The 72,089-nt window shown below is 35.7% G+C and overlaps 1 protein-coding gene, 1 non-coding gene and 1 pseudogene across 2 annotated transcripts; all 3 read left to right on the top strand.

The window, feature by feature from the left end:
• The first annotated feature begins 18,755 nt into the window (after positions 1 to 18,755).
• Positions 18,756 to 20,335, top strand: LOC149138403 (cationic peroxidase 1-like). Its single transcript, XM_089452035.1, has 4 exons — positions 18,756 to 18,994; positions 19,133 to 19,324; positions 19,447 to 19,612; positions 19,732 to 20,335. The coding sequence occupies exons 1-4, from the start codon at positions 18,785 to 18,787 to the stop codon at positions 20,115 to 20,117; spliced, it is 954 nt and encodes a 317-aa protein (XP_089308161.1). The 5' UTR covers positions 18,756 to 18,784; the 3' UTR covers positions 20,118 to 20,335.
• An 18,553-nt stretch (positions 20,336 to 38,888) lies between these two features.
• Positions 38,889 to 68,299, top strand: LOC149138401 (cationic peroxidase 1-like; annotated as a pseudogene).
• Positions 66,317 to 66,419, top strand: LOC149138402 (U6 spliceosomal RNA). The gene has a single exon (XR_016265330.1). It is a non-coding gene; the product is annotated as a U6 spliceosomal RNA (small nuclear RNA).
• Positions 68,300 to 72,089: the final 3,790 nt, after the last annotated feature.

Below are 72,089 nucleotides of genomic sequence, written 5' to 3'. Positions count from 1 at the left end.
GAGATCTCACGCATTACTTGGGGCGGAATGGGAGAGGCCGGGTACTGGGGATGGGTAGATTACAACCTGATAATAGAGGCTCAGGATAAACAATTAAATGTATGGGATGTTGGGAGGAGTAGTGAAGGCAACCCTTGCAAGACATGGGGAATGGGGAGTAGGAAATATGCAGAGAAACATATTAGGATCCTGGGGGGAAAGAATGGGTATAATAAGAGCAGAGGAGTAGCGCAGGTTAACACGGGAGAGGGGAATGGGAAGGCTTAAGAGATCACAGGGATACTTGCATGGCTAAGAGAGGGGACTACCAACCATACAATGTATGAGTGGCACCCGAAAGGGAGAAGAGAGAATCCCGACAGGATAAGGAGACTAGCCTCATCTTACAACTAGGCTGTCACCCAACCTGTGCCCTGTTCCGAGAATAATTGGGTCAGGATAAGGAGTAGGGAGAATTTCGGCAATAAGAACCAAAGACAGAGGTTAACACCTCTTTTATGTGAATAGGTTCCAAAGAGAGTGGATATGGCTCGTCTAGAGAGAAGAAGGGGTTGCGGTAGACAAGGAAGGAAGCCTGCAAAGGCAAAATATCTGAGCACATCAGAACTGCGAAGAGGAAGGAACTATGTCGAACATCTCATTAGTGAAGTCATTGTGGCATACCTGGAGGGAAAGGATGTAGGAATCGTAATCTGTTGGAAGAATGGGAGGAAGAAATTAAGCAAAATAGTGAGACAGAGGAGGAGATAGAGAACTGGAGGACATTAGTTCTGAAACCTTGGAATACCAGAGGAAGGATAACCCAATTCAAACAGACCTTATATCTCTACTAGCTTATGAAAATCCTATTTGGGAAGGACATGGAACAAATATTAGTGAGGATGGCTTTGTCCCTCCAAGACATGCCCAACTACAAACAAGATTTGCAGTGAATTCAATTCTAGCTCCACAAGCAGGACATCCACCTGGATAGAATTCAAAGGCACATCCCATGAATCATTGAATTGACTGAGATGCCTAGGGAAATTATCAAGGATCCGACAATGGTGGAATCGGCATCGAAAGAGCAGCAGGAATAGTTAGTTAATCTGATTTCTTTTTGTCTTTATGCGGGTAGAATTTACTTTACATTATGCATGCTTATGATAAATAGACATATAGTGTCTTGTCATGAAACTGAGACATACTTAGCTTGGTTAGAAAGACTGAAACTTTACTGTTTTTGGATGTCTTATAACGAGGATAGGTGACCAACGGACTTGGTTTCCCAATGGGAAAATTGAGGCCACCTAGCAAATATATGTGGTGTAAATTTACCGTTTATAAATAGAAAATGAAGGGTCCTGCCAAGCTTAACAAAAAAAATATTATATATCAATTTCATGTTTAATATAAAATTTATTTTATATTTATTTTACAATAAAATATAAACCAAACATTTAGTAAAATTAAAATTGTAATTATTTTTAAATATATTATATTATGAATAGAAATTAGATATATATATATATATATATATATATATATATATATATATATATATATATATATATATATATATATATATATAATTTCAGGTTTTAAATATTCTATTGTAAGCTTTTCATGAAATTTCAAATCAAAAATTGAGATTTAATACGTTATTTGTGTGTTATGGTTAGTTTGTTTTTTTCCTTGTGATAAATATGTGAAATTTTTTAACATGCTAATGTTATTGAAGTGTAAATTTTTAAACGAGCCTCTATTGGTGAATTGTTAATTTATTATGAGAACATCACTCTTGAAAGTAAAAATTTTGAACATGACATTTCTTGACTAGAAACTTAAGAAACCAAAACTTAAAAAAAATTGTATAACCAGTAAATAGAAATCCAAATTCCAAACTTGGTGGTGACACTGAGACAATGACTACATGGTAGTGTAACATAAGGAATTTTTCGTTATTTTTTCTTTTCATTTTTTAGCTAAATTTTGTTCAAAATTCGATTGGATTTAATGGAATCAAAATTTCAATAGCATAATTTGTAAAAATTATATATTTTTAAAATTAAAAATAATTTTAATTATGTAATTTATAAAATTCATATATTTTAAAAAGCGAAAAAAAATGTATGTAAATAGATTTTAAATATTAAAATTTATTATCTCACTTACATTTATCACCAAATCTAATTTATCATCTACTTTAATTAAAAAATAGTTTATATCATTAATGTACACCCTCCTACTCACCATGCTCATAATGATTATTTATTTTTCTCTAATGGACCAGTAGGATTGGAATTTCAAAATAGAATCACTCATCAAATTTGAAGTTTTCACACCTTCCCAACTCATTTTCATAGTTTCAAAGGATACTATTGATGGTTTAATAATTTTTTAAATTGTATTTAATGGGAAAATCACCCAGTGACATGTAATTTTCCCGTCAAATTCCATCCGTAGTGCACATTATGGTTGCAATCCAACAATCGTCAATGGGTTTACAATGTGATCACAGAATCCTCGCTGCCACCACCAAATCATATTTGAATAACATTTGTTTGGAAATATATTTATAAAGAGTCAGACAATGACATAATTAAAAATGGGTGACATAATTATGTCGATCGATGTCCTTTATTGGATGTGAGCCATTAAGTTTTTTGTTAATTACAAATTCAAATAATATGATTTACAATGAAATATTTTGTTATATTCTAATCATTTCCTATAAATAAATAAATGGATTTTTAAATAATAAATTCCTTACATGTTTAAATTATATGTTTAAACAATGTTCAAATTAAAAAAATTACAAAACATGGTTCTAAATCATATGTCTAAACGATGTTCAAATTAAAAACTTTACAAACATGATTAAAAATTTACTGTGGCACTTGTAATTTGTAGGAATTTATGGGGTAAGTTCCTCATGCTCTTTAAATAGAGATCATGGACCAATCGAGTGTTAAGCCACATATCAAGTGTGGGTAATACTGAGGAGAGAATGAACCATTGGATCAATTCATGTCTAGAACATATCATGACTGTCGGATTGTAAGTTACAAAAGTACATATTAAAGAAACACACTTTACCTAACTCTACACTAGACCAAGTTATAATTAACTATTTGCTATGTGTTAGAACATCCTAACATCCCCCCTTAAGAACAACTTGAGATAGGATTGAAGGATGTACAAATATGACACAATAGGAGAAGGAAGGAGTCATTAGAGCCTATCCCCCCTTAGTGACAACTTCCTGAATTCCAACCATAAATTGAATTTTAGTAAACTTCGCCTCTGTGAGAGCCTTTGTAAAGATGTCTACAATTTGATCATTTGTTGAATAATATTACACTTCAAGAAAATGGTCATGAATGATCTTTCTGATGAAGTGCATGTGAAGATCAATGTGATTGTTGCGCTGATGTTGGACTGGATCTTTGCACAGTTGAATGGCACTTTGATTATCACACTAAAGTGCAGCCAGATGATGCTACTGAAAGCCAAACTTTGACAGGATCTGACGAAGCCACAAGGCTTCCTTACTAGCTTCTACGGCACCACAATACTCTGCTTCTGCTGAAGAAAGAGAAATGGCACTTTGTTTCTTCCAAGCCCATGTAATAGGTATTGAACCAAGAGTGAACACATAACCTGCAGTAGACTTCCAATCGTCAGGGTCACCAACCCAATGAGAATCAGTGAAACCAACAAATAGAGGAGATGCTTCTGCACTGTAATGAATCTCAAACTGAATTGTTCCTCGAACATAACGAAGTATTCTTTTAGCTTCTTTCCAATGAATTTCATGTGGGTTTTGCATAAATCAAGCAATAAGGCCAACAACAAAGGAAAGGTCAGGACAAGTATGGGTCTGATACAAAAGTTTTCCTACAAGTTGATGGTATAAGGTAGCATCAACTTCAGGGGAAGTGCAAGTGACTGAAAGTTTGGCTCCATATTGAAAGGGATAAGGGGCTAGCTTACAATCTTCCATGTGAAAATGGCGTAGAAGATCACAAGCATACTTTGACTGGGAAAGGGAAATACCTTCCTTGGATTGTAAGACTTGAAGACCAAGAAAATAATACAAGTGTCCTAAGTCTGTCATTTCAAACTTCTTTTTAAGGCTGGACTTCACATGGTTTATAAGGTTGGGATCACTACCAGTAAGGATAAGATTGTCAACATAAAGAACAAGAATGATAAGAGACTTTCCCACTTTCTTGGTGTAGACAGTATGTCAAAATAACACCTAGAAAATCCAGTTTCTAAAAGAAAGCTATCCATTTTGGCATACGAAGCCCGAGGGGCTTGCTTGAGACCATAAAGAGATTTCTTAAGTTGACATACAAGGCTGGATTTTGTTTGTATATATCCAGTAGGTTGTTCCATATAGATATCTTCATGCAAGTCCCCATGCTCAGATTTAACATCCATCTGATGGACTTCCCATATGAAAGAGGCAACAAGGGAAAGAACAAGGTGGATAGATTTTATTTTGGCAACAAGAGAGAAGGTTTCATTATAGTCAATGCCTTCAACCTGTGAAAAACCCTTAGCAACAAGACAGGCTTTATGTTTATCAACTTTTCCATCTGGTCCATACTTGGTTTTGTAAACCCATTTGCATCTAACAAGTTTTCGTCCATTTGGAAGAGGAACAAGATCCCATGTATCATTTGCCAATAATGAACGATATTCTTCATTCATAGTTGTGTCCCAATCTAGATGGCCCGAAAATTATGCAAAGGTGTTAGGAACATAATTCGTTGAAGCTTGAGCTAGTAAAGAAGAGGCTCTATCGAATTGAGAACATCTACGTCGTTGATTTGTAAGATCACCGACAAGATCATGTACTGCATCCTGAGTAGCACGGACCCATTTTGGAAGCTGAGGAGCTGAAGGAGGATCTTGAGAAGTTGGGGGAGGAGTGTCATCTTCACTGTCATCATCTGAAGAAGAAATATTTTCAGAAGTAGAAGGGATAGAGAGAGGTGGAACGTTCATCGAACTAGGCTCGTAGGCCGATATATTTTAAGAAAACTTTACATCTCTTCTAATGATAACATTTTTGGACTTAAGTGGAATAAGTCTATATCCTTTGACATCTTCAGAATATCCAACAAAAATACATTTTTCACTCTTAGGTTCTAAAGCTTTATGTTTCTCATCCGGAATATGGGCCCATGCTTCACTTCCAAAAACACGAAAGTGACTTAGATCTGGTTTAATTGAGCTCCATGTTTCTTCTGGAATGATATTCTTTAAAACTTTAGTAGGAGTGCAATTTACCATGTAATTTGCATAGTTAATTGCTTCTGCCCAAAAATTAAGACTAAGTCCTTTAGATTGAAGCATACAATTAGCCATTTCCTTTAAGGTGTGATTCTTCCTTTCAGCTACACCATTTTGTTGTGGAGTATATGGAACATTATGTTGCATTTGAAATCCATTCTCAGTGCAAAAGTTGATGAATTTTTTGTTAACATATTCTTCGCCATTACCAGATATTAGCTTAAGAATTTGATGTTCAGATTGTTTTTCAACAAAGGCCTTAAAGGCCAAGAGCATGTTAAATACTTCACTCTTGAGTTTTAAGAAGTATACCCAAGTGCGTCTGGAGAAATCATAAATGAAAGTTAAGAAATACGTGTAGCCAGAGAATGAAACAACTGGAAGTGGACCACATAAATCACTATGCACAAGCTGTAAAGGGGCCGAGGTGTGCCAAGAGACACATTTTTCAAAACTATCACGATGATGTTTTCTGAGTACACATTCGGAACAAACACCATCTATGCAAGATACCATTGGAAGACCTGTCACCATATTTTCTTTACATAGATTTTGAAAGGAGCAAGAGTTTAAGTGACCCAATCGCTCATGCAAAAGTGTGCTCACTTCATCATTATGAGCAACAAATACTAAGAGAAGATTTGATGACCCAAATTTGTTAAACTTATACAACCTTGTAGAATCATCATCAATGCCAGTAGCTAAAATCTGTTTAGGATCTCTTAGGTCCTTAATTACAAGATCGTGAGGTGAAAATTCAATCATTTTACCTTCACCTGAATGAGTTATCTAATATACAGATAGAAGGTTGCAGGATAAGCTTGGAACACATAATACATCATCAAATTGACCATTGTCTAGATGAACAGTTCCAGTCCCTACAACACTAAGAGATCTATCATCACCAACATATATATTTTTGGTGTTACAATCATTTAAAGAAGAAAACATGGCTTTGTTTTTGGCCATGTGATAAGAAGCTCCATAATCAATGAGCCACTCATGAGAATGAGAAGAAGAAGATACATTTAGTGCATAACCAGACAAAGATGCTTGACAACCACATGCAAAAAGTGTTATTCCTAAAGATGAAGTTGAAATAGAAGACTGCTCCAAATGGATGTTATGATTCTTCAATGCTGCTTCCAAGGCTTCCATCTTCTTAAAGCATTTGGATTTTAACTGGCCATCTCGATTACAAAAGTGGCAATGTCTATCAGTCTTATTCCCTTTGTTTTTGTTTGCCTTATCATTTTGTTGAAATGATTTTTCATTTTGAGATTGAAATTGCTTAGGACCCTTGTTTGGTTTAGGACCATTCTTTTGAGGATACTTCTTCTTGGGATTCTTTGAATTAGGTTTCCATTGGGCAGTTAAGGCTTTCTTATAAGAGTTTCCAAGATTAAAAAGACCAAGATATAAGAGCTTTTCTTGTTCTCTTATTAAAGAATCAAAAAAGACATCAAAAAAGGGAGACTTGTAGTCTTGTCCTTGAGAAATAAAGGCTTCTCTAGTAGAATGGAAGGTGGAAACAAACACAAAGTAGGTTGGTCCCAACTTAGTAAGAATGGAATAGATAAGGCTACCATCTTCTTTCTTAACCTGAGCGCCTTCCAAGAGAAGTCTAGGGGTCTTGAACTTGGACAAAAAATCTTCAACGGAAGAAAAATTATTGGGGTCCAATGTAAGCAACTCATTTTTGAGTTGATGGGCTCTAATTTCATTTTTAATTCCAAAAACTTTAGTGAATTGTTTCATTGCTTCATTAGGAGTATCAAGTTCTGCGATATGGAATTGAAGGCCTTGAGAAATAGACATCCCTATCAACCCACATGCTTGATCTTGCCTATTTTTCCTTTTGGCTACCTTATCTTCATCTTGAGGTTTGGTTTCTTGGCCTGAGGCTATTCTGTAAAAACCTTTACTTCTAAATAAATCCACAATGTAGGACCACCATTAGAAGTAGTTGGTGTTGTCAAGAATAACTTGCCATGGACTTTCCATTTTAATAGAAACTCAAGCTGTAGATGCTAAAACTAAGTGTTCCAATGGAAAGATCTCGAAAAATTAGGCTTATTAGAAAAAAGAAGGCTCTAAAAACGGCTTACGGATGAAGAAGTTATGGCTTTTTGAAGAAAAGTTGTTGAAGATGCTGACGAAGTGTGTGAATGTGTGGAAATGAATGATTATGTTATATTTAAAAAAAATTTGCCCCCTTTCCAAACTTAATCTAATTAGCTCACTTAAAAAAAAAAATTATGTGACTCACTTTTATAAATAAGTGAAAGTCACTTTTACAATGGTACTTTATGAGCTACCCACTAAATTGTAACTTAAATAAAAGATAAAGAGACTTTAGAATTATAAGTGGCTCACTTTTTATAATGGGTGAGAAAACTTTTACATAAAGTAACTTTAAAACATAAGTTACATGTGCTTTTTGGAAAAGTAACTCAACAAAAAGAAAGACTTGAACTCAAGACCTCTATTCTCATAAAGTAACTTTGGACTAAGTGAGCTAGTTTAAAAGGTTAATAATTTTTGGAAAAGATGAAGGATTTTTTTCTTTTAGTCACTGAAGCTTTGGGATGCGCGCTTACTCGGAAAAGTTTCTTTTGCCTATAAAACAAAAACCACAAAATCCAACACAGACATACAAAAAACAGACCTTACGGCTTGAAGTTAGCTTTAGCCGGAAACTAGATATTTTCCTCAATGTTTCTGATTTTCCGAGATCACACAAAGGCGTGGTGGAAAAGAGCATATGCATGAGAAAAATCCTTCCTTTCTGTTTTTGATTTGCGTAGATTGCACAGAGTCTTATGGGGGGTTCTTATGGCACTTCTAAATGAAATAATTGAAAATTTTCTTATGAGAAACCTACTTTTATTTTCTAATTAATCTAACTAGTAAAAACATGAAAAAATATCATGAAGACTAACTAAAGTGAGTTAATAGGTTCTTACTTCTTATCTTACCTCCATCACTCCTCCTTGTATTAATTTTTTTTATTAATTTCAATCACCTAAAACCTAATGAAAGAAGCACTATTGTTTCCTTGGCATCTCCCTACAATAGAACCAAAATTGTTGGGTCTTATTTACTTGCATAAATGAGAAAATTAAATTATCAATATAGGAATTTGTAAACTTGTGAGATGACATGCATTATAGGTTTACAACTTACTTCTTAAATATGATTCTTTCTCTACTCAACTATGGTAATGTACTTTGAAAAACTCTAAATACTCAATCTAGCAAAAAAAGTAACTAAGCTTTTCAACCTAGACTACAAAATATTACACAAGAAGCATATCAAGTTGTGAGGAGAAATATGCCCTAAGAAAGACCCACACAACAATTATCTTTTCACTGGTGCAGGTTATTGGTTAAGAAATAAATTCTAAGCACACAACTCAATCATAACTGCATGGTTGATAAAATATCCGTTAATGTCCCACAATACCCTATTAATTCCTCAATCCTTACACTCATAAAGCAAGATCAATTCCAAGTGGAAAAAAAATAAAACTTTCATCAAATGAAACTAATGCTACAATAAATCAACTATAATAAAGGTAAATTAAAACTAAAGCCATGACTAATGCATAATTAAAAGTTTATAACATAAAAAATGTACAACACGTATATAGCACAAGAAAGACACAATGATCAATATATCAATAAAATAAAATAGTATTGAACATCTGTTATAAAATATGAATGAAGAGTATATAAGAGAAAGTAAGAGAGTATATCTCCACAACAAAGGTACAATAATTATGTACATAGAAAACAATGATGCATAGGATGAAGAATGGGGGCCCTCCAAGCCTCAAACTATACATACAAGTAGTATTGACTAAAGAAAGGTATGGATTCATACATTAATGAGATAAACTACTACAAATATTAAGCAAGTCTCTTGGAAGGCAAGAGCTTCAACAAAATTTGAAAAATTTAGAAATTTGGCTCTTATTGTTAAAATTATTCATATTTTGTTTCTGTATATACATAACATGAAATGAAATTAAATCACTACCAATCCTCTATATAGTTGTTAGCTATCTATTCAACTCAAATTCATCGTTTAGAATGCCCCAAAACATGAAAATTCATGCGTGATTGAGATTTGACTAATTTTTCTAACAAATTAGGCATGTTGACCTTGCATTTACGTGCCACATGCAAGGCATTTTTAGCAAAATAATTGGAAACGATCCATATGTCGATATTAGGGAACAAAACCCACGTTTCTAATTTTTCCTCGATTTCCTGCGTAGATCTCAACAAAAGAGTAATTAGCATAATGAGTATTTCCTTGCAAAACCCACTTTTCAATACACATAAATTGTTAAAATTCATTAATTACAAGAAAATGATAGAAATACCTTTTTTATGACTCTTGGGTCAAAAAAAGATAAAATGTGTAAAATAGATGGATAGATGGTTTCTTAAGGCCAAATTGTAGTTTAATCTAAAGGGTAACTAGTACCAAAAGAAAGGCTCAATATCAAGCATCGAGATTACTTCCATGATTAAAATTATATGAGATATTGATAGAGAGGAATAATAAAATTTTCAAAAACAACAAGACCTTTGTTGATCAGGTATAGAATAAAACCCTTCAAAACATCAAGGAAACTATTTTATCAACTGATCCCCCAAAATATTTTTCTTGTAATTCATAGGAAACTAAAATACTGAAATCTCTTGGTATTTCTCCCACAACAGAATTCTCTTCACTTGAAATTCCTCAAACCAAACACAAAGATCCTACCTTATGAAGATCCTCACCTCAAGGGACCCTAAAATTAAATTTTGATGGCGCCTCAAAAGGAAATCGAGGTTTGGTTAGCTATGGAGGGGTTTTTAAAGATACTATAGGCACGATTATTCATATTTATGCAGGTTCAGTGGGTATTGACTCCAACAATTCAGCTGAACTATACACATTGGAGTAGGGAATAAATGTTTCTAATTGAAATAGACACAATAATATAATCATAGAAGGATATTCATTTCTTATTATTAGCATGGTTAAAAAAATTATGATTGGATTTCCTCACTACAAGTTTCTAATTATTGGAGACTTGAGGGAAGAATAGAGATAATTCAACAGACTGAATTCAACCCATTAGAAATTCAATGGACTGAATTCAATTAAGAAATACTCAACTTATGCTATTTGGAAATGGCTTCATATCATCTTCTATCCCCTACTACAGTTGACCATCCACTCAGACTTCAAAATTGGAATCCATCAATCTCAAATTAAATAGAGGGTAATGGTTACCTAGTAACACCTCACATAGGCATGTAATACATATACATACACCATCCACAGTAGGTGAAATGGCGATGAAGAAGGATTATGTGTGTGTCACTCTATATTTTGCTAACGCTCCACAAAAGAGAGAATCATTGTGCTTAAGGGAGATTTGATAGTAGAGCACTCTTGGAAGTAATCGGGAGCATCATATGGGAATTTGGTTCACACGGAAGTAGGAAAATATTAATAATTTCCTTTTCTCTAAATCATAACATTCAACATCTTCGCATCCCTTTTCTTTTGTGGACATGCTAGCACTTATATTGTAAGCCGATTGGTAGCTTTTAGTTGCTTATTAAATTTAATTATAAATTCAATGTCTCAATTGTTAATTGGAATAGGGACTTGCAAGTTTGAGCTCAAGGAAATGTTTCCTCTTGGTTTCCTGCTTTACTGCTTTTACCTATATTTATCATAATCTACTTTGCTAGAGACCCTCATTTTGCAATTGGCTTCAAAAATGCCCTCTTTGAGTGGTCCAATGGTTGTCTTCAATCTCTCTAGTTTTTGGATATTATTAACTTGGGATTTTTAGATTATAAGCTCTCACATGATTGGGACAAACATTATTTGGGTTTTGTTTTAGGTGATAAGATGTAAATACAATTCCAACTCTAACATGGTGATAAGCTACTAGACGTGGTTGAGCATTCATGGGAAGGTAATTTTTTCTCGCATATTCATTCTTTATTAATTCATAACTAAGTTCTCATCTAGGGTGGTTGGTCCTGCATTTGGTGCTTTTCTTGGGTGAAGTTAGAAGGGTTCAGCTCACATCTATATTTTCTAGAATTGTCCATTGTTTTCTTCTAAAAAAATTCAGTCTTCTTGTCCTATCTTTGGAGCTGGTGTTGGTCAGGGCCCTATTCTGGACATGTTGTGAGCCTAATGTTATTCCCTCTCTTTGTGTATATGTCTAGTCAATTTAATGTCTTAAATTGCTCTACATAAATTATCAACCCGGGTATCGTAAACTGATGAAGTGTGGTGCACCATATGTGCTTAGTTAACCTTTCTCTTACTTCGTTGTTTTATAGTTTATGTTGTTTTTTTGGGGTTTTGTTCTTGTTGGTTTTCTAAAGTGTTTAATGCAAATGGAAATCCTATTCTAAGGTCTTAAGAATACTTTTAAAGGACAAGTATGGATAAAGATTTCAAGACAAGGCCTATGTCCATAATGGTAACTTCCAAAACTTAGCACTTCAAAAGAACTTAAAACATGTTATTGATGGAATTAGTATTTAAACAAAAGTGTAAATATACAGCCAGTTCAATCAAAATAAAATGCAATAACCAAATAATGAGCTAGTGACTATGAGACCCAGTATCCTTGCTGCTTCAGCAGAAGGACAAGATGATTCTATCATGTCATTAGTCATTAAAAGGCTATGTACATCACTAATATACAATCAAAATAGAATGCAACAACCAAACAATGAGCTAGTGACTATGAGACCCAGTATCCTTGCTGCTTCAGCAGAAGGACAAGATGATTCTATCATGTCATTAGTCATTAAAAGGCTATGTGCATCACTAATCTACAATCAACCGGTTGAACACACTTGCATGAATTAAAATTGCATGAATGAAAAATCTAATCTATCAAACTTGAAAGCAATCAAATAACATAATGAAATCAAAGCAAAATTGAACACATTTGCATGAATTAAAATTGCATGAATGAAAAATCTAATCTATCAAACTTGAAAGCAATCAAATAACATAATGAAATCAAAGCAATATTTACAAAATGAAATCTACTCTACCTTACATTCTACAAAGCAATGTTTACAAAATGAAATCTACTCTACCTTACATTCTAATATGCTCCATGACATCTACTTCACATCTCCTTCCATGTTGAGAACATTAAAGCTTTATTCAAATTCTTCAAAAGTACAAAGTACAACAAAGTTCTCCAAAGCTTTCAAAAGCCATCAAGGAAGAACTACAAACTTAAGAACTAGGGACTAAAGACTAACAAATGAAGGAGAGAGATCTCCTATTTATACAAAAAGATGAGAGCCATCTCATTAATGATAGTCCATGAATCTCTCCCTCTACCTCTAGAGTCCTAATCAAAATAGGAACTGATAAGACACATGTCTTCTTAGAGTTACAATACAATTAGGAGATGTGACACATATCCTCATGATCCCATGATTCTTTCCAACCAAATTCGAATTTGGCCTTGGGGTGCCACATAAGGGTCTTCTAGAAGCCTCCTTTCAACCTACACATGTCAACAATCTCAACCCATTTGTTAGGTATAAGCATATGCACATTATTTTCTAATGTTTAACCACAAATTCACTTAAAAGGCTTAGAAATAATAAAGATTGGAAAAACATAAAGGTGGCCCAATGATAATGAAAGTGGGATGAATGTGGTGACATAGTAGTGAAATGGAGGTGAAATGGAGGTGATATAATGGACATAATAGTGAAAGTGTAATGGAAATGAATGACATTTTCAAGACTCAACAGTATATAATCTTAGTCATATCTTATAAAGGTCTATATCAATTCTTATCCTTCATTAAGAAATCTACACTCTTCCTTTAGTTGTCATTTGGTACAATTTTGTCTACTTATGGAAAAACATGCCTTGAGCTAAAAGGAGCCGCTAAAATAACAATGTGCCATCCACCTCTCAATCTTAGAGGAAAATGGAACAATGCATAAATTTTTATTACAATAATACCCCTCCAGTGATTGAAAGGGAAATTTTGAAGATAAGAGGAAAGCAAAAATTGAGCATAGGTTTATACAAAATGATAGGTATTGGAGTATACTAGAAATTGGGTTTCAAACATAAGCAGTTCGAGAAAGAGGAATACCAAATACATGAAAATAATTGATATGTATTGGCAACTCAAAACAATAATGGGAAAGTCTTGGTGGAATGACTAAAAGAACAACAAGAAATATTATTGTGCCTAGATGACGTAAAGAAGAAAATCACAAAGTTAGATAACAAAATGATAAAAATGGAAAATAAGCTTGTTGATTAGTAATTGATAGACTCGATGAGGAGATAGGTACACTAAGTACAATCTAGTTGGATTTCCCTAGTGAATAGAGGTTTTTCATGAAAATTTCTATTATGTTTAATAGTAATAATTTTGTGATAAATGATGATCAAGAAGGCTCTCAAGCCTAGCAAATAGTATTTAATAAGTTTTTTTTATCAATTTCAATTTTTTTACTCAGACAAAATGAATACACATATCAAAACAATTTTATATTGTATTTTTTGATATAATACAAATCATCTTAATCTTAGTCTTACCAATACTCATTCACACTCTTAATCATGACCCCTTATCTTTAAATCATAACTTAATTTTAACTCATGACCTTTTAATACTAATCTTAAGTGGTGTTTCTTAATGGTAAACTTGTGATATGCCATGCATTGTAGGTTGACAAATTACTTTTTAAATATGATTCTTTCTTTACTAAACTATGGTAATGTACTTTGAAAAACTCTAAATACTCAATCTAGTAAAAAAAGTAGCTAATCTTTTCAACCTAGACTACAAAATACTACATAAGAAGAATATCAGGTTGTGAGGAGAAGTATGCCCTAGGAAATACCCACACAAAAATGTTGTTTTCACTAATGTAGGTTATTGGTTGAGAAAAACGTTCTAAGCACACAACTCAATCAAAACTGCATGGTTGATCAAGTATCTATTAATGTCCCACAATACCCTATTGATTCCTCTGTCCTTACTCTCATCAAGCAAGATCAATTCCAAGTGTAAACAAAAAAAATAAAACTTTCATAAAATGAAACTAACACTACAATAAATAAACTATAGTAAAGATAAATTAAAACTAAAACCATGACTAATGCATAGTTAAAAGTATATAACATAAAAAATATACAACAAATATATAACACAAGAAAGACACAATGATCAGTATATAAAGAAAATAAAATAGTATTGAAAATCTATTATAAAATATGAATGGAGAGTATATAAGTGAAATTAAGAGAGTATATCTCAACAACAAAAGTACAACAATTATGTACATAAAAAACAATGATGCATAGGATTAAGAATGGGGGCTCTCCGAGCCTCAAACTATACATACAAGTAGTATCGACTAAAAAAAGGTATGGATTCATACATTAATGAGATAAAATAGTACAAAGCTTAAGCAAGCCCCTTGGGAGGCAAGAGCTTCAACAAAATTTCAAAAATCTAGAAATTGGGCTCTTATTGTTAAAATTCTTCATATTTTTTGGTATATACATAACATGAAATGAAAGTAAAACACTATCAATCCTCTATATCATTGTCTAAATCTGATGTTAGCTATTTATTCAACTCGAATTCATCCTTTAGAATGCCCCAAAACATGAAAATTCATGTGTGATTGAGATTTGGCTATCTTTTCTAACAAAGTAGGCACGTTGACCATGCATTTACCTAGCACATGCAAGGCACTTTTTAGCAAAATAATAGGAAAAAATCCATATGTTGATATGAGGGAACAAAACCAACATTTCCATTTTTCCCTATGTTATGTGCGTAGATCTCAACAAAAGAGTAATTAGCATAAAAAATATTTCCTTGCCAAACTCACTTTTCAATACACAAAAATTGTTAAAATTCATGAATTAAAAGAAAACGATAGAAATACATTTTTATGACTCTTGGGTCAAAATAAGGATAGAAATTTGAAAATAGATGCATAGAGGGTTTCTAAAGGCCAAATTCTAGTTTAATCTAAAGGCTAACTAGTACCAAAAGCAAGGCTCAATATCAAGCATGGAAATTACTTCCATGATTAAAATTATATGAGATATTGATAGAGAGAAACAAGAAAATTTTCAAAGACAACGAGACATTTGTAGATTAGGTATGGAATAAAACCCTTCAAAACATCAAGGAAACCATTTTATCAACTGATCCCCGAAAGATTTGTCTTGTAATTCATAGGAAACTAAAATACTCAAATCTCTTGGTATTTCTCCCACAACACAATTCTCTTCACTTCAAATTTGTCAAACGAAACGCAAAGATCCTCCCTTATGGAGATCCTCAACTCAAGTGACCCTAAAATTAAATTTCAATGGGGCCTCCAGAGGAAATCGAGGCTTGGTTAGCTATGGAGGGGTTTTTAAAGATACTATAGGCATGATTATTCATATTTGTGCAGGTTCATTGGGTATTGACTCCAAGAATTCAGCTGAACTATATGCACTGGAGTAGGGAATAAATGTTTCTAATTGAAATGGAAACAATAATATAATCATAGAAGGATATTCATTTCTTATTATTAGCATGGTTAAAAGAATTATGATTGGATTTCCTCACTACAAGTTTCTAATTATTGGAGACTTGAGGGAAGAATAGAGAGAATTCATTCTTTCCTCATGCAATTGTTGGTATCCACTCCATCCCATGTGAGAACAACAAGGAACAAACTAGTGAAAATTTTAGCTAATACATGAGGTCCTATGAAGAACAACCCATTTGAAATTCAATGGATTGAATTCAATTAAGAAATACTCAACTTATGCTATTTGGAAATGGCTTCATAACATCTTCTATCCCCCACTACAGTTGACCATCCACTGAGGCTTCAAAATTGCAATGATCCACCAATCTCAAATTAAATAGAGGGTGATGGTTACCTAGTAACAGCTCACATAGGCATATAATACTATACATACACCATCCACAGTAGGTGAAATGGTGATCAAGAAGGATTATGTGTTTGTGTGGCTCTATATTTTGGTAATGCTCCACTAAAGGGAGAATCATTGTGCTTAAGGGATATCTGATAGTAGAGAACTCTTGGGAGTAATAGGGAGCATTATATGGGAATTTGGTTCACAGAGAAGTAGGAAAATATGAATACTTTCCTTTTCTCTAAATCATAACATTCAACAGATTCGCATCCCTTTTATTTTGTGGACATGATAGCACTTATATTGTAAGTCGATTGGTAGTTTTCAGTTGTTTATTAAATTTAGTTATAAATTCAATGACCCAACTCTTAATTGGAATAGGGACTTGTGAGCCTTACTTCAAGGAAAGGTTTCCTCTTGGTTTCTTGTTTTTCTACTTTTACCTATATTTAGCATAATCTACTTTGGTGGAGACCCTCATTTTGCAATTGGCTTCAAAAATTCCCTCTTTGAGTGGTCCAATCGTTTTCTTCAATCTCTCTAGTTTTTGGATTTTATTAACTTGGGATTTTTTGACTATAAGCTCTCACTTGACTAGGGAAAATATTATTTGGGTTTTGTCGTAGGTGATAAGCTGTAAATACAATCCCAACTCTAACATGGTGATAAGCTACTAGACTCGGTTGAGCATTCATGTGAAGGTATTTTTTGCTCGCATATTCATTCTTTCTTAATTCATAACTAATTTATCATCTACGGTGGTTGGTCTTGCATGTGGTGCTTCTCTTGGGTGAAGTTGGAAGGGTTCAGCTCGCGTATATATTTTCTAGAATTATCCATGGCTTTCTTCTCAAAAAATTGCAGTCTTCTTGTCTTATCTTTGAAACTAGTGTTGGTCTGGGCCCTATTTTGGACATGTTGTCAGCACGAGGTTATTCCCTCTCTTTGGGTATATAAGCTTATCCATATCTTATAAATGTCTATATCAAGTCTTATCCTTCATTAAGAAATCTACACTCTTCCTTTAGTTGTCATATGGTACAATTCTGTCTACTTATGGAAAAACATGACTCGAGCTAAAAGGAGTTGTTGCAATAACAATGTGCCATCCACCTCTCAATCTTAAAGGAAAATAGAACAGTCCACAAATGTTTATTACAAAAATACACCTCTAGTGATTGAAAGGGAAATTGTGGAAAATAAGAGGAAAGCCAAAATTGAGCATATGTTTCAAATATTATTGTGCCTAAATGATATAAAGAAGCAAATCACAAAGTTAGATAACAAAATGACAAAAATGGAAAATAAGCTTGTTGATTAGTAATTCATAGAGTTGGTGAGAAGACAGGTCCACTAATTACAAATCAGTTGAATTTCCCTAGTGAATAGAAGTTATTCATAACAATTGCTATTATGATTAATACTAATAATTTTGTAATAAATGATGATCCGAAGGTGTTTAATACTAATAATTTTGTGATAAATGATGATCCGAAGGCTCTCAAGTCTAGCAAATAGTATTTAATAAGTTTTTTTATCAATTTCATTTTTTTTACTCGGACAAAACGAATAAGCATATCCAAACAATTTTATATTATATTTTTTGATATAATACAAATCAGCTTAATCTTACTCTTACCAATACTTCATTCACACTCTTAATCATGACCCCTTATCTTTAAATCATAACTTATTTTAACTCGGGACTTTTTAACACTATAATCTTAAGCCGGTGTTTCTTAATGGTAATTTTGCCCGTAGCTTTTAGCCCTCCTTCACTAACACAACGTTAAAAAGTGACATGTTGACAGCTATGCAATTATGAGCCGATGGTCCTAAATGGCTTACGAGAACACGAGCACGCAACTTGTACTGATCATGAGCTTAGCAAACACACCTTCCCACCTGACCAAAATATGTTATAATTTAAAATAAATAAGCCAACCTTCCCACCTAACGAAAAGACGTTATAATTTAAAATAAACAAGCCAAACGCTTATACGGACTGAAACACTTAAATCACATTCGTGCTTGGCACCCAAAGTAAACAACGAGAGAGAGGAGTCGGACCTTCGATGGTTACTGCGGCAGGATACCGGAAGGTTCCGATACCGAGTGGTTAATGCAAACTTTCCTTCGACCATTAATTCTTAATTAGGTCACGCACCTTCTGACGCGTACTAAAAGTCACGGATTCGGTTAGGTAATTGCGCGTGGGTCACACACATGACATCGAAAACTTCGGTACATTTTAACGCGTTGCACACCCGTCCTTCGAATCTTTTCAGCCCCACGCAACCATCTTCATCTTCACCGCCATTCCGATATTATTTTGTCCATTTTGATAGCTGTCATTCACGTTGACAATGAGCCTCCTCATATAAACCTGCCACTATATAAACCTGCAGTCACTCCAACACTCCACACACTGTCTTCCCACATTCAATTCAATTCAATTCAATTCCATTCCCTTATCATTCATCTTTCCTTTCCTGCTTAGCAGCTAATTTTTCTAGTCATGAAGGCTCTCGTATGCATTGTTGTGTGTGTGCTGTGTATAAGCTCTATTAATTACGCTGCGCATGGGCAGCTGACCTCAACATTTTACAGCAAAGCGTGTCCGACGGCGCTTTCGATAGTGAAAGCCGCAGTGACCAAAGCCGTCAACAATGAGAAACGGATGGGGGCGTCCTTGCTCCGCCTTCACTTCCACGATTGCTTCGTTAATGTAAGAAATCAAACCCAGAATTTCATTTAACTGATCATAAACTGGCTCGAATATATCCACATTTGGCGCTTAAATCAACTCATCTCCGTCGTTTTTGTTTAATCCGTGATGTTTAATTTTGGTTTCTGTTTATTGCAGGGCTGCGATGGCTCGATATTGTTGGACGATAACTCAACGTTCACCGGAGAAAAGACTGCAGGCCCAAACGCTAATTCTGTGAGAGGATTCGACGTAATAGACACCATCAAGACTCAAGTTGAGGCAGCCTGCAGTGGTGTCGTGTCATGTGCCGACATTCTCGCCATTGCTGCTCGCGATTCAGTCGTCCAAGTATTAATTTCTCCCTTCTCTTCACCATTTATTTAATTATTCGTAAATACAATATCTTATCTTTTGTTGGAGGAATCGGGAAGAAACAACATTGTTCACTATTTGTGGTTACAATTTGGCAGCTGGGAGGCCCAACATGGACAGTACTTCTGGGAAGGCGAGACTCGACGACTGCGAGTTTAAGCGCCGCAAACAACAACATTCCGTCTCCAGCTTCCAATCTCAGCACCCTCATCTCATCGTTTACAGCCCACGGTCTTTCTACCAAGGACCTCGTTGCACTCTCGGGTACTCCATTACTCACGCAAGAAATTCCGTGCCATCAAATGATTGATTCTAAGGTGTCATATTGCACCATTTTCAAATTTAATAATAATTATCTTCTGGTAATCTTATTTATGTTACAGGCGCTCATACAATTGGCCAAGCGCGGTGCACCACATTCAGAGCTCGAGTCTACAACGAATCCAACATTGACACTTCCTTCGCCACGTCGGTGAAGGCAAACTGCCCAAGCGCTGGTGGCGACAACACCCTCTCGCCCTTAGATCTGGCCACGCCTACCACATTTGACAACAAGTATTACACTGATTTGAGAAGCCAAAAGGGACTTCTGCACTCCGATCAGCAACTGTTTAGCGGAGGCTCTACAAATTCTCAGGTCACCACCTACAGCTCTAATCAAAACACCTTCTTTACGGACTTTGCAGCCGCCATGGTGAAAATGGGGAATATTTCTCCTCTGACTGGTACCAGCGGACAAATCCGCAAGAACTGCAGGAAGGCCAATTAAGTTTACCAACATTTTTTTTATTTTCGCTGTAACAAATTTATTGGCAATTGGCTACCGAAAAAACCAATAAACTAAATTGCGATGCGATTGTGCTTAAACAAAACGTATTCTGCGATGTTGAAGTGAGATGTGTAAATTCAGATTAGGTTTCGAAATTGTTGGAAAAATCGTATAAAATATGTAGCATCCTGAAGTCGAAAAGGCTTGTTTTATTTGTATAGGAGATGTACTCTTTCGATTCCAAATGGTTTGATTGGCCATATAGTAGCTAACTCTACTGACTACACATGAAATTATTTTGGTTTGGTTAATTACTCTACTGACTACACATGAAATTATTTTGGTTTGGTTAATTACTCTACTGACTACACATGTAATTATTTTGGTTTGGTTAATTACATTGGTGGATTATTGTAGATTTAAAAAATATTTTGACGGCTTAGATGTTCAAATAAAAATACCAAACAGTACATGTTTAGGCACCTAAAGATTTGATTTTATCATCCCATACATTTTATTTCATTTTTTTCGTTAATCTCGATGTCTGTAATCGATGCCAAAACAACGTTACGCTTCGGGGTAATAAACAATTTTCAAATTCAGCAAAAACTTTGCACTGCGCCGATGGTAATTATGTCTGTAACACAATAAGTGAACTCTTTCTACATCTACTTTGCACATGGCAGATGATAGTTCTGTCGGCAACACAATAATTAACCACTAAACCGGAGTTGAGTGGTTCCACAGGTGCACCGATTTGCCCTTTTGATGCACGTCAATTTATCGAAACCGCATTCATTAATTTGGAAGCCCTTTCAAAAGGGATTACATGGAGTCATGTCAGCAATCAAATCAGTTGCGTAAGGGATATAAAATTGGATAAAAAGGCAACGAAATTTGTGCCTCGCTAAAACGCGTTTTAGGCGCTTCCATTTTTAGAATTTGGTGATGGATTGCTCCGTTATGAACCGGGGACCATGTTGATATCAAGTGGCCACAGCCACTATATGGTAGTGTAACTTAAGGACTTTTTATTTTAGTTTTTCAGTTAAATTTTATTCAAAATTCCGTTGGATGTAGTGGAATCACAATTTCAATCTATAATTTGTAAAATTAGCATTTTGCACTGAGAAGTGCAAAGGAATGCGATGGGAGAACCGTGCAGAGCAAGAGCTGTTTGATTGGCTCCGAACTATATTGGTGTTCAGGAAAAACAGTATGCTCAATCAAAGGGAACACTTATTCTGTTATTTGCAAATGTGCACATGTGGCAAATTTCCAAGCTGAGCCAATACCAAAAGTGGATGACAAAAACCATAAACTTCATACCCAAAGTCTCCATGGGACCAACTGGTGAGTTGTTCACTATAGTTGTGCCAAATTCCACAAAACAAAGTATTGAAACCCTAACACAAATGAAATCCATTTTTCCATTCATTAATTTTCAATTGTGAATTTTTATTATTTAAAATATAGTACATTAAATTTTTTATATAAAACTCATATTTCTTATTTTAAAAAATAATATTGAGTAAAATTTAATAAAAACATATTAAAAAGGTTAAAAAACATCAAATAATTAATACACTTATTAGAAATACTATTCCTCATTTTAATTGAAAAAAACAATAATGATCACATTTAACATTAAATAAAAATAAATGCATTTTTAAACATGATAAAAACAATATACTAGATAGACTAAACACATTACACTCCTTGAAAACGACCAACCAATTATTGACTTTGAAAACATTATTGTCCACATGTAATCACATAGTATACCAATTACATATCCATATATTGGATGCACCAACTATTCCTTCGACTATTCCATTTGCATTAAGGAAATCATTGACTTGGTATTGCTTTCGATAAATCTTCTTTAATAGGAACTGAGGTTGTTGGTCCAACAACTAACTAAGAGAGCTTTCTGATGTGCAACACTTGCATATGTTAATTAATTTTATAACAAGTCATGTTTGAATTTGCAAACATCTATCAACCATGAAATTATTATAGATATATAGAGTTTTAACAATAAAACATCAAAACCTACGATTATAAGCATATCTACATAGATGAATTGTTACCATCACAATGTTTGGGGAAAGAAAAACAGTAAATTACAAGTTCTAACCATGTGCAAGAATTCCAAAGTCCAGTAAAAATTCCATTATTTATCATGCTCATTGATCCATAAACAGTGGGCCTATGGCCTATTCGTTTCATCAACAAAGATACTCCGCGGAATTAAATTTTGTTCTTGGCTTTTGAAAAGGTACCTTTGTTCAAATTTGGGATCAAGGCCTCCTTTCAAGATCTACCCAAATTTACGATGCACTTATGCTTCATTTGAATTTGTTAAACCATGCATCCATTTTCTTTTCTTTTTTTAACCTTGCACACACAATGCTTTAAACAAAAATACCTCTACTGTATAATGAACTTTCAAAAGTTGATATCCATAAGTCTTTGTCAATGTATTCAAGCTCTGTTATTACAATGCCAATTATTTTCCTGTTCACACACCTAAGGACAAATCTTGATGAACGGACTTTGGAGACACTAGCTTGGCTGCGTTTGGAAGTGAATCACTTTGCACTGTATTTATTTAATTTTCCACAATCCAACCTAGATATCACTAGTAACAGTGACAATAAAGGAAAAACATGTGTCTCTGGGTTTCCACAATAGTCAATGGTTTGACCATAGGAGAGTCGATCGCCTGAATGCTCTGGTTTCAAGGCTTCTGGGAAAATAAAATCATTTACTAATCTAGCATTGTAGTAAATCACCTCTTGGGTTGTAGATTGCTATGGCACTATATCAGCCAAATCGTGGTGCAGTTGTGGGGGTCAATTTTTCGAATATGTGTTTTTCGTGGTGGTAAAAAATGATGTACATAAAATAAAATGCCGAGTTGAATGAAATATTATTAGAACTAGACTGGTCATGAAACCAGTGGCCTACAAACATCTGACCAAGAAGAAAGGAAAAAAATGACCAAAAAAATAGTTAACTAAGAAACACATAAAATATCCAAATTTTATATATCTAGTCATGTGTTTGTTGAAGAAATGCAGTCACACATTCCCTGAACATCATTCAATAGACCATGAGAGAATTCTCCTCCAACCACTACTCTAAAGAGATGCATGTGTTTACTGAAAGTGTTGGTTGTCTTTTAACCATAGAAATGGATGGATGATTAGAAAAATGAGTGGAGATTTATGAAATAATAATTAAAGAGTCAAAATCTTGAATCAACATGAGAGAGAGTGAACATATAATGTAATTTTATTTAATTTGTAGAATTTTGGTGAAATACAAGTTAAAATTTCGTTCACAAAACTTTATAAGTGTCACATGTTTCTTTATAAGTGTCACAAGTTTTGTTATCATATCGAGGTCATTTCAATTATAAATCATGAGAGAGAATGAACGTATAATGTATTTTTTTTTAATTTGTAGAATTTTGGTGAAATACAAGTTAAAATTTTGCTCATAAAACTTTATAAATGTGAGAAGTTTTGTTATCATATCAAGATAATTCCAATCAGAAATTAACTAAGGACACTAAAGTATGACTATCTTGTAGCACTGTGAACATCATTCCTCATGTATTTTATTGATTTTGTTTACCGGATAAAAGCGAAGTATTGGAGTAAGTTACCCGATCTCTTTGATATGGGCAGCATTGGGTTTGACCGACAGATCTCTTTGATTGAGAAAACCTAGAAAAGTTCAAGAATATAATATGACATATAAACTTAATGCTTCTTGTTTTTTGTGTTTCCCTTTTGATCCAAAAACACCCAAATTCTTATGCAAATTCAAACGCGTCACGCCTCTGACAACCTAGGTGTAACAAAGAATGTGTCAGACTAGGAGGTAACTCCTCAGATCAGAACTTTATATTATTCATTTAGGTTGTTCATTATTATATACAAGAGGGAGTGATTGTTCGGTTCATCTCCTGATGACTCTCTATCTTCTCTATTATTTATTTACATTAATTACATTTTTTCACCCAATCCCTATGTTTAGTTGTCAACATTCCCTCGCCTTAATCTAAAGGGATGTTGGTGAGTCCAAGCATCATTATGAATCTTTCAAGCTTTTCTCTTCCAAGTGCTTTGGTGAAGATATCTGGAATTTTCTCATTAGTGGAACAATGGTGGAGATGGATTGTTTTGGCCTCAACACGATGTCAAATCAGATGATGTTTAGTATTGATGTGCTTTGTTCAATCATGGAACTTTGGGTTCTTGGCCAAGTTTATTGCAGAAGTATTATCAATCCTGAGTGGAGTCGATTGGATTTGTTTTACTTGCAAATCTTCAAGAATTTTCCTGAGCCACACAATTTCTTTTGTTGCCTGAGCTGTTGCCGAATATTCTACCTCAGTTGTGGAATCTGCTGGAATTGATTATTTGCGTGATCTCTAGGAGACAGCTCTTGATCCAAGACTTAGAGTGTAACCTGAAGTAGATACCCCAATTTCTTTGTCTCCATCGAAGATTGAATCAGAGTATCCAATCAAGCTGAAGTCGCCCACTTGTGTATACTTGATTCCAAAGTCTTAAGTTCCTTTCAAGTACTTTAGAACTCTTTTTGTAGCAGACCAATGTCCCTCACAAGGCTTTTGCATAAATCTGGAGAGGATTCCAACAATAAACGAAATGTCTGGTCTAGTAGTAGTTAGGTAGTTGAGACTTCTTACAAGTTGTCTATACTTTGTTGCATCCTCAAATTCTTGTCCTTCAATGGACGTGAGCTTTAAGTTTTGTTCCATTGGAGTAGTCATAGGATTGCATTCGGTCATGCCAAACCTATTCAACAAATCTCCAATGTACTTCTTTTGAGAAAGGAATATGGACTTGGATGTTGAGTTACTTCAATACCAAGATAGTAATGAACATAGCCCAAATCAGTCTTTTCAAAACCTTTCTCCAATTCCTTCTTTATGGATGCAATGTAGTTTTCACTGTTCCCTGTTATCAAAATATCATATACGTATACAACAAGATATACAACTGTTTTTCCAACCTTCTTGACAAACAAAGTTGCATCATCAAGATCATAATGTTTGAAATTGAGTTCCAGAAGATGCTCAGTTAGTTTTTCATATTAGGCTCGCAGTGCTTGTTTGAGGCCATACAAGGATTTCACGAGTTTGCGTACTTTATGTTCATGTCCTTTCACAACAAATCCTTCAGGCTGGGACATAAAAATAGTTTCTTTTAGATATCCATTCAAGAAATAAGTTTTTACATCCATTTGATGGACTTTCCAACTGTTCTGAGCTACTAGGGAAAAGAGTGTCTGGATGGTAGCCCATTTTGCTGTGGGGGAAAAATTATCCTCATAATCAACCCCTTCCTTCTGTGCAAAACCTCTTCCCACAAGCCTACCTTTGTGCTTGTCAAGTGAGACATCAGCTTTATACTTGTTCTTGTAGACCCACTTGTAGCCAATTGGTTTGGTTCCCAATGGAGGATCAACCAGCTTCCAAGTGCCATTCTTTATCAGGGCATCATACTCCTTTTGCATCGCTTCTTTCCATTCATCATGAGAAGCAGCTTCTTTGAAGGAAGTTGGTTAAAAATCTGTAGACAAATTCAATTCACAATCATAAGAAACATCCATATCAACAGGTGAATCAGAGTCATCTACATCACCTCCATTCTTTTGGTTCGAATTTATAGTTCCTGTTTTTCCAACCTCATAAGGATGAACACTTTCAAGTGTCTTTGTCAACCACTTTGGGGGACCTTTCTCAGATGGTCTAGGCTACTCTTTTGACTGAGTTGAGACTGAATCAAGATTGAGTCTCCCAATTCTATTAATCACATCACTCAAAGTATCACCCGTTGTTGGTGTTTCATGCAGGGGAGAGAGTGCTTCAGAAGAAGATTCCACAGGTTGATCTAGTATAGGAATCCCCCCTTCAAGATGTGAAATCTGATTTGTTGACACCTAATCTTCATGATTGGGGGAATTTTGTGTAAATAAATAAATTAGGAATGTGAACAGTCATCGGGAGATGAACTGAACAATCACTCCTATTGTATATAACAATGACCTACCTATGGAATAATAGACGAATCAATTTTTGTTTTGTGGAGTTACTGCCTGGCCTGACATGGTATCAGAGCCAACTCTTTGTTTTAGCTATTATGCTCCTGTAACTCCTGTCCTGACCTCTGCCTCTGCCTTATTCCCTTATGTCCTGAAATAACCTGCCTCTGCCAGCACTGCACATCTGTCCATACTGTCAATTTTTTATAGCACTGTCTTTTCCTGTTTTAGCACTGAGGCTGACACGCCACCATTGATGAAGGTCCAGCTCCTGTTGAATGCATTATGGTTCGACATTGAATGGTATGTGTAACTCTGTCCAGTGAGATACCTGTATTGCTTTATCGTTGAATGGTATATGCCCATGCGTTTGAGTTTGAACTGAATTTGTATCTGCGTTAAAACGACTTTGGTATATGCCTATGCGTTTGAGTTTTAATGCTATCCAGTGGTATCAATCATTTGGTTTATTGAATAGTATCATCGTTTGTAGTGGTATTTCACACAGCGTTTGACACAGCGTTTGAGTGGGAAGTTTGAATGTGTTTGGTAACGTTGTCTAATGGTATACGCCCATCCAAGTTCTGGTATGCGCCCGTCCAAGTTTTGGTATATGTGTTGAAGAGGTCTTCTGCAAGAACGGCGGCGAAGCCGGCAGCTCCCAAGGCTATGAAGAAGCCCACGCTCAAGAAAGCAGGCGGTGCTGCAAAGAAAGCTAAGAAATGAGAACTTGTTTAGGGCCTTTTCTACCAAAATCAGATGTACAATATTATTATTACTGCCACTATCATCTTTAATGTCTGTTTTTGGTCAAGGGTTTTATATTTTAACCTCTCTCCCAAATTCTGGTTGTGCTCCGTCACTCTTCTACGAAGTTGAAATCTTGGAAAGAAAACAACAAATAATCCATGAGTGGACATGTTTGCTTGCTCTGGACTGTAAAAATATTCTCTTTGCTTTGAATGCATGCGGAAGGTTTGAGATTTGTACGTTTTGATGATATCCCTGTTAAATCTGGTTTCATTATATGGTCCGTTTGAGGTTTTCATTTCATTAAACAAAATATTTACGTGAAGCCGAGAGATTGATTCTGGAAATGGAAGAGCTTCATTTTGTGAAAGAAAATATTTAAAGGAAGCCGAGAAATTGATTCTGGAAATGGTAGCAGATGCGTAAAATGGTTTCCATTTGAATGCGTATAAACGTTGTTTTAACGTTGTCCCATTGAACTGCGTTGAATAATGGTATTAACGCTGTCCCATAACGTTTTATTGATTGGTATATATGGTATATGAACGTGAAATGTTGTGCGCTGTGGAATTGAATACGCTGCTCTTATTGAGTTAATGGTCCAGTTATATGTTGGATATATTATATGAGGATGTTTTTATAAACATTGGAGGGATTTGAAGAAAACATAGTGCATAAAGTATTTGAAATCTTTTTGCCCTTTTGAGTACAATTTCACTGTATATCAGTAGAAGTATTTTTTCTATCAGCATAATTCTTTTTTTTTACAAAATGCATTCAATCATCTCCATGGTAGGAATAGTTCTCACTGGCAAGGAGAACTATCCTGAATGGTCCCGAATGATAAAACACACCCTCATCTTCAATGAGTTGTGGAATGGAGTGTGTGTCGAAGAAGGAGACAAAGACCCAGTACAGCCTACCTCAGACAAAGATCTCGTCATTTGGGAAAACAAGAACAGCAAAGCCTATGCATTAATCACATCATCTGTAAATGAAGAGGTGAGTTGCCATATTTCGTCATATTCAACTGCCTTTGAAGCCTTACAAAAGCTGAAAGAACTCTATGACTCACATTATGCACTTGAAGTTGTTCAGCTCATGATTAAACTCTTCACTCTTGAACTAAAAAATAATGATCCTATTGCTCTTGCATCTGAAGTAAAGTCTATAATGCATGATATCAATTCCACGAAGGTTGAGCTGGATATCCCTCTTATTGCTTTTCTCAAGGCACTCTATCATACTTACTCTAATTATCTTGAGTCTTTGCAAGCAAATGGAAATCCCAAAGATATAACCTTTGACTCTCTTGTGAAAAAGTTTGTTGAAAGAGAGAAAGCTTTTGGAAAGAAGACAGCCCCTGAATCTTCTGAAGAAACTGTGTGCCTTGCAAATAAGGAAAAGCATCCTGCTCAAGATTCTACAAGAGGAAGAGGTGGACGAAGAGGAAGAGGAAGATATTTCAGAGGCAAGGGGGGTAAACATTCTCAAGGAGAAAAGGCAGATCTGCACTACATTCGCTGCAAAAGAGATGGATCACATGATGCCTCTACATGCAAGATTCCATGGGACAAAATTGAGCAGAAAAGAAACCAACAGAACGGTAAAACTGATGATACAGACAAAGGTAAAGCACCTGAATCTACTCACTATATTGAGGCACAATGTAACATTGGAGTAAATGAAGATTTGTTTAATGCTTCACTTGCTTCTTCGAAAAATAATTGGTTGCTTGATTCAGGAGCAACCTGTCACATGACTCATAGAAAAGATTTTTTTGAAAATTTCACTAACAATGTTGATGGAGCAGTATACTTTGCAGATCAGTCAAAAATCAAGCCATCAGGGCTTGGCACAATCAGGCTTAAACTGCCTGGTCTTCCAGACTTTCTTCTGGATCATGTTCTATATCTCCCACAGCTCAAGAGAAACTTGTTGTCCTTGGTCCACATCCGCCAGCAAGGTCACTCCATTCATATGTTTGATGGAAAACTTGAGGTAAGAAAAGCATCTGACCACTCACTTGTCATGAGGGGAATAGAAGAAGAAAGGCTTCTCAAACTGCAAGGAACCTCTGCTCATGCACAACATTCCTCATATATTACTCATCATGAAGAAGGTACACTTCCATCAAGTTTATTATGGCATGCTAGATTTGGACATTTAAACTATGATAGTCTCCGCTTATTGAAGAAAAATGGTGTTGCTGGTTTGCCTACAATTCCTAAGAAACATAAGCAATGTGATGCTTGCATTCTAGGAAAGCATAGCAAACAGTCTTTTCATGATTCACATTCAAGAGCACATAGGAAGCTTGAACTCATTCATTCAGATTTATGTGGTCCAATGCTTGTTCCTTCTGCAAATGGAAATAAATATATCATGACATTTATTGATGATTACACCAGAATGTGTTGGTTTATTTATTGAAGAATACATATGATGCTTTTCAAACATTCAAGAATTTTCATAAATGGATTGAAAATGATGCACAATCTCATATTGGGTCTATTCGCACTGATAATGGAAAAGAATATACATCAAATGAATTTGAAAACTATCTTCACCAACATGGGATCAAACATCAAACAACTGTGCCTTATAATCCCCAACAGAATGGTGTAGCTGAAAGAATGAATAGAACAATCTTAAATATGGTACGATCCATGATTTTCTTTGAAATGTAAAGATAATGTTTTGGGTTGATGTTGTTCTATGTGCTGCAAATATAAAGAATAGATGTCCATCTAATGCTATAAGAAACAAGACTCCTTATGAATTGTGGTATGGACATGTTCTTTCGGTAAAACATCTCAGGGTCTTTGGCTCCACCTGTTATGCTTTGATACCAAAGGTACATAGAAACAAACTTGGTGCTAGAAGTTGTAAGTGTATCTTCCTGGGGTATTCAAACACCTCCAAAGCATACCGCCTCTATGATGAAGTAAATAAAAAGTTTGTTGTATCTAGAGATGTAATTTTTCTTGAATCGTCCAAATCTGACAATGTTGTTGAGCGGCAACTTGATCGCTTGGATAGATTTGGAAAAACCAAATCATTTCAAGAATTTGATAATCAGATTCCACATCTTGAAGGGGGGGATTCCTATACTAGATCAACATGTGGAATCTTCTTCTGAAGAACAATATCCCCTGCATGAAACTCCAACAACGGATGATGCTTTAAGTGATGTAATTGATAGAATTGGGAGACTCAATCTTGATTCATTCCCAACTCAATCAACAGAGCAGCCTGGACCATCTCAGAAAGGTCCCCCAAAGTTGCTGATAAAGACACTTGAAAGTGTTCATCTTGATGAAATTGGAAAAACAGGAACCAGAAATTCAAACTGACAAAATGGAGGTGATGTAGATGACTCTAATTCACTTGTTGATATGGATGTTACTTATGATTGTGAATTGAGCTTGTCTACAGATTTTGAACCAACTTCCTTTAAAGAAGCTGCTTCTCATGATGAATGGAAAGAAGCGATGCAAAAGGAGTATGATGACCTCATACAAAATGGCACTTGGAAGCTGGTTGATCCTCCATTTGGAACCAAACCAATTGGCTGCAAGTGGGTCTACAAGAACAAGTACGAAGCTGATGGCTCACTTGACAAGCATAAAGCTAGGCTTGTGGCAAAAGGTTTTGCACAGAAGGAAGGGGTCGATTATGAGGAAACTTTTGCCCCCACAGCAAAATGGGCCACCATCCGGACACTCTTTGCAATAGCAGCTCAGAACGGTTGGAAAGTCCATCAAATGGATGTAAAACCTGCCTTCTTGAATGGAGTTCTAAAAGAGAATGTTTTTATGTCCCATCCTGAAGGATTTGCTGTGAAAGGACATGAACATAAAGTATGCAAACTTGTGAAGTCCTTGTATGCCCTCAAACAAGCAACACGAGCCTGGTATGAAAAACTAACTGAGCATCTTCTAAAACTCAACTTCAATCATTTTGATCTTGATGATGCAACTTTATTTGTCAAGAAAGTTGGCAAAACAGTTGTATATCTTGTGGTATATGTAAATGATCTTTTAATGACAGGGAACAATGAAAGCTACATTGCATCCATAAAGAAGGAATTGGGGAAAAGTTTTGAAATGACTGATTTGGGCTATGTTCATTACTATCTTGGCATTGAAGTAACCCAACATACAAAGTCCATATTTCTTTCTCAAAAGAAATACATTGGAGAATTTCTGAACAGGTTTGGCATGACAGAGTGCAATCCTCTTACTACTCCAATGGAACAAAACTTAAAGCTCACATCTATTGAAGGAAAGGAATTTGAGGATGCAACAAAGTATAGACAGCTTGTAGGAAGTCTCATCTACCTCACTACTACCAGACTAGACATTTCATTTGCTATTGGAATCCTCTCCAGGTTTATGCAAAAGCCTTGTGAGGGACATTGGTCTACTGCAAAAAGAGTTCTAAGGTATTTGAAGGGAACTCAAGACCTTAGAATCAAGTATACACAGGTGGACGACTTCAGCTTGATTGGATACTTTGATTCAGACTTCGATGGAGACAAAGAAACTGGGGTATCTACTTCAGGATATGCTATGAGTCTTGGATTAGGAGCTGTCTCCTGGAGATCACGCAAACAATCAGTTCCAGTAGATTCCACAACAGAAGCAGAATACATGGCAGCAGCTGAAGCAACGAAAGAAATTGTGTGGCTCAGGAAAATTCTTGAAGATTTGTAGGTAAAACAAGTACAATCAACTCCACTCATGATTGACAACACCTCTGCAATAAAGTTGGCCAAGAACCCAAAGTTCCATGATCGAACAAAGAATATCAATACTAAATATCATCTGATTCGACATCATGTCGAGGCCAAAACAATCCATCTCCGTCATTGTTCCACAAATGAGCAAATTGCAGACATCTTCACCAAAGCACTTGGAAGGGAAAATCTTGAATGATTCAGAATGATGCTTGGACTCACCAACATCCCTTCAGATTAAGGGGGGGAATGTTGACACCTAATCTTCATGATTGGGGGAATTTTGTGTAAATAAATAAATTAGGAATGTGAACAGTCATCGGGAGATGAACTGAACAATCACTCCTATTGTATATAACAATGACCTACCTATGGAATAATAGAAGAATCAGTTTTTGTTTTGTGGAGTTACTGCCTGGCCTGACATGATTATCAAATTCTTGAAATGATTTTGCATTTGTAAATCTATCCATGCGATCAAGTTGCCTTTCAACAACATTGTCAGTTTTGGATGATTCAAGAAAGATTACATCTATAGATACAACAAATTTTTTGTTGACTTCATCATAGAGACGGTATGCTTTGAGGTGTTTGAATACCCCAGGAAGATACACTTATGACTTCTTGCACCAAGTTTGTTTCTATGTACCTTTGGTATAAAGGCATAACAGGTGGAACCAAGACACTGAGATGCTTTACCGAAGGAATGTGCCCATACCACATTTCATAAGGAGTCTTGTTTCTGATAGCATTAGATGGACATCTATTATTTATATATACAGCACATAGAACTGCATCAGCCCAAAACATCATTTTTACATTTTTTAAGAACAACATGGGGCGTACCATATTTAAGATTGTCTTATTCATTCTTTCAGCTACACCATTCTATTGGGGATTATAAGGCACAGTTGTTTGATGTTTGATCCCATGTTGGCAAAGATAGTTTTCAAATTCATTTGAAGTGTATTCTTTTCCATTATCAATGCGAATAGAGCCAATATGAGATTGTGAATCATTTTCAATCCATGTATGAAAGTTCTTGAATGTTTGAAAAACATAAAATTTGTTCTTCAATAAATAAACCCAACACATTTTAGTGTAGTCATCAATAAATGTCATCATATATTTATTTCCATTTGCAGAAGAGACAGGAATCGGACCACATAAATCTAAATGAATGAGTTCAATTTTTCTATGTGCTCTGGAGTGTGAATCATGAAAGGACTATTTGCTATGGTTTCCTAGAATGCAAGCATCACATTTCTTAAGCTTCCTAGGAATTGTAGGCAAACCAGTAACACCATTTTTCTTCAACAAGTGGAGGCTGTCATAGTTCAAATGTCCAAATCTAGCATGCCATAATAAACTTGATGGAAGTGTACCTTCTTCATAATGAGAATTATATGAGAAATTTTGTGTACGAGCAGAGGTACCCTGTAGCTTGAGAATCCTTTCTTCTTCTATCCTTGTCATGACAAGTGAGTGGTCAGATGCTTTTCTCACCTCAAGATTTCCATAAAACATATGAATGGAGTGACCTTGCTGGTGGATGTGGACCAAGGACAACAACTTTATCCTCAGCTGTGGGAGATATAGAACATGATGCAGAAGAAATCCTGGAAGACCAGGAAATTTAAGCCTGATTGTGCCAAGCCCTGATGGCTTGAGTTTTGATTGGTCTGCAAAGTATACTGCTCCATCAACTATGTTAGTAAATTCTTCAAAAATATATTTTGTATGAGTCATGTGGCAAGTTTCTCCTGAATCAAGCAACCAATCATTTTTCGAAGAAGAAAGTGAAGCATTAAATAAGTCTTCATTTACTCCAATATTACATTGTGCCACAACATAATGAGTGGATTCAGGTGCTTTACCTTTGTCTGTGTCATTAGTTTTACCTTTGGTTGGTTTCTTTGCTGCTCAATTTTTTCCGAAGGTAACTTGCATGTGAAGGCATCATGTGATCCATTTATTTTGCAGCGTATGCAGTGAGAATCTGACTTTTCTCCTTGAGAGTGTATGCCCCCTTGCCTCTGAAATATCTTCCTCTTCCTCTTCAACCACCTCTTCCTCTAGAAGAATCTTGGGCAAGATTCTTTTCTTTATGAGCAAGGCACACAACCTCTTCAGAAGATTCAGGGGCTGTCTTCTTTTCAAAAGCTTTCTCTCTTTCAACAAATTTTTTCACAAGAGAGTCAAAGGTAATATCTTTGAGATTTCCATTTGCTTACAATGACTCAAGATAATTGGAGTAAGTAGGATAAAGTGCCTTGAGGAAAGCGATCACAGGAATATCTAAATCAACATTAGTGACTTTGATATCATGCATTATAGATTTACTTCGGATGCAAGAGCAAGAGGATCATCATTTTGTAATTCAAGGGTGAAGAGTTTAATCATGAGTTGAACAACTTCAAGTGGAGAGTGTGAGTCATAGAGTTCCTTTAGCTTTTGTAATGCTTCAAATGCATTTGAAAATGGCGAAATGTGCCGACTCACCTCTTCACTTACTAATTCTGCAATCAATGCATAGGCTTTACTGTTCTTATTTTCCCAAATGGCGAGATCCTTGTCTGAGGTAGGCTGGACTGGCTCTTTGTCTCCTTCTCCAACACACATTCCTTTCCATTGAGAACTACTCCCACAATAGATATAATTGAATGCATTGTAAAATCTGTGTATAGTGGAGAAAAATATTTTTGCTACAAAATTTTACTTGTCAAAAGATTGTTATACCAACAACATTCAACTTAACAACATTAAACATTCACTTGAATATCAGAGTCTGACTATAGTTGTAGTTCTTTTGTTGCTTTGTATGGCAGAGATGAATGGCGAAGATGAGTGGCGGAGATGAACAGAGGAGGGTCGTCGATGGTAAGTGACCAACGGTTATCGCAAGAAAAACAAGTCAGGGCAATAACCATGGTTAAAGGTGGATTTTGGGTTACAAGCAGGATTTCGGGTGGATAAAAAACGGTAAGTGTTATAGAGAGGGGAGCGCCATATTAGCGCCTAAATCTACCTTAGGCTAAAGGAAGGCAAGTCTAGGGTAACATCAAACCATGCTAACCTGGTAGCTAGCCCTACCAGGTCGAGAGAGGGCTCTCTCCTTGTCAATCTCAATTGAGATGACTGAAATAAGAATATATTTTAGGATAGGTATAGTAGCTCTAGGGTTTTTTTGTTTGATTTTGAAGGATTGGTTGCTAGATCAATTGGAAAAGGCAGATTGGGTCTGGGAAATCAACTTAGGGATACATTCATGTTCTGTGGGGTGAGGTAGACAAGGGTTTATGTACTAGAAATGGATTAAGATGGTAGATTAAGATAGCTGAGGAGTTGAGGAGGGCATAAAGAAACTATGAATCCTCTTCAAACAGTTGAAAACATTGAAAACCAAATGCATTTCCAAGACAAAGCACATCAGTGTATTTTGTCCATTCACCTTGATTCATTTAGTTTTTGAAGAGAAAGATGGACTTGGACACATATAAAACATAAGAAAAACTCATTACAAAGAAGAAACGATACATAAACTCACTGTAACAAGAATCCCACAAAAATAGCTGTGAAACCTAGTTTTATTCCTTGCCAAACTGCTGATACAAATGTTCAATGAGTGCCACCACTTCCACCAAAGTCCAACCTTTACAAATGACTAAGAAATTACATAATATAGGCAAGGAAACCACTCATGCTAACTATTAGGGTTGAATCCATGAGTCAAGGAACTGTTTCAACAACATCTAAACTAGGAACAAGAAAATAGACAGTGGAACACCTGCCTCTAAAACTAAGGAAACTGATACATTCATTTTAAAATCACCTTTGCTTTGATGAATCTACCCCATCAAGTGTTTTACATCAACATTTACATCATATTACATCATTTACCATGCAAAATTTACCAAGAAAAGAAGAAAAAGTCAACTGTTGAAGAGACTAGGAGAAATTTGACTTTTACGCAAAATTGACAAAATTTCCTTGATGCATAGCGCCCTGAGCCTGATGCGCAGTGCCACTTCAAGGCTACGTTTGGAGGCCTTCCACTCATCCAAATCAGGCAAACGATAGCTTGTTGGAAAGCCCTGCCTGCCTAGTTTTAGGAACACTTTGAATTTTCTGATTTGGAGGTAATCTGCTCCCTCAAACGTGGATTCTCCCATGACTAGTTCCTATGTGTCCAAAAAGTGATAGAGAGGGCACTTTTTGAGTGTTTTTTTCCCTTTTGGTGGCCAAGATCTCCTCCAAAATTGATTAAACTTTCTGGGTTTTCTTATTTTCGTATGTTGAATCCAAATCTACAAGCCATTTGTCAAGAGGATGCACCAATTCAAAGCGTAGCGCCGATGGCACTGCGCATCAGCTAGAATTTTCTGTGTTTCTAATTCAAAAATTGGAAAATGACAAAAGTGTCTCAAAATTTGCCCAATTTTGGCTCAAAGCTGCATCATGGGTTACTTTGTTGGGCTAAAGTCACATCAGCCAAAATGTTGAGCTTTTCATCGTTATTTTTGCCTTTTAACGCCCTCCTTAATCTTGCCTTAAGGTGCTTGATCCTCTTGTTGCATATTCTATTCTGGGTCAAATAATGGTGGGCCATATGCCTTAGCATCTTATTGTCTCTATTTGCTTTCTTCAGAAGGCCCTCAAAGTGAATTTTAACTCTTTCAAGCCATATTTCTTTATCATGCTCCACTTCTTGTTCAATAGGAGTCAAGGGAACCAAACGCTCTTTGTTGCTTCGCCTTTGAATTTTTAGCATCTCTAACTACATTTGGCTTTGTTTACCCTCTAACTGCTTATTCTCCTACTCTAGGTAATTGATAATATATCTAGCTCTAGCCAACTTATCATTTGACATGTGAATATGAGCCTCTTTCTCTTTCAAAAGCATGCTTTCATCTAATTATGGGCTTTCAAGATCAATTACCTAAGTGTGATGAGGTGGCACATTATTATCATTCTCCTCAAGCTGAAACTTAACAATGTAAACTTTGAAACGGGAACTGATACTGTTACCCGTTTTGTAGAGATAGTAAAAAAGTGACCCGATTTTGAAAATGGGTGATGCAGAACACACATGTTTTTTTTAGAGCATAGTTTTTTGCACTTTCATTTTTTTTATGTACATTGCGTTTTAGAATGGTAGTGATTTTCATGCTAATTTTAAAAAATGGTTATTCTGCATCAGACCCTTTTTTTAAAACACCTATTTTTTGACTTTAAATTTTCTAATGTATGAAGTGTAAATAATTATTTCGTAACCCTTTTTTTAAAAGACCTATTTTTTGACTTTAAATTTTCTAATGTATGAAATGTAAATAATTATTTCGTAAATTTAATAATTTTGGAAGTGATCTTCTTCTTCATATTTTCTAGTTTTTATTTTTTTATTTTTTATTATTTTTTTTGTAGTGGGGCTTTTATTGATTTGCATATTTAAAGAAGAAGGTCGATATTTTACATTTTCGATATTCTACATATTTATACATCATTAATTAAATTTTCAATCCACATGAAATAATTGTCTCTAAAAAACAAATATAAAAACATATATAAAAAAGACAAAAACAAAAAAATAAAAAATGTTAAAAAAAATTTATATCATAAACCATAAAAGAATTTGGAAAAAAAAAAAAAAAAAATTTATAAAAAAATATATATATATATAAAATTAAGTAAGTAAATATTGAGAAATAAAAAATATATATATATTAACAAAAACTAGGAAAAAAAAATAGAAACAAACTAGTTTAAAGAAAAAAATAGAAAAATAACGAAAAAAATTTAAAAAACTAGTGAAATTAATATTAAAAAAAAAACAAAAAATGTAAAAAAAAAAAAAAAATTTCTCACAAACCATAAAGAATTTGGGAAAAAGAAACAAAATTAAAATATATATATATATATATATATATATATATAAGTAGAAATAGAGAAATTAAAAAAAACATTAGAAAAAACTAGGAAAAAAATAAAAAAGTAAAAATAAAAACAAACTAGTTTAAAAAAAAATAGAAAATTAACAAAAAAAAAAAAAAAAAAACTAGTAAAATTAATATTAAAAAAACAAAAATTAATTTAAATTATAAAAAAATAAACCCAAAAAAATGGTTATTTTTTATTAAGAAAAAACAAAAATACAATTATCTTTTATTAAATATACCTATTTTATTTAAAAATAAATAAATAATTTTTTTTTTTAACAATCTTGTCTTTTATTAAAAAAAAAAAAAATTTAAACAATTTTTATTATTATTATTTTTTAATTTAAAAATTCAAATTATTAAAACTACATTTTATATTTTCAAAAAAAAAAAATAAAAATTAAATTTACATTTTTTTTAAACCATCTTTTTTTAATTAAAAAAAAAATTATAATGTTTTTTTTAAACAATATGTTATTTATTTCAAAATATAAATCATAAAAAAAAAAAAAAAATTAATTTTTTTAAAACAAATTTTAATTTTTTAATTTAAAATTTAAAAAATTAATAATTTTTTTTTTTTTAAATTAATATATCGAAAAAATTAATTATAATTATGTGTGTTATAAAAAAATTAAAAAATATTATTAAACTTTTTTTATTTTTTATTTATTAAAAGAATATTTTTAAAACATATTAAAAATTTTTAATGCATATTATTGTTTTATTTAAAAAATAATTAAAAAAAAATAACGGCCCCAGCCGTGCCACCAGCGGGCGGCGGGAGGGCCGTGGTTTCTTTCAAACAATGCTTTCAAAATTCATCTTTGAACAGAATCCTCAAAGGGCACTCAAAGCCCATATGACCATTCAGTATAATGGTGGCATAATACAAACATATGACCAAACGAATAACAAGGAGTGCTACCTTTTTATGGCAATCTCATTAGGGAGAGGTATGTGAGAACGACTCATCGAATACTCAGCATACGTGGATATCATAAGGCGGCACACACGTCGCAGGATAGGTTAGAAAACACATGTGACCTTGTGAAAATCCAACAGAATGGACGCTCGGAGAACAACGATGGAAAATGTCTTGGCGAGAGCATCACATTAGAAAGGCATGCATCAAATGTGTCGGTGACCAAAGTCGAGGCAACCAGGTGACATTACAAGGAATAAGGAAAACACTTATAATGGAGAGAGTATTGAAACGCCTTATTAAGGAGATATAAAGATGTATGTCACATCCAGAGAATGCGTGAAGGGTCATGGTGGGAACAACATCGAAATGCGAAAATTGACTTTGCTGGAAGGTGACTGCAACCCATATTTTCTTTTAATGTTTCCAGGGTTGGGTCGAAGGTCTTTTATTTAACCACCGAGTTTGACTTTTCGAAACGGAATACTAAGTCGAACAGGGAGATTGAGACTCGTGGCATGGGTATACCATCGCACATTCCGGAATCTACCACGCCCGCAGCCCCTTGCGCCACCGGCCGCGCCACCAGCGGGGGGCGGGAGGGCCGTGGTCGATTCCGGGCCATTTTTTTTTTATTATTATTTTTTAAATAAAACAATAATATGCATTAAAAATTTTTAATATGTTTTAAAAAAATTCTTTTAATAAATAAAAAATAAAAAAAGTTTAATAATATTTTTTAATTTTTTTATAACACACATAATTATAATTAATTTTTTTGATATATTAATTTAAAAAAAATTTATTAATTTTTTAAATTTTAAATTAAAAAATTAAAATTTGTTTTAATTTTTTTTTTTTTTTTTTTATGATTTATATTTTGAAATAAATAACATGTTGTTTAAAAACAAAAGTTATAAAAAAAATCAAAATTTAATTTTGATTAAAATATTTTAATAGATTTTTTTATTAATTTTTTTTAATAAATTAAAATTAATAATTTTTATTACTACTAATTAATGAATTTTTTCTTTCAAATTAAAAAAAAAAATTACATTTAAAAAACAAAATTATCTTTAATTTTTTGTTTGTTTTTAAATAAATAATGAAAATTTAATAAAAAATTTTATTTATTTATTTATTCTTAAATCAAAAATACTTTTTTTTGTAAGTTGAAAATGTTATTTAATTTTTTTTATTGGAAAATACCTATATTTTTAAAATTTCGATATTTTTTTAATAATTTGAGCTTATTTTTGTCTTTTTAGTTTTTTCTAAATGTTTTTAATATTAATTTTACTAGTTTTTAATTTTATTTTTTGTTAATTTTCTATTTTTGTTTAATCTAGTTTGTTTTTTTTTTTTTTTTGGCTAGTTTTTGCTAATGATTTTTTTAATCTTTATATTTTTACTTACTTAAATTTATATATATAAATTTTTTATTTTTTTATTTTTTCTTTCCAAATTCTTTTATGATTAAACAATTTTTTTTTTAAATATTTTTTATTTATATTTTGTTTCATATATATATATTTTTAAATTTATTTTTTAAGTAATCATCATTTTAATCTTAATTTCACTAATTTTTATTTTTTATTTTTGGGTAATTTTCCATTTTTTTTTTAAATCTAGTTTGTTTTTAATTTTAATTTTTTTAGTTTTTTATTAATGTTTTTTTAAATTTTTCTATTGTTACCTACTTAATTTTATAGTTTTTTAAATGTGTTTTTTCTTCTTTTCCCAAATTTTTTTATGGTTTACATATTTGTTTTTTTTCCCCAATTTTTTTTAGATATGTTTTTTTTACTATTTATTTGTTTATAATTTGTAATTTTTTTCTAGTTTTTTAATTCTTATTTTTTATAGGTTAATTTTGTTTTGTTTTCTTTTTTTTTACATTTTACATTTTTATGATTGATTTTATTTTTGATGTTTGATTTTTTTTGTTTTGTGTTTTTTATTTTATGTTTTGTTTTTAGTATATATTTTTATTTATGTTTTGTTATTTTTATTTTTTATTTTTTTGTTTTGTGTTTTTTCATTGTTTTAATTTTAATTTTTATTTTAATTTTTTGAAATTTTAATGTTTTTCGGGGTCATGATAAAATATTTTATGCTATTATTTTGAAATGTTGAAATTTCACCCTTGAAAAAAAAATTGTTATCCCAGCATCAACACTTTTCGTTTTGAGGGCGTTTTTTGCACAAAATTTACCATTGAGGAAAAAAAATGTTATTCGAACATCAACACTTCATTTTGAGGGCGTTTTTTGGACAATTTTTGCACCAAAAATTGGTTTTCACCGTTATTTTTAAAACATGTTGAAAATTTAGCTTGGAAAAACAAAAGTGTTATTCCAGCATCAACACTTTTCGTTTTTAGCACTGTTTTTGATGTTTTTTCGGGGTTTTTTGGCCAGAGTTCCCGTTTTGAGTTTATAGTTCTCGTTTCAAAGTTTACATTGTTACTTCCTCTCAACATCATCATCAAGCTTTTCTCCTGCGACCTTTCCTTTCCCTTTGTCTACCTGTTGCAAATTCCTTTCCCTAGAGCTATCACTTAGGGTGTCCTCATCAAAATCAGGGTCACTGTCTCTTTGATATGGTGCATGGTGGATAATAGATGGGGGAAAAAGATGAGTATGAAGACATTTGTGAAAGGAACAATAGTAATGAGGTGAGGTAGGGGAATGAAGGGAAGGATTTGAGGAACCAGGGTTTTGATGTATGAGGGACTTAGGGTTTGATAAAGGGGATTAGTTTCTTAGGGGAATAGGGAAAAGGGGAATATAATCAAGGGGTAGTTTTAGTGCAATGAAGTTTGGAAAAGGGACAAAGGATGTTCGTTTTGCAATGATGTGAAGGTTTTGCAATGATGTGAAATAGTATGGAGGCAAGCTAGGGTTTAACCTTTAGGAAGAAAAAATCTTGAACCAAACAAGAAAAACCTTATTTCAGCTTAGGATGTATTGACACTTACTTGTTAAGTGGTGAATGCAATATTTGGGAGGATTTGAGATGAATTTGTGTGATTTTGAAGCCTCACTGGCCAATGCGCAACACACTGAGCCCAATGCGTAGTGCCTGCCTGATGCGTAGCACCAGTGTATTTTTACATAGGCAAAAGCTGTCTGATGCGCAGCGCCGACCCTCTGTTGTGTATCGCCAGGAAAACTTGCTGCAAATTTCGGGTTTTCTTCCTCCTTTGCTCAATCTTCCTTCAAAACACGATTTTAGCTCTCAAATTGAATTTTTGCACAATGGAATGGCTTGTTATCATGAATTTGCTTTATATACCATACACTTTGATTTTTCTTCATTTCAAACCCACTTTTGTAAAGTCTTGGTAACTTGTTCAAAATTCTATTTTTCAGTTTGAAGCTTGACTTCTTTTCTTGGCTATTTGATGGACTAATGTCTTGATCCTTTTGTTTTTGCAATGGAGGGAGTTGGCAAGGTGACCTAGAATAGTTGTTGAGTGCTTGTTACATATAGAAACAATTAAATTACATGAAATTTTTCAAAAATGGAACAATACTCTATTTTCACTTCAAAACATAGTTTTGAGGTGAAAAAGATTTATTGAGCATACCATAACTAAACTTATGACTTTATGAACCTTCATGTGCCTGTTGATCTCTTTATTTGAGCATGATTGAAAAACCCTAAGACCTAATGGGACTAAACCCTAGGACTAGTTGTTATACATGAAATGAAACAGGATGACTGTGGATGACTAAAAAAATGTGTAAACAGGTCAACAGGTGGATGTCATGAGGGAAACTGACATGACACCACCACCATCAGTGGATCCATGACCTAATGGAATGCAACTGATTGAATGAGACACCTAATATGCATGCAAAAGAGCAATTTGATCACCAATGGAAGTGTGAAGACACCGACACTATCATGCCCAATTCCACTAAGTGGTTGACACGTAGCGACTAGGGGAGAGAGAAAAATCGTTTCTATCGAGCAGGTAAATCTTGTACAACTAATGCACCTGAAATCGCTATAAATCGTTGGATTTGGAGGTGTGATCAATGGTGGAGATTAAAAGGCACTTTTCGAGCGGGTAACCACCGTGCAAGTGGTCCCCCCCGAAATCAATGTTAGCCGTCAGATCTGGAGGTTGAGATAAACGTTGGAGAACGAGCCAGATAAAGTGAATCCTCAGGAATTGTGTCCGAGTGGTTTTAATGAAGGGTATGATCACATCACAAACATGCAATTGTATTGATCGGGGCAAGAGATTTGCGATATGCAATTAAAAAACGGACCCGACGATATTTATATATATGGGTTTATAATACTTGAGATATGGCTAAAGGGAATACAAAAAAGGATATATGTGAATATGAAAAAGGATATATGGTTCTTCAATGTTAAAGGGTATATATACCATACTCAGAGCAGGAGGAAATCCAGGTCATTACAACACCTTCGACTTCAACAGCTAGTTCCAATGTAACGCAGTTCAACGAATGTATTAAATGATAAATGAGATTTCACAGGGATTTGACAGAGATGTTAGCCTGCAAAAGATGCAAAACAAATGCAAAATAGAATAGGAGTTACAAATTAAAAGGAAGCCAAAAAATGCCGCCTACTCTGATACCATGTCAAACCAGGAGGTAAATCCTCATATCAGAACTCTATATTATTCATTCAGGCCATTCATCATTGTATACAAGAGGGAGTGACTGTTCCGTTCATCTCCTAATGACTCTCTATCTTCTTTATTATTTATTTACATTAATTATAGTTGTTCACTCAATCCCTATGATTAGGTGTCAACAGAATGAATGTGTCGTGTGGCACATAAGAGAACCTATTTGCATGGGTTTTCCACTTGGCTCTTGTACAATGTTTTGGATAGTTCAAGTGGGAGGAATTTGGGCTCAACAATCTCTCAATTCAGTCCTAGCCTAAATTAGGGAAAATTTTAAGGATGGAAATTTATTTTAAAGATTAAAACCTTGACGAATCTTACTAGTCCATAATATGCAAACTATAAAATGTTTGGTGATATTTTAGTAAAAATATTCAAACTTCTAATGATTTTATATAATCTCTATAAAGTTTTTGTGATTTTTAAGGTAAAATATTTTTTTCTTATAAAATTTGGGCGAATCAGTTTTAGGAAAAAATGGGAATTGGAAAATCTTTTTTTTGGAAAAAGCATGGAAAATTAGCCCATCTACGAATATTAACCCCTAAAATTTTCCCTAGCCTAAATCTAATAGATGCATTAAACAACTTCATTCCATAAGCACGAGCTTCATAGTATGGTTGATATTTTATCTAATTCCAAATATTTATAGTATGACTGATATTTGATCTAATTCCAAAGATTTAGAGCACAATAAACAAGGCAGCTTCGAATTTGCAGATAAGAAGACAAGGGAAGTGAGTATATCTGTGGCAATCCTCTCTAGGAATTTTCAATAATTTTGGGATTTTCATCGTCTTTTTCCATTTTGTGTGTGTGTTTTCTTCTTGAAACCCAAGATTTTTTTCTCTGTGTTTTTTGTTACTAAAACCCAAGAAAATGAATTTGAGAAGACACACTGTGGGAAATAGAAAAAGGATATGGGGTTTAATTCTGTGTAGTTTGGTTTATTACTAGATGTATTTCCGAATAACCAGTGAAAGGGGACTGCCTGATCCCTTGTAGGCAGAATGCTTTGAAACCCAAGTCCAAGTGCATGCAGGGATTAGTTGCTTGTTGGTTGATGTGTGAAGGGTGAATTCACTGAGAGGGCATGTGGATCGGCCCGTAGAGGGTTGTCTAAGTTGGTTATGGAGTTGGAGCAAAGAATATTTTGGATTTGTAAGTCTCTAGCTGATGGAGCTGGGGGAATATTATAATGATCCTAGATTTCATACTTCTTAATTCATGCAAGGGTCGTTTATTTCCCATCCGCAGTTGTTCTAGCATAGAGACAAAAATGAAGTTGAGAGCCGACGAAGCAGTGGTGTCGGTGGAGTGGAGAGGTGATGAGGTACAAAGGCATCAAACAAAGGCCATCACGTGTAAATGGCACAATAAAACGGGCAATGATAATAAGGGTTTGTATTTCATTTTTCAGAATGGCATGTGAGGGTGCAACAACTCGAAGATCTTTGATTGTGAGATATTTGTCCCAAATTCGTCCATGGATCGATTAGCCTGTGCATATGGAGATGCATGAGAGGAAACTAAATTTTTTGTTCTTTGCAATGAATAAGGGATAAAGATCTTCTATTGAACCCTCATAGCTTTCAACTTGTTCACTGATTGCGAATATGTGGCACATCTATGTCCACAGTTCGAACCTCAGGAGATCCATAGTTTTAAGATGTCAATCCAGTATTTGGTGGCTATCTGCCTAAGATCTCTCTTTGAGTATAGCATAAAAGTGCAAAAATCATTATATTGGGCATGAGTTTGATTTTTTGTTTTTTGTTTGGGAACCACGATTAAGGATTCAAAAATTTGCTTCAAGGGGCAACTATTACGTTAATTGATCGAACGAACCAGGGGGGTATTGATTGTGTTTATAGTTGGTTGTTGAATTGCAGAGCGTTGTTGAATTCACTAGAGCAATTTTTAGAAGTAAATAAAAAGCAGTTTTTGGAAAGTGAGGTTGGGGATTTCGATTACAACAACATTTTTGTCAATTTTCCTTTTATGTTTGATGGCCACGTCTCCATTTGACATGGATGGTTAGTCAGATGAACATTGCTTCGACAAGCTTGTTGACGATGATTATTGGATCAACAAATCCGAGTATACAGAGAATAAGACTAATAACCTTCACCTCGAATCAACTCATTCTACAACTAATTTCTTGTTAGACAAGTACACGAAGCCAAACATCCACTCAACTTTTTCCACGTGTTAGATTTCGATTAGACTGAAGGAACAAAATAAAGCTTTTGGATTAGGTAAGGTGAGCAGTGTTTGCCCACCGAATCTGACAAAGAGAATGCCTTTCAGCGTAATTAATATGTTCTAAAAATTAAAAATAAATTTAATCATATAATTTATTAAAATTATATTTAAAGGATTGAAAAAAATTGTATATATCAAAATAAAATTTAAATATTAAAAGTTATTATCTTAATCTACATTTATCACAAAATCTAATTTATCACCTCATTTAATAATAATAATAAAATTTTATATTATTAAATTATGCCCAGTTCCTCACGGTGATCATTTATTTTTCTCTAACGTGACCACACTATGGTTGCAGTGCGACAAGAGTATTGGGTTTCCAATGTGATCTTGGAAATAGATCTATAAATAGTTGGACCATGACATAATTAAAAATGGGTGACATAATTATGTCTATCGGTGCCCTTTATTGGATGTGGGCACATGAAAGATTGTCGTTAAAAAATTAAAATGTGGCTTCGATTAATAAAAACTGAATTCAAGTGTATTGGAATATGTATTTAGATTCCTTGAAGCAACATGTTTGTGCTATCCTAATCACATGCCTCAAATTGCTACCCTAATCACATGCCTCAGATTGCATATGGTTAAAGACATATTGTATTCCATTACTGCCTCGTGGATTAAACTCGAATGGAATACTTCTTTTAGTCATGTTAGTTCGTTCAGTTAGCCTGAAAATGATCACTATGAGATGGATGCCTAACCTCCGTCCATTTAATAATAATAATATTATGTTCTAAGTAGTAGGTTTGATAATAATAATATTAGGTTTAATAATAATATTAATATTAGAAAAAATAGATTATATTAGAGACAGTGATTACACACAACAAAAATCATACTTGATTTTTTTATTGATCACCACACGTACAAACATATAAGACAAAAGTTCCAGAAGTAGTTGACTTAGTTTACTTGGCTTCGATAGGTCTACTCGATCTTACTCATGGTAAAGCTAAGATGAATCAAGCTAATGAGGAAAGTAATGCCTATTTATAAATTGTTTGAGATTGGATTTATAATGTTCCTAACCTTCCCCATCTTCAGAGTTCAATCTACACATCATTTCCCGATGCGGAAAAGCGACTTTGTTCCTTACATTTTTGTCTTTCTGGTATGGGAAAATAATCCAAAGATGATCCTAAAGGAGGTAGAAGGAGGAGCCCAAAAAGGAGATCAGGGGAAGGAAAAATTGGACAATTATGCCTTTTCCTTTGGTTCTTGGTCAATTGCAGCTTGCTCTGATGCTGATGAAACTGAAACTATGGATTCGAGGATCACAGAAAGGGAAGAACGACTATGTTACCACTAGAACGATTCCAACCACATTTGGCCATGGCTAGTCAACTAGAAGATTTGTACCAAACACGAAACTATGGAAAATTTATCACAAGAGATATGCCCCTTTATGAAGGAGAGCTACTGGTGCTAAGTTTTATAGACATATTACCTCGAGTGCCTTCTCCTCTGCTTGGAATGTTGCTTAAAATGTCATAAAGTCAAGTTGTAAAAGTAATACTCTTTCTTGAATACTTCTTTCTTGCAACCTAAGTGTTATAAGTTATGAGGAGTTTGAATTCATTGTTGAAGGAATACTCTCTCTTGAATACTTCTTTCTTGCAACTTGTGTGTTATAAGTTCTCAGGAGTTACAATTCATTGCTATTGAGAAGTTAAAGCCATGTGTGATAAGGAAGCTCTACTGTTCGAGCCTATGAGAATAGCAGGAGAGAATAATAGAGTGAATTTTCAATTGATGAGCTAAATCTAAAAAACACAATCAAACCTGTGAGCCCCCAAACAACCGTTCCTCCAGAAAACCCATAGGGAACCCTTCCTCCACAAAAGGAAATGAGATTTGGACACTTCCTTCAGAAAAGTAAATGAGATTCGAAAAAATCGACTAGCAATAGAACCTATGAGTTTGTTGTCAGCCCGCAAGGAACCCTTCCTCTACAAAACTAAATGAGAGTTAAATGAGAGTCGAAACCTATACCAGACAAATGGGCAGGTCACAATTCAAAATGGCTCATGAACCCTTTCCATGTGTCAATTTTTCACTAGATGGAGGAGGATGAAAATTAGATGGTGAGATTTGTTGGGATGAACAGTGTTTGCCCAGTGAAATCCATAGAGGGAACATCTTCAGTGTAAATGTTTTTTAAATTTTTATTTAGTTTAACAAATGATACAAATTAATAATTGATATGAATAATGCCATTATCTATGTGAATGGAACTCATAGTGACTCCATTCTCCCCACACCACGTCCCTTTGTCTCTTATATGGCATTGATGTCCTTTTTTTTCATATTTATTATAGAGTTGTTAAACTTAATTTCACATGAAATTTTGAGATTTAAATAATCCTTTTAAACAATCATTTTTCTTTAATAAAATTATATGTGTGGATGAGCTCACATTATCAGTCATCGTCTTAAAGAGGATTAATATTTATTTATTTTTCTCCGTGGATATTAAATTGAAAATTTTCTTTAATTCCATTCTTTTAATTATTACATAAGGATAAAAATCACATATGGTTGCACTGGTTGTGGGGATGGGGTACGAGGGGACGACCTTTCAAGATAGCTAGAGAGCACTCCCAAATTCTCAGGGGATGATAGGTTGGGGACAACAAGTGCGAAAACACACACACACACATATCTTGCATCCCAAAGGAACCTAACAACCCACCTAACACGAAATTGCTAGTAAACCTGTAGTGGTCTACGACCTCCTCTTCTCCGCAAACCAAGTCACAACTAGGGGATTTGAATCTTGGATCTCTGAGTTATCATAGATTTCACATTACTTCAATCACCAATTGAGCTTCCGATGTGATAATTAATATTTATATTTATTAAAAAATTAAAATTAAAATAAAATTTAGTAAAATATGAATGATAAATTAAAATATAAAAATTATAACTATTATTAATTTTGAAATTCAAATTAAAAATAAAATACCAATACTAATACTATTAGTATTAGTATTAGAATTGTGGGACTTCCCACTTATAGTTAGAACTCTTTCTTACTAGATCTTGAGGTGGCTTAACCATTTCATAAAATGTGGAGACAAATCGCTTAACAAAGTTGATTTTCCCAAGGAATGATTGCATGTACCTTTCTTAATTTGGAGGTAAAAAAAATTCAATGGCATAGGTTCAATCTGGGCCAATCATTATACAATCTTTAGAAATGATACACCTTAACAATTTTCCCTCCATGATTGCAAATGTAGCCTTTTTAAGATTTAAGGAAATGCCAAATTTCCTGCATCGTTGAAACTAGTTTCTAAAATTTAAAATATGGTTAGATCTATGTTTATAATAAATAATGACATCGTGAAGATATATCACAACAAATTCGTTTATTAGACCACAAAAATTGATTTCCATTGCTCATTGGAAAGTCACCATAGCATTAATCAATCCAAAGGGAATCTTTTTGTAGGCATAGGTTCCCCATGGATTTATAAAGGAATTTTTGAGTTGGTCAGAGGGATCCCCCATAACTTGGTTATAGCTTAAGAAACTATCCAAAAGAAATAACATTTCAAAGCTTGAATCTTGTTGAAGGATTTTATCCATGGGAGGTACTGGGTAATTGTCTTGGTTAGAAGCTTTATTTAGGTTTTGGAAGTCTTCATAGAGACGAATGTCTCCATTCTTCTTCCATATTGCCACTCAATTTGCAACCATGTCTCCATTCTTCTTCCATATTTCCACTCAATTTGCAACCCATTGTATATGTCAAGTATGGAAGAAAATTTTACCTACTGAAAGTTTATTCAATTCACTCTTCACAACTGGTTCTAAACTAGGATGGATCTTCCTCAAATTTTGTTTAAAAGGCTTGGTATAAGGTTTTATGGTAATGGTAATTTTCATAAGGTTGGGATCAAAGATTTTGAGATCTTCATAGTTCCAGAAAAATACATCCTTGTATTCCTTTAACATATGGATAATATTTTTCATTTCTTGAGGGGTACAATTAGTTCCCAAGTTAATATTTTGTGTATTCTTTTTTGTTCCCAGATTTATGACTTCATACTACATAGTTGAACTATTAGTTTTATAATTAACAACTTTTTAAAATCATCCTTGTAAGTCATAAAATTTCTCAAGCCTAACATTAGGTTTAGGGATAGGGTTTACGAGATCAGTAAATTCATCCACTAACCACTGTTTTTGAATCTGGGAGAAGATGTGCAGTTTTTCTTCATGACTCAGTTCATTAATTAGTGTCATGAAAATTGTCTTTAGAGTGGAGTAAGCCAATTTTTTGCTAACCGTGATAAAAAACATGCTAGTTAGTGATATTATTGGGTATTGATGGTTTAAACATCAGTTCAACAGAAAAATAATTAGGCTAAACTCCCTCAACAAGAATTAACCCAGATGCTACATTTTTCAACAGATCAACTTCCTGATTAACCTAGGGATAGGAGTGAGATTAAATGCTCAAAATTTCGAAATTAGATCATTACTGATTGTGCATTACTGATTGCTTTTACTTGGCCAAAAACCAAAGATTAAACTGCAAACTGTGACCCAGAACCCAGATAGAATTCTCGTTTCTACCCCAGCGCAGGTACTGTGAAGAGGTTCTGCATTTCAACGCACTTCCCGAGAGGGCAACCTGCGCTGCAATGCAGTTTCTCTGTGTAACAGGTGCGCTGATCAGCCTAGCCCTGTGCAGCTGAGGTTCTTTGCTTCATTCTTACCAGTTTTGTCTTTGATTTTTGCAGCCAGTGATCAGTATATGATTGTTTCAAACCCCTTTTCCTTACTGATATTCCGCCTCATTTGTACAAAAGAACTGTAGATGTTTTTGTGTGTTTGTTGAGTCGTTTACAGTTTTCCATTGCAAAAGTAGAATAGTTGTACTGTCGTCCTTTGATTTAGATCTGTCGCAAGTGTCGATTTTGATCATAGGAGAAAGTTTATTTGCTGTTGATGGTCGATTATGCTTTTACTTTTGCCTTTGGTTTGAATTTGTGACTTTCTAGTGTCGAAACGAGTATTTATTTCAAAATCATAAAGTGTCGTAATCATCTCTATCTTTTGATTTCGAAAAGAAGCTTGTTTGTGTTTGTCGCTTGAAAGCAAATTCAGATTTGTACAACAACTTTCTTCTTAGCATCAATACTAAGAAAGTGAAAAACAAATACATGCATGTGCATTTGCATATAGACAGTCTGTTTGGCTTGATTTAGGAAAGTGCATTTACAGTGTCCTCTTTGCTCTTTGTGAAAAGATTGTGTCTTTCTTTTCCCCTAGTAGCTAGGATTTTCATTTCCGAAAAGAGATAAAAGTTTGTTTATCATCTTTAGATTGCATTTTAGGAATTACATCTACATCTCGTGGTGAACCCAAAAGGCAAACTTCATAAGAAAGATCAACTTAAAATAAATTCAATGAATCTAACAACGCTTTGGAACTTAACGCACAACATTTAGAGGTCTAGGCTAGAGACGTATTCCGGCGTCGTAAAGCCTGGTAATTGTTGTCCTCACTGATGGTTGGTTGATTCCTCCACTTTGATACGATAAGTGCCAGTACGGACTTGTGCTCCCACGTACCGTCGAGTATATTTTGGGAGACCCCTATAGGCTTAAATCCTTTATCCATAGGAAGTCGTGTCGGCCGCCCTACTGATCACAATGCACCGAACACAGCATTCGGGAAGATTGACTACCGTACCGTAAAAAGTATTCTGCAGTTTTGCGATTGGTTTGGTACTCCCTCTACCTAGACCTCCAGAGCAGTCCCTTTCGTTCCTTTTCAGACTCTTTAACGGAAAAGGTCCATCTGAGCACTTGTCACTTCAGGCTCATTAAAAATCGAAGGAGACTAGAGTCATCTTTTGTTTTTTCTCGACTCTTAAAAACTGAAAAAACAAGTTGTGTCAAAGCGTGTTAAAATTGATTTTAAACGGAATATTCATACCCCTTTCCTACGTTGATCTGGGGTTGAGAAAATGGAGTCTACCAACCAAGGAATTCCCCTTGGTGGAAATCCTAGTCCCTTCTCCTCTTGGGGAGATGTTGGTGCACCCCATATGGCCACATTGTCACTTTCAGGGCTGACAATTGGTTTGCCTGTATGGCTCTTCTCAACCTCTGTCGTTCAGAACACCACTATTCCTGAACAATCGAAACAGCAATTAGACAAGTCCAGAGTTACCCACCAACCTTCTACTTCCTCTAATTCTTCCTCTCCTCCTTCCTCTTCGCTTGATGGGGCTAGTAAAGCCAAAAGTCAAGTTCCTAAGGAGAAGAAGGAAAAGAAGAAGAAAGAGAAAAAGAAGAAGGAGCCGAAGGCGAATGGGGGAAAATGAGTGTCGTCTAACGAAAATCCACACACTGCACCGACCAGGCCTAAATCGCCATGTGTCATTTGCAAAGGAGACCACTTTCACAGAGATTTTCCTTGCATCCCCTGGATACTAAGGGACTGGTCTCCTCGTTTGCACAACCCGGTGTCGTCAACCTCTGATGATCATGTTGAAAACACACTGTCAACTAGTGAAAGTGAAGCCCCATGACAAAAAGGGAAAGCTAGATTTCCTTGTAAACTGTGTGAAGGCAATCATGCCGTCCACCGTTGTCCCTTCTTAGACGAAGCTAAAAGAGTTTTGGATGATCGTCCGGTTTCGCCGTTACGACTTCCTCCTGGATATAAAAAACTCTTGCCGAGTCCATCATTAGTTGAAAATCCAGCCGGCCCGCTCAGGTGGTCGGCTGAACCACCTATCATTGAAGATAAACCATCTGAATCCATACCAGACGAAAGTCAAAAGGTCGAGGCGCAGTTGACCCGGTCTTGCCTTCAGAAGTTTCATCTTCAGATGATACAGTCACTGAAGAGAATAAGGATGACACCGTCCAAATTCTCTTCATAAACACAGACTCCGACGAACATGGGGGCAATTTACCCGTTCCTTTACTGCAGGAAGGAAGTTCGTCAGAGCCGTACCTGGCCGTCTATTCGGTCCCACCTCGAAGCAACCTAGTTGTCTCCTTCGACTGGAATCAACTAGGTAGACCCCGTTTACCAGCAAGCATACCATTCCGAATTATCGTTCAAATATATGGAATGGTTATGGCTGGTACAATCATAGATGAGGGGGCTTCTGTGAGTATCCTTTCCTCAACTTCTTGGAAAGCGCTTGGTTCGCCATTGCTTTTGCCTGAGATGAGAAATCTGACGGGCTTTGATAAAGGAACCAGTCGACCTTTAGGGATCCTTCCCGATGTGCCCATTACATTGAGAAGTAAGACAGTTTGCATGAACGTAATGGTAGTTCAAGGACCCTTGGATTATAACCCACTCCTTGGATGAGACTATATTTATTGCATGGGAGCGATTGTCTCCTCACTCTTTAGAGTAATGTGTTTTCCGCACAAAGGAAGAGTGGTCAAGCTCATGGACCAGCTTTCATTTCCCGGATCATATAGAGCAAATAGTCATATACCATCCCTGAATGGTCTTTTCATGCAAGAAGTGTCTCAATCTCCAGTCCGTCCTCTCGATGAGCGCGAGTAATTCGGAGGGATATGACTGAAACCCAGGGGGCATGCATCCTGGTCTGCTTCGGCAGAAAAACTTCAGGTATAGGATAGGTTTCCGCGGGAAAATATGCCTAGTTTGTACCCCCGTCCGTGATTGGAAGAGGGGGTTATTCTAGTACAGGATTCTCTTGTCAAAAGTTATGTGAGTTAGCGAGCACCACCACTCACCTTTGTTTATCTCGGTAGACATCGCCAGAGAAGTGTTTTGTTTACGCCGTAAATAGAACAATCTTTGGGTAACCTGTAAGAGGTAGTACCCTTCCTGATAAAATGAATGTTTCATCAGCTCGAATAGAGGGTGATCTTGAAACTCTGTTTTATACCTGGGGGCATGCAAACCTTTTGGAGTGCAAGCAAAGAGCGATCATTTATCTGTTTTTTGGATTGGTTGTTACCTAACTTGCATAAAGAAAGGATGTGAGGCAAAACTCTAAAAATTGCCGTTTTTATATGAGACATTCTTATCATATGACTGGATTAATCGAGCAGTGTTACCGCAAGGTTCAAGCTCGTTAAAAAATAAACCCGCACCGAGCAAATGTTTCCACCCGCGTTTAAGCTCGTTAAAAAATGAACTATTCCCCGGTAAATAACCACCGTGAATGTAGTACTTCAGCCATTAAAGCCTTGGTCATGTTTGCACCGTCACCTCCACTTTTTCATTGGCTGATCATTCACCTCCATTTGATTGTTTACCCATTTTGAGGAACAGCTGCGAAGAGTGATTTCACTAGCCATCCTTGTGACACTGCCGTGATTGGAAAATTCCAAACCTTACCTGGAATCATCTGCTACCCATTTTATCACTCGTTCCTCAAAAGACGAGTCTTCTTTAAGCTATTTTCTAACTCGTAAAATATGAAAAGATTGCCGAGTTCTGGCCTTCCAGCTCGTTAAAGAGACGGGAAGTGCTATCCCTCCTCTAGATTTTAATCTTTTTGGACTTGGGGGATTATTGCACAAAAAGATCGAGCCCTTGTTTTGTTCGGCTCGTTAAAGCTATCGAAAATTCATCCCTTCTGTATTGTTTTATACTTTTTCGGACTTAAGGGATTAGATGACGAAAAAGGAATTTTAGAGTTACCTTTACGTACCTTTTCAAACTCTCTAAAAATGAAAAGGACCGAGTTATCTTTGTCGTTAAACTCGTTAAAAAGATTAATAGCGACAAACTTGTCTTTAGACGAGAACGAGTTTCACTATCGCTAGGCTCGTTAAAACATAGCGATGGGTTTGCCCGAAGGGCAAATTATAGAACAAGCATATGTCATCCTCCTCAATCTTGACAAAAATAAAGAGGTACTGGTCAGCAATGACTGGGGAAAAATTGGGAAGAAAACTCAAAGAATCTTTATTGGTAGCAAGTCGCTCTTGAACATGACACTTCCGCTCCGTGCCCGAGTCGGGTTGGGTTGTTTCATTCACCGGTCACATCGCCATGGTCACGCCATACCATCCACATTTGGGGTTAATGCTACCAATCCATCACATCAGTGTCGCCGACATGTTCAAGAGAAGTCATCCAGAAAAGGCCACCTGTGTCCCGCCCACTACCATACATTATACTCCATTCTTTCATGACCGCCACCCTGAACCATATATCATCAGATCGTTTTCACCTCCATCAAAATCATTTGCTCCGTTCCGTGTCATTGATGTGGGATTCATTAAGGCCCTCCTGTGACGGATCACTTCTTGTCGACATCAACTCATTATCCAAGAAGTTGGTCTAGGAACACCCCATTCAGTACTTTGAAGCTTGCATGCCTCAATGGCAAGTTTCTCACTTTCGGCGATAGGTTTACATCAATGACCTTCGACCGAAAGATTTTGCGTGGTGTTCGACGCCAAGTCCTTTATTCACACCACGTGAATTGTACTGCAGTACCTTGAGGATCATTATCATTATCGGTGATTCCTCTCGCGCTTGTTAACAGTTACATCATTGATTGGTAATAAAGCGATGTCTTTCCATGTTCGACTTCAAAACATTTCTCACATGGATCGACTTGTACTTCGAGTGAAGATCGGACGAGATTGAAGACCCCAGATCTAGTTTCATCCATCCGGGCTGCGATATATATTCAGGGAAATAAAGACATTGAAATGTACAGCATTGCAGCACAGATAATCATCCTACCAAAAGGATGATGGCTCTATCAGAATCATCGGTCTACCATCAGACGATTGTCTGTCCTATGTACATGAAAATGAATTTATAAAGCTGAGCATGGGAATGCCCGCCTCATCTAGATCATGAAAACAGTATGAAGATAATGTATTGTATTGTATCTTATTACAGGTCTCCTCCTAGCATTGAAAGAACTTCAGATCCTCATAATAAAGCATTTCACCCGATAAACGGCCTCATACTTAGGGGGCAACTGTTATAGACATTTTTGTGCCTTGCAGCTCCAAGCATGAAATGTCCATAAACCAAGGGCTCCTAAGTCCCTAAAAGTGTTGTTCTAACCCCTAAAGGAACAAGGTCAACAAATTACAACTTCTCCCAGAAGTTCTCCACCAGAAACTGCTCAGAATAAGTCAAAACAAGGTCATTTCAGCTGCTCCACTAGCTAAGTGCGTTGCATAGCACCTAAATCCACTGGCTAGGTGCGTTGCAACGCACCTAAATGCACTATCAGGGTGCGTTGAGCGGGAAATGACAAATGGCAGTGTCATTCCGCGAGGTGGAGAGACAATGGAAGCTTCCATAATATTCTCCTATGACACTTGCCTCACTGAATTCGACCAAGGATGAGTAAGAGGCCTTCAGTCTCCAAGTGGAAGCAAGAACTGACAGAGAGAAGCCACTAATCAAATCATAAGCTGACTCATCTTCCTTGCATACATCTATATATGGATCCCTCATCCCAGAGATCCAGAGGCTGGAATTTTGCACATTGTAAGGAATTGCTGTTGGTTTTGAGACACATATCAGAGAATTGGGTGATCTATGCTTTGTTGGAGGTGAAGAGGGGCTTCTTTGCTGGGAGGTTGATGCTGGGTCAGGAATCATCGGTTGTAACTCCTCCTGGATCTTCTTGTATATCAATAAAAACTATTTGAGTTTCTTTTCCATGCTTTTGTATCATTGATGCTTGTTACATTCGTATGGTTAACTTAAATCTGATCCTAAGTTGTTTATGAATATAAATCCATGTCTTTGTATAGTTTCCTCCTTCTGTAATCTTACAAGTACTTGGTGAAGCTGGGCAAGTAAGGGAGCAGGTAGCTGGAAGCTGTCAAAGAGGAGAGAGATTGGATCAAAGGACTAGCGCAAGACACAGGTTGGTTCTTCCTATTCCTCTTTGTTTATAGTTCATAAAGGAGATACCAAAGTAGTTTTCTCTGTTTGTTTCTAAGGCAGATGTCACACCTTAGTGGGATAGAGCAGTTCTAAATAGACACTTTTCCCGGTAACAACCCTGCCTTGGATTTGTCCTTTGGGCTTTGGATTGGCAGATCCAAAGTCTCGCTTCTTCTGTTTTAACTTTTGCTCGATTTTGACATCGTATCGGTATGCTATGCCGAGTGAGGAGATGTTCAAGAACTCCATCTCTTCCTGGATGTATCTGTGTAGGCAGCCGCGGTATTTGAGTACCAAATGCAGTTCAGAATCTTTGATACCCAACTGTGTGCGAAGGGTATGAAAAATATTTGTGAACTCTGGCACATCTTGGTCTCGTCCCTGCCGTAGTGTGGTCCATTTGATGTATTTGTCCTCATAGCTTTTGACAGGGTAGTACTGCTCCTTGATGGCATCCCGGAAGTCATTCCAATTGGGGGCGGCTGAAAGCAGTGAGCCTATACTTTCATCCTTCTGCTCGCAGTATGTTTCCCACCAGTCCTTGACGTGGGGGGCTGCTTTGAGAAGAGTGAAAACAATCTTTTCCCGACTTGAAAATTCATGAACAGAAAAATACCCATCTAGCAGATTTAACCATTTATCTACGGCATCTGCGTCTATTTGACCCTCGAAGATGGGGATTTCAAAATTAACTTGTACCTTAAATGGTGTGGCATTTCCAGAGTAGATGTTGGAAGCCGATGCGTCGCCTCTGGGTAGCCGTTGAAGGATCTGCGCAAAGCTATCCATCATCGCGTTCCTTTGCCGCTCGAGGGCTTCTTCGAGCAAGATTCTGATAGGATCTCCTGCCCCCTCGTCTTTCTTCTCATCTGCCATGGGAGATCGTCGAGATTTGCGAGGCTGGCCTTGCAAAGGTTCGACCAATTCAAGCCCTAACTCCTTATATCCCGACCTCGTTGGGGACATGCAAAGAAAAATAGAGAAAAAGCAGACCGCTCTGATACCACTGATCCGGATTTAAACAGGAACGCAATAGATTACAGAGATAACCATAAATATAGAGATGCGATAACCATAAATACAGAGATGCAGCGGAAATAATACTTCATTTCATTAATGGAGAATACTGAAAATATGCTTACAAACAGTAATAGAAATAAACCAGCTAGGGCGATGGTAGCTTATCTCTGAGAAGAGATGTGGTGGCTACATGCCTCTGAACTGTCCTCAACTGTGTTTACAATGAGGCTCGAAGGCCTATTTATTATTGAGAAACAATGGAAAACCCTTCACATTCCAAAGCCTAACCCTAGAAGATGAAACGCCAAATTGTGGGCCCCGTTATGGGGTGAGTTGGACAGCCAACTTCCCGGGGTCGCGAATTGGTCGTATTATCTCCATTTGACGCGCATGATAGCCCGTTGGAAAGATCTCTCCGAGGACTACAACAGAAAAGACAATTTTTATCAAAAAAATCGCTGGCGGTGGATTTCCCAAAAAACGTCGTTTAGGGCCTCAAAACGGCTCCGGAAGTTTAGGACCTGAAAAACTGCTAAAAATAGTAAATTGTGCTATAATTAAGGAAACTGAAAAACTGAAAGAGATAGTTGTGGGGGTCAAAATGGGATAGGTGGGTGGCCACCAACATCCACCTGGATCATTCCTCCCCCCTTAGGAAGCAATGGTCCCCATTGCGTTGAGTTCCCTCCTGAGATGAGGAAGCTTCTGCTGAGCTGGGTCTCTGGTGAGCTGTTCTTCAATCTCTGATGTGTCCAGAAATGGTGGGGAGCATGGTCGGTGACGGTCCACATTGAACACTCGGTGCAAGCGAAGGAATGGAGGAATGCTGTGCTTTAAATCATTGTTTGTCGTAGCCTTGTTACTGGTGTAAGGACCATGTCGAAGTGGTCTGAGTTTCTGATGGGTTCTGGTAAGGCGCTCCCTCTTCAAATGTAACCAAACTTTGTCGCCCACCTGAAACTTGTGTGGTACCCCTCCGGGTAAGGAGAAGTTGTTCCTGTGTTCTGTCACCACTGTATCCCTCTGTTGCTGCTGTTGTGTGGAGGAACACTTCGCGGGGGTCATGGATGTAGCAACAATCTTCCCCTTACTTTGGGAGCGAACCAGACAGATAATAAATTTCCTAGTCTGTGAGATGAGCTTGCTGCCTTTCTTAGCAGTGATCAAAGAGGTGGCGGTAGGTGGGGCTACCTCCGGTATCCTGTATAATGAATTATCCAAAGAAATGATGACAGCGCGAGGCCTTGACTCATACACAGCATGTCGCCTCCACAAGTATGGCTGGCCTAATAGTACATCACAAACATCTAGAGGTGTAACATCACACAATACCTCGTCTGTGAAGGGCTTGATGCTGTAGGGAAGGCGGCACTGCTGGCGAACTTTGAGATCTCATCCTTCGTGAAGCCAACCGATACTGTACGGCTGTGGGTGTGGTGTAGTTGGTAGGCCCAACTGCTTCACAACCTCTGCTGAAATGAGATTCTTTTGGCTGCCACTATCGACAATGAATTGCAGCGGCGAACCCTTCACCCACATCTGTGAGTGGAAAAGACGTTCCCCCTCCTCTGGATCTTCGGGCTCATTTTTCTGGATCTTGGCAGTAGCAACAGTGGCGCTGGGATCCGCATCAATGATCTTCTTCCCTTTGTCATTCCCCTTGTCGGGTTCTGACTCAGAGTCGGAACATGCATCTGATTCGGAAGCCTTCAACTCGGCCACCAACGACTGCTTGGTCCGACACTCACTTGTGTTATGAGTGGGACTCTTGTGGAACTCACACCACTTTCCTGTGTCCTTCTTTGGCTTCGTGGTGTTGTTCTTTTCTTGCGGCTTCGACGGGTTGTCTTGGGTCACCCCTGTTATAGACATTTTTGTGCCTTGCAGCTCCAAGCATGAAATGTCCATAAACCAAGGGCTCCTAAGTCCCTAAAAGTGTTGTTCTAACCCCTAAAGGAACAAGGTCAACAAATTACAGCTTCTCCCAGAAGTTCTCCACCAGAAACTGCTTAGAATAAGTCAAAACAAGGTCATTTCAGCTGCTCCACTAGCTAAGTGCATTGCATAGCACCTAAATCCACTGGCTAGGTGCGTGGCAACGCACCTAAATGCACTATCAGGGTGCGTTGAGCGGGAAATGACAAATGGCAGTGTCATTCTGCGAGGTGGAGAGACAATGGAAGCTTCCAGAATCTTCTCCTATGACACTTGCCTCACTGAATTCGACCAAGGATGAGTAAGAGGCCTTCAGTCTCCAAGTGGAAGCAAGAACTAACAGAGAGAAGCCACTAATCAAATCATAAGCTGAATCATCCTCCTTGCATACATCTATATATGGATCCCTCATCCCAGAGATCCAAAGGCTGGAATTTTGCACATTGTAAGGAATTGCTGTTGGTTTTGAGACACATATCAGAGAATTGGGTGATCTATGCTTTGTTGGAGGTGAAGAGGGGCTTCTTTGCTGGGAGGTTGATGCTGGGTCAGGAATCATCGGTTGTAACTCCTCCTGGATCTTCTTGTATATCAATAAAAACTATTTGAGTTTCTTCTCCATGCTTTTGTATCATTGACGCTTGTTACATTCGTATGGTTAACTTAAATCTGATCCTAAGTTATTTATGAATATAAATCCATGTCTTTGTATAGTTTCCTCCTTCTGTGATCTTACAGGTACATGGTGAAGCTGGGCAAGTAAGGGAGCAGGTAGCTGGAAGCTGTCAAAGAGGAGAGAGATTGGATCAAAGGACTAGCGCAAGACACAGGTTGGTTCTTCCTATTCCTCTTTGTTTATAGTTCATAAAGGAGATACCAAAGTAGTTTTCTCTGTTTGTTTCTAAGGCAGCTGTCACACCTTAGTGGGATAGAGCAGTTCTAAATAAACACTTTTCCCGGTAACAACCCCACCTTGGCTTTGTCCTTTGGGCTTTGGATTGGCAGATCCAAAGTCTCGCTTCTTCTGTTTTAACTTTTGCTCGATTTTGACAGCGTATCGGTATGCTGTGCCGAGTGAGGAGATGTTCAAGAACTCCATCTCTTCCTGGATGTATCTGTGTAGGCAGCCGCGGTATTTGAGTACCAAATGCAGTTTAGAATATTTGATACCCAACTGTGTGCGAAGGGTATGAAAAATATTTGTGAACTCTAGCACATCTTGGTCTCGTCCCTGCCGCAGTGTGGTCCATTTGATGTATTTTTCCTCATAGCTTTTGACAGGGTAGTACTGCTCCTTGATGGCATCCCGAAAGTCATTCCAAGTGGGGGCGGCTGAAAACAGTGAGCCTGTACTTTCATCCTTCTGCTCGCAGTATGTTTCCCACTAGTTCTTGACGTGGGGGGCTGCTTTGTGAAGAGCGAAAACAATCTTTTCGCGACTTGAAAAATCATGAACAGAAAAATACCCATCTAGCAGATTTAACCATTTATCTACGGCATCTGCGTCTATTTGACCCTCGAAGATGGGGATTTCAAAATTAACTTGTACCTTAAATGGTGTGGCGTTTCTAGAGTAGCTGTTGGAAGCCGATGCATCGCCTCTGGGTAGCTGTTGAAGGATCTGCACAAAGCTATCCATCATCGCATTCCTTTGCCGCTCGAGGGCTTCTTCGAGCAAGATTCTGATAGGATCTCCTGCCCCCTCGTCTTTCTTCTCATCCGCCATGGGAGGTCGTCAAGATTTGTGAGGTTGGCCTTGCAAAGGTTCGACCAATTCAAGCCCTAACTCCTTATATCTTGACCTCGTTGGGGACATGCAAAGAAAAAACAGAGAAAAAGTAGACCGCTCTGATACCACTGATCTAGATTTAAACAGGAACGCAATAGATTACAGAGATAACCATAAATATAGAGATGCGATAACCATAAATACAGAGATGCAGCGGAAATAATACTTCATTTCATTAATGGAGAATACTTAAAATATGCTTACAAACAGTAATAGAAATAAACCAGCTAGGGCGATGGTAGCTTATCTCTGAGAAGAGATGTGGTGGCTACATGCCTCTGAACTGTCCTTAACTGTGTTTACAATGAGGCTTGAAGGCCTATTTATTATTGAGAAACAATGGAAAAACCCTTCACATTCCAAAGCCTAACCCTAGAAGATGAAACACCAAATTGTGGGCCCCGTTATGGGGTGAGTTGGACAGCCAACTTCCCGGGGTCGCGAATTGGTCGTATTATCTCCGTTTGACGCGCATGATAGCCCGTTGGAAAGATCTCTCCTAGGACTACGACAAAAAAGACGATTTTTATCAAAAAAATCGTTGGCGGTGGATTTCCCAAAAAACGTCGTTTAGGGCCTCAAAACGGCTCCGGAAGTTTAGGACCCGAAAAACTGCTAAAAATAGTAAATTGTGCTATAATTAAGGAAACTAAAAAACTGAAAGAGACAGTTGTGGGGGTCCAAATGGGATAGGTGGGTGGCCACCAACATCCACCTGGATCAATGGAGATGAAAGGTCACAGGTTACATGTGAGGAGGAAATTGAAGGAAAATATAAGAAAAATAAAGAAAATAGAGGAATCAATAATAAAAAGGCATTAAAGCATCAGTGTGGGGCCTTTTGTCATTTTAGTTTTGGAATTGGTTTCAGAGAGGACAATAACACTAAGAGGAGGAATCAAGAAAGAAAGAAAAGGAAAGAAAGGACAAGCAAATGAAGGACAAAGAAAGAAAAGGAAAGCAAGGATTAATAAAGGAAGATTTGGATAAAGGTGTTACAACGAGATTACTTGGAGGTATCGAGTTGCATCTATGATTTCCTTTCTAGTTTTGGCATTCATGGCATATGCATGTGTGTAGTTGGTTCTCTTATTGTCATTGTCATGGATTTTTCTAGGTGCGACAGTGGTTTCAACCTTTCCTTTCCATTTTTGGATAGCCATGGTGTGATGGGATTCATCATTGGTTGAGCTTTGGATTGTCAGAAGGTTTTAGATCTAAGTGAGGTGGTCTTAGGAAAATCCTAAGTGTTGTGGGTGGAGATGGTTTTCCACAGGAAACACTGAATAGGTGGTTGGAGATAGGAAAATTCCACAAGGTGTGGTGAAGGAATTCTAAGGCATCCAAGCTTGGTTTGGTTTTGTGATTTTGGGACCTATTTATGTGAGATCATGGTAGTGTGAGGGTGGAGGTGGTTTAACCTTTGGATTCCCTTGGATGTTTATGTATTGGTTTATCCCATGAGATCCCACATTCATGCTTGGCATATGAAATGGGGGTAATTGGATGAAAGAAATATTTTCTTCAACCCAATCTATGGTTGGGTAGTATGTGGAAGTCCCTGACTTGGTTGGATTTTTCATATGTAAATAAGAGTTTTTTCCTCTTGTGTTTTATGATTAAATGTATTTTTTATGATGTCACTTTTATGGTTGTTCTATCATTGTTATTATTTTAGTTATATGTTGGTTATAAGCATGGTTTTATGACAGATTCCAGTTATAACTCTTACTCAATAAATGAATGGTTATTGAATGCATAAACTAATAGATGTTATTTCAACTATTTTGAGATGGTATTATACCTTCTTGATGATTCTCATATAATTATTACACCCCTATGTTTAGATATGCATTCATAACTTGTAGATTTCATGTTCGCTATGTGTGTAACATAATGTTTTCCATGGTTAGGCCTATTAGGGTCAACTTATTTACTAAGATTGGTATTAATGGCTTTGTCTTGTTGTCATTCATCATCCTATAAAGTTCTATAAACTTTTAGGAAGAGGTTTGAAGATTAGCCTTGAAAAAGTAGCTCGGATTTCAGGGTTGCTTGCTCAAAATTGGTAAATCTAGACTACAATCACTAGGAGGCAAGGTTATCCATGCAACTAGAGGCTTACAACCATTAGCTTGCCTTGTTATGCAAGAAAATGGGTGTCTAGATCCCTAAAAAGGCAAGTTAACTCAGGGTTATGGTACCTGGAGTGGTTGTTTAGCTCTTGCGGGTCCTGTAGCTCTTTAGGAAGGTCAATAAAGTTTTGGTTTGTCAATTCCAATTCCTTAAATGTACTTATGAGGTTGAGTCATGTCATAGTAGCCCTCAACTCATGTTTACCTTAGCAGGTTGGTGAAAGTGGGTAAATGTGGGAGGGGTAGTCACACCGTCATCCACTTTCATCCTAGCTAGAGGACTTAGATAAGGGGATCCTTTCTCACCCTTTAAATATTTCTTGATGGCTAAAGGGTTGGGTTATGTCAAAAAATTTACTAGTATTGATAGGAAAATAAAGAGTCTCAAATCTCACAGTGAGGACTCTTCCATTTCTCATCAAAAATTTGTGGATGTTGCCTTGTTGTCTCGATACTCTTATGCAAGAGTGGAACGATCTTTGAAGAAAATCCTTGAGGAATTTCAAGTAGCCTCAAGTAACCCCAATTTTTTTCTTTAACACTTCACAAGTAGTGAAATTAATATCTCTTGAACCCTAGGTATAAGTGAGAGTTCCCTTTTGTCCAAATATCTTGGTGCTCCTATACTAGAAAACCCTCTATGTTACACCTCTTAGGTGCAACACCTAAGAAAAAATATTGAATCTTCATATCTCTCAAAATTGCAAGAAGATTAACATTTCTCAAGTCTGTTCTTTAGGCAAGGCCACTTTATTTATTCTCTACATTATCAATGCCTAAAATAATTATAAAAGAAAAAGAAACATTCAAAGAAAATTTCTTTTGGGAGGAGCAAAGATAGAAAGGAAATGGGAACTACTGGGATGGGATAAAATATGCAGACCTAAATTGAAGGGAGACTAGGGATTGAGAGATATATAATTATTAAGTAAATCATGGCTACCAAAACTTGGTGAATATGGATCAATTCTCTAGGACAGATATGGAGGAATTTACCTAGAAGGAAATGCATGCTGATCACAAAAGCACATTATCCAATAATAATACAAGAGATATCCATGGCTTACGCATCTATAACAATGCTTGGTAAAATCACTCACTTCTACAAAATCATATCTTGCGGGAGATAAAAGAAGGCCAAAACATATATTTATGGGAAGATGCTTGGAATCAAATACCAAATATTTAAGAGGAATGTACTCTCCAAGAAATAAAAAATAAATTCATTCAATAAGAAAAGTCAAGGTAGTTTACTACTAGCAACCCAAACCTAATCAACAAAGATGGAGATGCTGAATATCTAAGGAACAATGGTCACAAGTGGATAGAATTAATATGGTTGACAATATCGAGGGAAAATTGCAACATAAGAAAATAAAATGGTCAAGCAGGACTAGGTAAATTAAGATGGGGGTATAGAAAACCTAGAAACTACAACCTAAAAGAAGCCTATAACATTTTTAATGGGTCTGTCACACTTATGTAAGATATAGTATGAAGCAAGATCTGAAAAATAAAATTATGGCCACAAAAAGTTTCCATGAGTCTCTAGCAAGAAGCACATGGAAAATATTGGCATGGGATAGATTACAACTATGAGGCTTTGATGGACCTTCTAATTTTCAATTATTCATGAAATTTTCCAAATCTAGAGCATCTCCTCAACTCTTGTTCCTTGATATCCAACCTATGGGATTTCAAAGCTAATGGACAAAGGGGCCCTCATCTTTTGTCAATTGGATAGAGATAGAGATGGTGTCATATTTACTATTTCAAAATGGAGAGGTTTTGTTTTCACACAAGGTATAATAGACCGATCATGGAAATTACTTCTAGGATTCACATTATGGGAGACATGGAAGGAGAGGAATGAGAGAATTTTCAACGACAACGAGACCTTAGTTGATCAACTATGTAACAAAATACTTCAAAGCATCAAGAAAATAATTATATCAAGTAATTGATCCACCCAATATTGGACTTGTAATCCACAAAATGCTAGAATACTTAGATCTCTTGGTATTTCTCCCATTACACAAATCCCTTCACTCCAAGTTCCAAAAATAAATGGAACAATCCTACCTCATGGTGAACCCATCTCAAGGAACCTTAAAATTAAATTTCAATGCTACATCCAAAAGCAACCCAAACCTTGCTATCTATGCAGGGGCTTTCAAAGTTACTAAAAAAACATTATTCATATTTATGCAAGTCCACTCAGTGTTGAATCCAATAATCTAGTTGAACTATATAAAATAGAGTATAGACTAAATGTTGCTATTTGAAATGGATACAACAATATAATCATAGAAAAAGATTCATTTCTTATTGTTGAAAGGGTTTTAATTTTTTTGAATGGATCTCCATCTAAAATTTCTTAATGTTGGAGACTTTATGGAAGCATAGAGAAAAATCATGCTTTCCTCACGAAAATACTAGTATCCACTCCATCCCATGTGAGATTAATGAGAAATGAATTGGTATAGAAATCATTTAATGAAGGAGGTTCTTTTGGAGAATACCCTATTAGAAATTCAATCAATTAAACTTAATTAGGGATTTGTTAAGTTGCCATTATGTGGGTTAATAATATTAGTGGTATGACGGTTTAGTTTATTTAGGGATTTCTTAAGTTGCTATTATGTGTGTTAATAATATTTTTGCGAATACAAATGCTAAAAAAAAATTCTCTCAAACCTTCATAATATTAATAATATACATTAATATATTTTGGCCACAAATACTTTATAAACATTTTTTTTATCAATTAATATTATACTATTGATTTAGTTTTTCTTGTAACAAACCAATAATTATACGCAAACAATTTTATGTTATATTTTTTTTATCTAATATATTGTAAATCATTTCGCCAACTTACCAAACCATAAAAACAATCCTTAATCATCCATCATTTAGATGCTTCGTCGAGACTCCTAATCATTAACCCGAGTATTCTTTAATCCACGACTAATTATTACCTTTTATATTCAAATCTTTAATCCATAAGTTAATTTTAAATCACGACCTTTTAACACGCACAAAATTTTAAATGAGACATCCGAACAAATTAGATTGATACAGAGAAGATTAGCATCATTCCTGAACAAGTATCACAGGCACAAATCGAGAAATAGTCCATTTTTTTTTCTCTTAACCTAATGCTTCTTAGCCCTAACTTTCAACCCTCCTTCGCTAACATCCCCTTCAAAAACAGGTTGACAACTATGCTTTCACGAGTCAATCGTCCTAATTGGCTTCTCATTTACAACACCATCACGCAACTTATACCGATCTTGGACTTACTAAACACATCATCCCACCCAACTAAAAGATGTGATAATTTAAAACAGATAAAGCAAACGCATATCATGGATGAAACACTTCATGCATCCTTGGTTCCATTGTAAACAACGAGAGGAAGCCGAACGAGATCTTCGATTATTGCGGCAGCAGGACGTAGGAAGGTTCCGATACTGAGTGGCCAATGCAAACTTTCCCTCGATCATTATTTATTCAGTCACGCACCTTATGACGCGTACTAAAAGGAGAACTCACGGATTCTTATCGGTTCTGCACCTGCCCTTCGAATCTTTCAGCCCCACGAAACCATCTTCTTCACCGCTCTTCCAATATTATATTGTGCATTTTGATAGCCGTGATTCACGTTGACAATGAGCCTCTTCAAATAGATACGCCACTGCATTTGCCACTATAAAAGCCTGCAGTCACTCCAACTCTCCCCACACTGTCTACCCACATTCAATTCAAATTCCATACCCTTCTCATCCCTTTTACAGGAAGTCTTTCCACTTTCAATTCCAATTCCATACCCTTCTCATACCTTTCTACTTTCCTGGGTAGCAGCTAATTGATTTCGTTAATATAAGAAATCAAACGCAGAATTGGATTTAACGGATGATAAACTGGCTAGAATATATCCACATTTGGTGCTTAAATCAAGTCATCTCCGTTCCTTCTGTTTAATCGGTGATGTTTAATTTTGGTTTCCGTTTATTGTAGGGCTGCGATGGGTCGATACTATTGGATGATAACTCAACATTGACTGGAGAAAAGCAGCAGGCCCAAATGCTAATTCTGTCAGAGGTTTCGACGTAATAGACACCATCAAAACTCACGTTGAGGCAGACTGCAGCGGTGCCGTGTCATGTGCCGACATTCTCGCCATTGTATCTCGCGATTCAGTCGTTCAAGTATTAATTTCTCCCGTCTCAAATCTCCATTTATTTACATAAATCGGCTTTGGAGTAATTGGAATTAAGGCTCACTATGTGGTTGCAATTTGGTAGCTGGGAGGCCCATCATGGACAGTACTTCTGGGAAGGCGAGACTCCACGACTGCGAGTTTAAGCGCCGCGAACAACAACATTCCGTCTCCCGCTTCGAATCTGAGCGCCTTAATCTCATCTTTTACAGCCCATGGTCTTTCTGCCAAGGACCTCGTTGCACTCTCGGGTATGCTATTACTCATCCCACATATCTCGTGCCATCAAATGATTAATTCTGCGGTGTCATACTGCAATATTTTCAAATTTAATAATAATTATCTCCGGGTAATACTCTTTATGTTACAAGCCCTCCTACCATTGGCCAAGCGCGGTGCACCACATTCAGGGCTGCGTTTACAACGAATCCAACATTGACACTGCATTCACCGAAGTCGTTTACAACGAATCCAACATTGACACTGCATTCACCACTTCGGTGAAGGCTAATTGCCCTAGCGCTGGGGGCGACATTGGACAACACCCTCTCGCCCTTAGATCTGGCCACGCCTACCACATTTGACAACAAGTATTACACTGATTTGAGAAGCCAAAAGGGACTTCTGCACTCCGACCAGCAACTTTTTAGGGAGGGTCTACAAATTCCCAACTCACTACCTACAGTTCTAACCAAAACACCTTCTTTACGGACTTTGCAGCAGCCATGGTGAAAATGGGGAATATTTCTCCTCTGACTGGTACCAGTGGACAAATACGCAAGAACTGCACGAAGGCCAATTAAGCTTTAGAAACATTTTTTTTTTCTTGGTTGTAACAAATTGATGGCCAATCGGCTATCGAAATAAACCAATAAACTAAATGGTGATGAGATTATGCTTAAATAAAATGTTATCTGCAATGATGAAGTGAGATGTACATTCATATCAGGTTTCGAAAACTATTGGAAAAATCGTATCAAATATGCAGCAGGCTGAAGCTTGTTTTATTTGTTGTGTAACTGCTTTTGATAATATTTTATATTATTTTATTATAAAAAATTGTTCTAATAAGTTTTATAAAATAAAATAAAATGTTTCATAAGTTAAAATTAAAAACACATTTTAACTATATATATATGTAAGTTTACATTAAACAAAAATATTCGATAAAGTTCGAGTTTAAAAAATTCCAAAATTAATTAGGATTGAAAGAACACTGCCTCTCTGTCCATGTTTGGGTTGCATCTATTTTGCATTTTGCACACAACAAATGATAATAGCATAGTCTAATACTATAGCCTAAAGAGCCCACAAATTAGTTCATAAAGTAATATAAAATTTTGGTAAGATTATGATAAAATTTTGTAGAAATTTTTAAAAATTGGGTTAGAGTTGTTAAACTTCAAGATTTTGAGTGCCCATGGGTTCTTGATAGTGTTGAATCCATTTTCACAATCAAAAAACAATTCAAACCCTCCAACATTCTAATTTTTTGAAAAACAAATTACCCTATTCCGGGTAGAAATATACCATCCATGATAATTTTGTGTGCAACACAATAATTAAGTACTTTTACATCTACTTTATGCTTTACATCTAAGTTTGATTACCGAACATTATGGGAATCAACAATTGACATAAAGATGCCGTCAATTTTCCCTCTTGATGAATTTACCGAATCTTCATTCATTAATTTGCAAGGCCTTTCAAAAGCACAGATCAGGACTACATTGAGTTAGGTATGTCAGCGATAAAATCAGTTGTGTAATGAATACAAAATTGGACAAAAAGTAACGAAATTTGAGCCTCGTTCAAAGTGTTTTTGACTCTATTTTTGTCGAATTTGGTGATGGATTGTTGTGTTATCAATGTGGAACCATGTTGATATCAAGTTCTGACCACTACATTACAATATATTATAATTTAATTCACAAACCAATAAGAAGGAAATTTATAGACATTAATTTTAATGCAAGCTGATTCATTATTGTTATTGAGGATAACCCTGTGATTTAGAATTATTAGTTGGTGGGTCATAAGGAGTTAGCTTTCACTCTTACCAAATACTTTGCTTCTTGTGTCATTAACCTTACATTCAGAAAAGACTAACTTTTATGTTAGAAAATGAAAACTTCTCAATATTATCAAACATTTAAATAAGATTATACAAGTGACAACAATAATTAATCATTGGGGTGAAATTTCAATTAAACTTAATTGACTAAACTCAAAATGACTACGACACTTGGATGGACATTTGTGACACCTAGTAGGTGGTTGGAATTAGTTTCTCCAACACTCCCCGTTAATTACAACCACAAAAAAATATAAACTAAGATGTCTGCTTGTCTATGTTTCAGTGAGGCTTACAATTTAAAAAGTTGACATCATCTAGATTTCTTTTTCTTTTTATTTTCTCCAAATCCTCTAGCCTCTAAATTGTTTCAAATTTTTCTTTTTTCGTTGTATACTTCAAACCTCAGTTTCTTCATTTGGTTGTGCAACTTTTTCATTGTTCCAAGTTGTCTAAGCATGTCTTGGACTTCTTCAAAAATTGGCTTGTATGTGGATTATTGCTACATGTTATCTGTTGTGTGATTTTCATCATCAATATTATGTTGTAACAAAAGTTTATAATAAAAATTTATCTCTTCACGACTCCACTTCATGAAAATATCATTGATGTTTTCATCATTCATGTTGTCTTCAACATTTATTTCTGCATCTTCTATGAAGAGTTTATCAAGGCAGGGTGTTGCAAGCCATGATTCAAGCAACTTGAATTCTTCTTCATAATTGTTATGTTTACCTACACATTGGAAACCAATGTTAGGATTAAAAATATTTGCAGAACCATATCGGTTTTGTTCTTTCTTTTCTGCAATGACAACTTTCTCTCCTCTTGCTTCCTTCTCTGCCCCTGACACTTCCACTTCTTCTTCCGCTTCAAAAATGTTTTCTTCCACATGGATTTCAGTCCTAAGTGGGATTCTCTCACCAAATAAAATTTTATCAATTAGATGTTTTTTTCATCATATTCAACCATTCATCATCAACTAATTAGTCTTCATCAAACTTAACAACTAAAAACTGAATTGTTGGATTCACCATAACACTGGTTGCTCCATTGACAGTTTTATTGTCATTAGCAAGCTTTGGTGTTGCATTCACTTTATTTTCATCCACTTGTGGATGTGCACAATGGGATTCAAGAGCATCTGTGTGCTTTTTCTCTGCTTCTCGTAATAAACTATTATCACTGTCATCCACTTTGAAGTGAAATTCACCAAACACATTTTGTTGCAGATCAACTACTCTAGATCCACCTTCATCTTCAACTTGAATACTTTCCCTTACACCAAAACTCCTCTCAATTGTATCCCAAAATTCTTTGGTCGACTTTCCATCTACAATGAGGGGTACAACGTTGTCATCTAAAGATTTTTTTTATGCATTTCAATGCAAAGGTGTTCTTTTGCCTCTTGGCCTCCAGTTCTTTCAAATAATCCTCAAATAACTCTTGTTGTTGCTTCCACTTTCTCAGCATTTTCGATTTTCTCATTTGTTAGCGTTGACTAACTATTGCTCATCAAACAAATCAAATTACAAACATAATGGTTCCTTGTATTTGTGCCTCCACAATGAGTTCTTTGTTCCTTAGCTTCCACAAAATAAATGAGTCTACAAATTCTTTACAAAACAACATTACATTTTTTTAATAAGCCTTAATGTCCTTTTGAAAAAAACTTTGAAACATAATTTTTTTTTAAATAAACATTTTTACAAAATCACATAATCACCTCAAAAGCGTTTTTTACAACAAACCTCTTTTCAAAAACACTCCTGCAATACTTTTAAAAAAACTTTTTTCTTTTGAAAAGTGTAAACTCTTTTAATAACAAAAGCCTTTTAAATAATATCCCTTTCACAAATATTTGTTTAAGATAAATGAAAAACCCTTTTTCAAAAGTTATCTAACTTTGTTCATCCAGGCAAATAAAAAAGTAACCCAAATGAATTTTGTCAATTAATTTTGACAAGCTATAGTGGTACGGCTTTACCTCAATTCTTATAACGATCTCGAATTTTAGCTCCAGAGTTTTGACGTTGACCCTCAACTCGTCCTCGCACTTCTCTAAAGAACCGTTTGCTATTCGTCGGAGAATATTTCAGTTTTTGAAGTTTGTCATTTTCATCGCATCTTCTCGTTTGTATAATGCGAATCGATGAACTCATCACATTTTCTTCTTTCATGAAATGCTATTCATTTCCCTTCTTCTCTTTATAGTATGCGATGAGTCGCACTGATTTTCTCTTTGAAATTGCGATGGCCTCCTTTGCAATTATTTAAAAAAATTGCAACTGCCTTTTTCTTGACTTTGACCTTGAGCTCTAGTTCTCAAACTTCTTTTCGATCTGTGTCCTTTTTGTGTTTACAAACATATTTTTTTTTTAAATGTTGCTCTATGTGGAGTCTTATATAATCTCATCTCTTCTTTCCACGGTTCTCGAGGAGTATTATGCAGACCACGCTCTTATACCATGTTAAATAATGAAAAATGTGGATGTTTTTTTCAATATTATCATATAGTG

This window comes from Pinus tabuliformis, chromosome X (assembly GCF_031772625.1).
Source record: "Pinus tabuliformis cultivar Carrire ecotype Pingquan chromosome X, CPIR1, whole genome shotgun sequence".
Lineage (NCBI taxonomy): Eukaryota > Viridiplantae > Streptophyta > Pinopsida > Pinales > Pinaceae > Pinus > Pinus tabuliformis.
The sequence above is the reverse complement of the archived record's forward strand: the minus strand, read 5'-3'. Positions and strand labels throughout refer to the sequence as shown.

Excerpts from the sequence above, each read along its gene's own strand:
- LOC149138403 (XM_089452035.1), top strand. The coding sequence starts at position 18,785 with ATGAAGGCTCTCGTATGCATTGTTGTGTGTGTGCTGTGTATAAGCTCT. Across the intron at positions 18,995-19,132 it reads TCCACGATTGCTTCGTTAAT|GGCTGCGATGGCTCGATATT; the intron begins GTAAGAAATCAA and ends TGTTTATTGCAG. Across the intron at positions 19,325-19,446 it reads CTCGCGATTCAGTCGTCCAA|CTGGGAGGCCCAACATGGAC; the intron begins GTATTAATTTCT and ends ACAATTTGGCAG.